We start from the raw sequence: 67,308 nt of genomic DNA on the forward strand, positions 1-67,308 counted from the left end.
GTGGGGTTTTGGGTTTTTTTCTGCATGTGCATTACTTTACACTCATTGTTCTTGCGTTTCATTGGCCATTTCATTGCCTGGTCATTAAACATCATGCAATGTAGGCCACACTTGATCTTAGTATCCAGAAATTGTTGTATCATTTGAAAACTTCCTCATGTCACTTTTTAGCCTGTTTCATTTATTTATATATTGAAGAATACAGATCCCAGCACTGAACCTAGGAGGATCATGAGAACAACTGCCTTTCCACTGTGAAAACTAACTGTATATAGTTCAGTGCTCTCTTTCCTACTTTTTAAGCAGTTACCAGTCCTTAAGGCAATCTTTCCTTCTAAACTGAGAGGGCTGAATGGCTTTCTATAAGGAGCACTGTTGCCACCTTTTTTGGAAGGTGACAAACTGACCACTTCTGTCCATATGATGGATGACTTCCCTGAACAAAAGTCATGTTGATGATATATATCATATTCATTATTCATTTTCTTCTTTGTTTCTATCACCTCCTCTTATGGAGGTTAGGAATATTTTCTGTGATTTTAACCAGAGGCAGGGAGCCTTGTTAAAGATTGGTGCCATACTGCTACCTTTCATTCCTCTAGCATTTCGTCCATGCTAAACTACAGATCACACGTCATGGCCCTTTCATAGCTGAGGTGCTTTAAACTCTTGAATAAATATCATCTGTTCTGGGTAGTTTTTCACCATTCAGTTTCTCAATTTGTTCCAAGTCATCCAATATTGATTCGTTAAGTTGAGGCAATTCTTTCTGGTGAAGAATGTCTCTGTTGTAGGAAATTCATGGACAGTTTTAGGGCCATTAGATACTTCTGAAAATCTCTGAGGTTCTTTTGTAGCTTAGCAATATGGCCAACCACAAACATTAAATTAGTCACTGTAGTAGGCAAAAAAACCCCGCTCTGCATGCTGATAGGCAGCAGATAATTGTGTGCGTCTGTGTGTGGGGGGTGAATGCCTGAATATCCCAGCTGGAGGAAGATCTTGGAAATGGGGGAGATCAATAGAGGCAAATGCCAGGGGATGCCCAGGAACCTTGGCTGGTAACACTGGAGACAGACAACTGCAAGCAGCCGCAGAGCAGGAACCAACCTGACTTGCAGCCTGACCTTCCCAGGCCAGGAGAGATCTCCCGTCTGGGGACAGAAGTGAAGACCTAGGGAAGATAGCACTGGTGGGACAGCAAGCGAGCATGTGAAATAATCAGGTAGGGTAAAAGATGTAATCTCGCTTGTTCTTAAATAGAAGCCAGTATCCAGATCCACAGATATGGGTTGCTGTTTGCTCCATCTCACCCATGACAGGCATAAGTCAAGCCACTACATCTTTTTTTTTCATTTATTCTATAACAGTAAGTTGAGGCTTCTTTTTGTCCTTTATGTTTTGAAATGCACTTTGATCATGTTTTCAACTGTTGCTTCTCAATTAGTAATATAAGAAATCTACTATTATTTTGGGGAAAGGTTGTATGTTCCCCTATTTACTTGATTCCCATAACTGGAGAATAAATGAATTTCATTTGTTATTTCATTGTTATTCATCTTGCCATAAAAGTTGAAGAACTGTCAATACTGGACAAAGAATACAGTTATATATGCAATCAGATCTGGCGCTATTATTGTTTAAGCTGAAAGTGATTTCCTGGGGTAAGAGTACATTTAATTGATTTCATTTTAAATTCATTATGTTTTATTCTGTGCAGTTAACTTTCAACTTATAAGCCAAACTTATGTTTATTCTACTGCAAAACTAATCTTTAGAAAAATAGTACTGCTTTTTCCTGACCTGAAACATCTAACACAATGTAGATAGAAGTTTAATATAGTGACCTGTTTTTTTTATTAAGATTTCACTTTGTGGAATGGTTATAACAGATAATTCATGATCTTTTTCAAGTGCTGCCCATTAGATTACCTACTTAATTTTTTTTTTTAAATGCTTCTGAAATTTGGATCCCAAATGCTTATTTAGATACACAACGAGGCTACATGACATAGAAGAGTGATGAACATTTACCAGCTTCTCTTGCCTTTCAGCCTTTTTTCTGTAACTCAAAGCCCTTTACTTGTACTTTAACAGACAGGTAATCTCTTGTTTTACCCAGTCCTGAAAGCAGGATAGGAACTATTTCATCACTACCTCTAACCTACGTCAGGTGCTGTCAGTGCTCAGCTACCCAGCTATTCAGCATGCCAATGAAGGTAGGTCACGTTCCCTAGAGAGCCGGCTTCAGGGCAAGGAGTCTTATACCCCAGACGCCTTCACTTTGAGGTGCTGCTCCTGAAGCTGATAGGCACCTGACTTTCTTCTTAGGTTAATGGTAAGTACCCAGAGTTATAGGCAGCCTCAGAGCATTAGTTATTTTGTTGTGATAAAGCTGAACTGGAGCACCGCTTTGATTTGTTAGTCAATTACCAGCATTTTGTTTTTTTTTTTCTTGGAACATTTTTGGGGCTTGATTCCTGCTGACCTACAGAAACTGCCTACTCACTCGTTTATCTCTTAGTTTTCTTCCATTCAGGAACATAATGAATAGCAGCCAACATCATTGTAACAGTATTATACATATCTCCAAACTTGAATCCATATATTAAGATTTCACTGTGGAAATCAGAATTTGATAAGAATAGTGTTCTTCAGTTTTATGGCTTGAGATGTAAAAAGAATCAATATCTGGGATTTAAATCTAGGCAAGTTCAGGCTAGTGATAACATACTGATTTTAACGATGAGAATGACTGGTCATTGAAACAAATTATCTGCTGGTTGGAGTGGATACCCTGCAAACTAAAAATATTCAAATCAAGGTTGCAGAGATTTTTTGAAGGATGTACTTGCTTCAGCCTCAATAAAAATTGTTACAGGAGAGAGTAATGGTAGTGACCAGATTATATTACCCCGGTTTTCTCTTTTGGTTTTAAAACACTATGAATTTTATTTCTTGAACTGGAAATCTTTTCCTTCTGAATTATTTACCAGTTTACATTTTTATCATCTTTCTTCATATCTTCACTAGCATAGTAAAAGCTATAACTAAACAAAAGTTTTGGGCCTTTATTTCCGGAGGGCAGAAAAAATCCACAACTTTCAAGTCACAGTCAGTCTCCCCTCCTCTTTCACCTCCTATTAGTCACCGATAAGGACAGATATATATTCCTCTCCCCCTCCCTAAGCACGTGCTAAGCTCAGATATTCCACGTCTCATACCTATCTCTGGAGATAACTATTGTGCAACTAAGTGTACAGTGGAAAGGACTGGATTTTTATTGTATTGGGTATTTTTTCTGTCTAGCAGGATTGGTAGAAAGGGTAGCAAAGCAAACAAAATTAGTATGAACCCTATCCAGCAGACTGAACATCTTTGCTATAAGAGTTTTCTTCCTCTTCCTCTTCAAGAATCTTTCAGTTGTGGGCAGGGATGCTGAAGTCCAAGTAACAGCTCTAGGACTTTTACCATACTCAGACAACTTTACCTCTGTGTCATTACTTTGAACCTATGGCTAGTTCAGTGATTCACTAGAGGAAATGCTAGTTTCAGTTCAGTTCCTAGTAAAAAGCACATACCCACCTCATAACCCACAACTGGTTAGCACCCTTACCTTTGATCTCTCCAAATCCATCCAACTCTTGCTGTTCCATGGAAAGCTTTGCTTCATACTGAAAAGTGATCTCTATAAGGGTTTACTTGAATCTACAGGATACTGCTTCTGTACTTCTTCTGTGAGTGTTTTTGATACCATTAAATGCTTCCTTTTCCACTAATTTTATGTTTACAGTGGTCAGCTCTTTGCCTTCCAGGAGTAAGGCAGCTCCTGGAAGGCAGCACACAGCATGGCAAACGCCACCTTGACATATTAGCTTGGTCCTAGCTCAAGCAAAGAGGGTCTAAGTTGCTACCAGGATTCTCTAAAGAATTGTGGTTTTCACTGGTCAGTGTCATTTGATTGACTCTAATTAAGGCTATAACCCTAATATGTTATTGTTTCAATCAAATTTTACTGGTCAGAATGCAAGATTTAATCAATAGGTTCAGTGTTAAGAATGTGCTGCCTCCCTTATCCTTTTGGCCCAGGAGACTAACCAAAAGACCTGTCACACTATGCTTCCAGTGGCAATGAATGTTTTTTCACATACTGAAAAAAAATGAGGAAGTGTGCATGTATGCATGTTTTCATGCAGGTGGTTTCCGACAGCCTGGGTCTCTAACCAGCTGTTTTCTCTGTTCCCTTCTCATGGCTTTTGCAGCAAATGTGTTATTCTGAAGGTTAAGATTTTGATGAGGGAAAATGGGAAGTCCCTAAGTCATTGTTTTCCTGCAGCCTGCATGGCTGGCTGGGGAGCATGATATGTGCCTAGTTGACAACTTAGAATAAAAGAGTAGAACCAACCAATTTATCTTCCACTGACAGTTGAAAACCTCTAGTTTCTCTCCCTTTCTTGCCTTCCTTGTCTATGCTTCTGATTGCAGGGGTCACTGTAAACTAGGTCCAACTGGTTGCTAACAGCTGTGCTGTTAGTTACTTTATCGGCCATCACAGATCCCAGCAGATAAGATTTTTGCTTGATTTCCCATCTCTTCTTTATGTTTCTCCTTGTTCCTGCAGTGGAAATCAACAACTTTCTCAATGCAAGAGGTGAATGTTTAAAATAAAAATGTATTTAATTGCAAAGGGAGGTTTGAAGGGAAACAAAGCATGCTGCTCTCAGATATGCTTTGGTACTTCTTTTTTAATTACAGTCTAAAAGAAGGTATTTCTTCAAGTATTGCCTCTACAAAGCATCATAGTCAGAGGATGGGACCATGGTGTCCCCTGGAATTGTCTGTTTTATATTAATTACTGTCTTCCATTTCCTAGAAAGCCAAATTTTATAGAGTTAAATCGTTATAAAGTCAAATATTATAGGCTTGTTATAGGGACAAGTTCATGAGTTATAGAAGGTGTATGGTATAAAAGCAGAGATAAAACAAGATTATGACTTTAAGGCATTCATTCATTTGAATGGATCTGATGAAGTACAATAATGTCAGGCCTCACACTAAACATGCCTTTACTGTGTGGTTAGCCCAAATACCACCTTAATTTTCTCCACAGTTTTACTATCTACATAGAAAAATCTACCAATGAGCCAACACATGCTCCCCAGCAAGGCAGTGGGCAGGGGATGGCTACCCTCTGGGCTCCAGGTGGAAGCTATTTAGAAACCAGTTAGGAAGCAACAAGGACACAATTCTCCAATGCCCTTCCTACAAGTACCCCAGAAAAACAGATACCTTTTCACCCAATTAATAAGCACTATATCTGTGTCTGGGGCTGTAGGAGCTACTTTCAGAAGCACAAAGGCCAGCTACTCAGGTAGGGTTTTGCAAAGAGTATGTTTCTTGCCTGTATTCTACTACCTGAGGGTGCTGGGCATCTGTGCTAATACTGGTTGTAGATTTCTGCTTGAGATATCAGTCCCTTTGTAAAGCTTCTGTTCTCTTTTCTAGAAGTCTATAACTTAATAATTTTATTTAGAAAATAGTTGAGATATTTTGCAAAGGAAACCTTAAAAATAAAAAAAGAACTACATGTATCAGTAAATAACTGAAACTAGTGACTCAGAGTGGCAGCCACTCTCTTCTGGTATTCTATAAGGCAAATTCCTTCCCAAATAAGAAAAAAGGACCATTGAGGAACCCAGTAGAGCCTCCTGGTATCTCCATACTCTGCTGAAGTAAAGTTAAAATTTTCCAGAAGTGATAAAAGGGAAATAAAACTATGTTTCCTGAGAATGAGTGGGATTTCTTACAAGACTGTTTAAATTTAACTTTAATTGCACTGAGAAAGAGGGTGATAAAGCTTCTGGCAAAATCTATTGTTAAAAATTGTTGCTAAAAGTATAACAAAACATTGAAATAATTTGTCAGGTTGTTGTGGTGTGCCCATTAGCAGTGGCTTTTAATAATACATTAGAATTAGAGACACATCTGTCAGTGTTGCAGTAGTACAGTAGATTCCGCCTTGGGGCAGATGAATAAACCAGTTATTTAGACTGAGGTCCCTTACAGACCTAATTTTCTATGATTGCGCACCATCCTAAGGAATAAGGCTGCTGTGCTTGTCGCCCATGCTATGAACGGTCCAGGTACTTGGTGCTGTTCTATACGTCTGAAGCCTTGTTATGTGCCCACATAACAAGTGGGACAGTGGGGAGGTGAATACTGTTTCTGCCTTGCTAGTTGTAGTGGCTGACACTACTTTTACACTGACAAAACCAGTGTAATCCTGCCCCCAGCAATAGGCTGAGCCTGGGCTGCGGTGTGGAGTGGAAACCCTCGGCAGCTCCTCAAGAGGCAAGGGAGCTGGGAAGGCAAGCATTTTGTGGGATACCTGTAGCAGCAATTTTGCAATATGTTTGTACTGTGGAAGAGAACCATAAATTTGGGGGAAAACACCTGCAGGCGTTGCATCCTGCTGCGCTACTTATTTATCTGGCTGGCAACACAGAAGTGTTTAGAGATTTAATTTATGTCTTGAATTCTCTTTGAGGGAGTTGCCAGAAGGGCCAAGAAAATCTGTTCGTTTCCTGTTTAAAATCTCTATAATCTGTGGAATGTAAAACCATTTGAAAGAAAAAAGAAATCCTTTAAATAGTTAAAATGCTAAGTAAGTCAGGTTTTCATAGGATGTTATTTTTTTCTTCTATTTTAAATTTGACTGATTTTGTATTCCCTATACATGTTGGATAGGTGTACTAAAAGCTTCTTAAGCATGCGAAATGCTTTACCTACATAATTTCTGAGATGAAGAATGGATAGATGCTGTTAGCAGCTGATGAAAAACATCTCACTTAAGGTTTGTTTTTATTGTTTGTGTCATCCCAACAAATTGCTTGGCATTTGCTTTAAAATTTGTACTGGAAGACAAACTAAGTACAAATGTAGCAGTAATGGAGAATTAGGTTTTACTGTTACATAAAACTTTGCATGACAAGGAATCTACAGCTGGATGGGCTCAAACTAGAAATTTCTTCATGTAATTCTTTCAAATGGAACTTTTTACTGAAAGAAGTAGAATCAAATGAAAATTCATTTTAAAAGTGGTGGGGTTTTTTGGTCTTTAAAATAAAATTGTAGGGTCCAAGATGATTTACCACATAGGTAATCTGGGTTAGAAAAGATTATATTAACTCCTTACATTTACATAGGGCTGCTCATCTGGAAGAACTGCATCCTGTGCTGATTTACATCCTATTCACTTTGCATATGTACCAAACTTCTAATCTAAGTAGCAGACCAAATGCTTTTTACCACTGCAGAAAAGGATTAGGAAGCTAAAGAACTGCCAGGAAAGTAATTATAGGTACATGAAATCTATCAATGGAAACGTTTTCTTTCATAGTCACTTAGGGTCTCCTTATGTCCACTGCTTGAGGAGAGGTTAATCTCCCTTTACTCTTCCTGAGGACAGGTTAATCTTCCTTTATCCTTGCTATTTAACACTCAGACAGCTAACCCCTGTCAGTCCGGGGCTCCAGGTAGTGCATAGAGGACCAGGGGTGCATTTGGGAAGTGATGCACCTCAGCTGCCTGGGCTGCTGTCACAGAATGAAGCATGCTCCAGGAGAGCCACTTTTCCCTCCCCACTGATAGTCGTTTGTGACTAACTGGGACCAGGCCACCTAGGTTTCGGAGAGCTAAGAGGTAATAAAAATTACCCCTATCCTGACAGGTTCACATGTAAATAAGACTTGTCTATTTCTACACTCTTACTCACAACTCTATGTATACCGGAAAGGCTTTATCAAAGTAGGGTAAATCACAGTATGTGGAGTTTGGATTGGTCAAGGTATCTCCTACAAGCTCATTCCAGGAGAAAACATCAAAGGCTTACTAAAAATGTACGTATAACTTCAAGTCCCAATGGGCCTATTTTCAACAGCAGGAAGACTATAGAGAAAAAACTTTCCTCTGCATTTGTCTTGGTTTTACTCTAAATGTCTGCTACCAGACTCAGTCAGAAAAAGGTTAGTGAGGTACATTACCTGATGTGCTTGTATTTCCTGCTGATGTAGGGGAACTATGCAACAACCACAACCTTCTATGCTGGCTCCTTTTCTGCCTTACAGAAACAGTCACTGTACCCAGTCATTTGCTAGAATAGAAAAATGAGGAAATGATTGAGCTTTGAAGTCTCTGTCTGCTCTGCTTCCCTCTCCCTTCGCCATTCTATTAACTGCACGTGGAGCTCTGCGTAGGAGAGTCCATACCACCCACAAAAGAAAGCATGGAACTACATTGATAGCATTGCTGAGATAGCATCTCTAGGGGCATGAGGACCAGTGGAGGAGCGCAGTCAGCAACAAAATGATGATGGAGAGGACAGTCATTTTCTCTTTAAATCTTATTTTACTGGGTTCTTTAGCAAATATTGAACTTTAAATATGAAATATCCCATTGAAACCAATGTAGAATCCTGAAACGGGACCTTTGTCAACAGAGCTATTTATGTAAAAAAGCTTTCCAGAGAGTGCAAGTGAGTCACTGCATGCAGTAAAACAGATGAGCTGGTACCCTTTGACTCCCAGAGGGGAATAACTTACAATCACTGCATGAGTCACAGAGACAGGCAGATACAAATACTCTTGTTAGCTCAAAGGAAAAAAAGTTCTGCTCTCGGAGATCAGCATTCCCATCAGGCCACCACCCTGCTACATCTTGTACACATTCCTAGCTCAAAGCAGATAAATAGGTCATTTGGGAACAACGAACTCCAAAGAATTACAAAATTGCAGTAAAGGGCATGCACTGTCACACTACTAATTTTTCTCATTACTTTCAAAGATACTGTTCAAAGGTTTGGGCTTAGATTTAAATATACTATGTCTAATTCAAAGTAGAAATTCTAAGGTAATGCAATTGCAACCTAGTGAAGGTTGCACATCCTTTCACAGACAGGTGAGTGTAGAGACCCATTCAAGAGAAGAATTGCTTGCTCTTTTTTTCTTGTTCTCTGAAAGGCAGTCTTTTTGACTTCTCAGAGTGAAGGCTACTGTTCCTACCATGGTGGAGAGCAGAGAGAAGGTACAGGAAAAGACTGATATTCTTCTGTGAACTTGTCTCACTGTTTCTGTAATCTGCATATACCTTTGACCTCCTGAGCTTCCAAAGGCAGAGATTTCTACAATGCAGTACGACATTCTTCCTTTTTTGTGTTGCCAAAAAAAAATCTCATTTTAAATCTTGTGGAGATGTGTTTACTTATGGTAATGTTCATGCAGCTCTCCTGTTACACAGCTGTTGTTTAACAATGGATGTATTCATCTATTTGGACACAGCAAATGATAAATAGTGAATCATTCTAGCTGGTTACCTGAGTTATGTATCCATGAACATTTGAAATATAATGTACTTATATCAGTTCCTCTTCTCTGTGTGCAACAGTACAGTCACAGGCAGTGAAACAGGAGAAGGAAATTGGAAAAACAAAAGGAGTTATTTTTCCAGAGTTTTAGTTCCTAGAATCTTTTGTCAGGATCTGGTTTCAAAACTTAGAGGTTGTTCTGTGATTCCTGTTAGGGTCATGTCACTTGTCCCTAGAGCTGGTCAAACAGGCTTTGACTGTCAGCAGAAGTAGCCAGATGCTCCTACCTCCACTCTATTTGCAGGTTACAAGAAGCATAGGGAAATGCTCCAGGCTAAAATCAGAAATAAGACAACAATAACAATAGTCCCAGCACATACTTTCCAGGTGGCTTTTATGGGAACTAGTAGTTCATGAATGTAAATAGCACCCAATATTTTTCCTTCCTTCACCACTGCCTTTTCTGCCCTAGAGAACACGACTACTTTTCTCTCTTCTAATGAGAGGGAATCACATCAGCAGCTCTTCTAAGATGAGAGATATGGTGGGTACATTGAAGTACCCACCGTAGTGTCACCAGAGCTATAGGCTTGTTTGGAAGAAGAGTCTAGCTCAGGTCACCAAAATAATCTGTTTCTTACTTACATTTTGTACATGGTATTCACATGCACGTATATCAAATGGCTTGTGAGATATTGCAGCACTACTTCCAAGCCAGGTTAAAAGGTCCATAAGAAATACTTTAGAGTTTATTCTCTGAGGTTTGGTCTAACTACTTTGCAATTGCCGTAAGTAAAAATGTACAAATAACTAACAGGTTACAACAATAGCTTGAACTAAGAGGTTGTCTTGCTCTTTTCAAATTTCTTGGTTTTTTTGTTTCACATTTCTGGAACTTATAGACAGAAAATGAGATCTCTCAAAAAAACCAAAATGCCGCCTCTTTTTTTCCAATTCCTCTTCTTCTGGAACAATGAACTGATTCTGCAATCAGTCAGTACCTAACAAAAGTAAGGTACAGTAACATAATAGAAACAGTCTCTTGTGCTGTGCGATTTACTATGTAACCCCTTGAGTACCATGCAGAATACCTCAGATAGGCTGGCTTGCATTCCCACTCTTCCTGTATATCATATTTGCCCTAGAAATGTTGTTCTGAGATTTACTGTTATACCACTGATGATGAGAAATGCAATGTGGGCTTGACTTTTACAGAGTTAATATTGCTGATATACTTCCCCCCCCCCCCCCCCCCCCTTTATAAACCTTATTTCTTTAAGGGATCTGCTTGACTTTTCACACTCCTCAAAAAATGTGTGACACTTTCCTGAATGAAATAACCAGGGCTTCTGTCCCTAGTAATGGCAAAATAAAATTAAATAAAACAAAGCCTGGACTTTTGGTCATCCTCAGTGAAAGCTTTCTCTGTACCATTTTCATGTGCTATTCATGCAAGGTAGTAGAGAAGTGGTAGTCAAAAACCACAGCCTCCTTAAGAATCCTTGGCTGTCATTAAATTCCAGGGAAAAGTTTCTCCTTGACTTTCTATGGACAAATAAGCTTCCAATCTCATCAATGTTCACTTGTCTTTGCTGAACTGGAGAGGTGGATTTTCAACACTTACCCCAGCTGGAGCCAGGCAGAGGTTACTGTCTCTTTGAAATACCTTCTGACAGACATGAATTCTAATCAGCCACAGATGATTTTTCATTCACTGAAGACTTGAACCAAAAAGCGAGAGGTGACAAAGCTCAATCTTGTAATGTCCTTTCCTCACTTTGCTAAACTTAATCAGCAATTGCTGACACTGACCTTTCTTTCCTTGACATCAGGAAAAAGATGGTCTTACTGAATTCATCCCTTCCAGCCTGATGAGGAGGCCTGCACTTCCAGTAAAGTGTAGGATGCAGATAAAGATATGCATTCCCTCTCTAATGATCAAACACAGGTGACACCATTTGTGAGGTGGACAAAACCCAGCAATTGAGATGCTGAAGCAGAAACAAAGCGATCACTTGCGCAGATCCTTCCCTGCACCTCAGGGAAAGGGGAAAAAAAAACTTTGCAGATGAATACAGAACAAAATTACATTCTGGACATTATGGGACTTTATTTTCTCAGGCATTTTTTCAAGCCTAAATGGAATATGTGCATTTTTTAAAATGAACTGATACAGAATTTGGCCCAGTCATGTGTGATGTGGTGATTCCAGAAGAGCAGTGTACATTGACATGTCACATATTAGCCATATAAAGCCCTGCTGACCTGTAACCAGGAACTGCTGGTGATGGAAGAAACCTCTTGTGACACGTGGTTTGCAAAATGTTATATTATAAGCTTATAATTGGAATTAGTCTGACTTTCTGAAAAATAATTAGAACAGCATATAAAACCTGGTATTCTGAGGTCCTCTTTTATTCATAAGAGGTTCACTCTCAAATAAACATAAAGATATCTCATTACCCTTCTCTTGGATGCCTGGCAGCTACCTAAAAGAACACAAGGCCTCATAATTAGGGAAGGAACAAGGTGAGAGAGAGGGCTGAAACATGCTTTGAAATACATTCACATTCAAGAGGAAGATAAATCCCCTCAAAGATGGAAATGAAGACACGAGCATAAGATCTCACTCTTTAAGGTGGTAACCTGGAGAAATAGTATTTTTGCATGGGAGTTGTATGTGAGTCCAGCACAGCTGCTCTCCCCCTGCTCCCCCTCCCCAAAAGATATAAAACCAAGCTGAATCATGAGATTAAGATATATTCTGAGTGTGTGTGTTAGCAGGTTTGTTTTTCTCCTTTAAATGTGTCTTCAGCTTTGTAAACAAGAACATTGAGATTCTGACTTCATAGTGACAACAAATCTAAACAAAGACTTGTTGCAGGGAAAAAAAAAAATTGAGAAGCTTAGCAAACCAAAACAGTTGTTTTGATTCCAGCGATTGGAAAGCATTGCCCATTAGACTCCAACTTGTTTTGGTAGCTGTTGTTTCCAGGATCCAGGAAAAGTCCTCCTGAGAAATACTACTTGTAACCCTTCCACCCAGGAGCAATGGAGACAAGGCTACCAATAGCTGCAGGAATAACCCTTATAGATGCATCGTGTTCCTGTCAGGTCCAGACAGCTTTTGTGGGATTTCATTTAAGTTGTTTACAGCATAGATACTTGTGTCTGGGCTCTTTATCTAACCTCCCTGTGAGGTCGAGAGAGAGAGAAAAAGACACTGACTAATTCACTTAAACTCAAGGAGACATTTAAGCAGATCAAGACTATTTGCCCACTAAAAAAGTCAATTTCTGTCCAGCAAGCATAGAAAGAGTCCAGGCTGACTACCTGGCAGGCATCTAGACCTATGCAAAATTAATCCCACCCTTCATTTCAGCAGGTGTTGCGTAAATTAATAGATCACAGACATAGGAATAACCAGATCATGTCCCCCACTTGCCCCCAAATATGCTTGTGTGTCAAAACAGTGAAAATATTATTCCACGGTTCCAGTATCTCCACGTTTATGCCAGAAAGCCCCCATCTGCTGATGCAGCCATAAAGCAGCTTGCTGCTGCTGCAGAGGAGGAAGTCAACAGTTGCTGGATGTTTGCTGGCTGCTGTATTCTTCGTTTGTGGCAGCAAACCAAACAGAGCACAGACAACCAACAGGCTTTTCTGGCTTGGGGTCAAACTACGAAATGGTGCTATAAACTGGGCTGTAGCCAACTCTTCTTCTCATGTCAGGTATCCAGGCAAGAAATCGGGCAGGCCTGCAATTTGTTTTGTCTCACCCTTATTCTTACCCTCTTGGATTAAGACAGGCATTTTTCTTTTGTCACTCTCCTTAGCCACCTTTCCTGCCCTGCTAATGTGTTTTTTTTCCCCATATAAATATATATACATAAATCCTTTCTCAAACATAGCAATCTGAGTATTATTAGCATAGAAATGATACCAAATAGTATATGAAAAAGCCATTTCCTTTACCCTCTCCTTGCAATTATGGTTTAACTGCTTCAATAAACAACAAAATCATTCCTTGCACGCATCATTACCATTGAAAAGATTAAAATAGTCTGGCTATCAGAAAGAAAGAAAAAAACAACCCACACACAGAGGAGCAACTTCTGCATGCACCCATCCATCCCAAATTCCAGCATGTGGCCCCTCCTTGCTAAGAAATGACTCGGGATGCTGCTTCCCTCCCTCTGCCCAAGCAGCCTTGGAGGTGCTGAAGAAAGAGGAAGGAAAGGCAAAAAGAGGTAATTTAAAACAAACAAACAAACAAACAAAAAACAATAGTGGGAAAGCTCTCTGCCTGTAACCTGCCTGGAGCCCAGGAAAATCAAGCAGTCTCTAATCTGATTTCCAGAACAAGGGAAGAGGCTGGGAAGGGCCAATAATTTAGTGCCTAAGCCATTTTTTAGCTCAGCTGTCCCTGTGCTATTGCACATAAGAGTGTGTTATGATTTGCACTGGGGAGTGCTAGTTTATTATTCCAAAGAATGTGTCGGACAGCTTCATTACACAGACAATAGGTTCATTTAGCTGGTGCCTGCCTTTCGTGAGGCAAGTTTTATGAGCAGTCTATTGCTTTGATGAAAATACATTTAGACTGTTTTCTCTAAACACAGGTTTATTTGATAGGTTCTATGTCCTAATTATAACGTTTCACTGCACGTAAAATTGAACTCAGGGAACAGCTATTATCCCTGGATTGTTCAGTGCTTGGTACAGTGGGGTCACTTTCCTGATTGAGGCCTCACTGCTCTATTATGATGCAAATTATGTTAGCTAAGAATAGGAAAAGTATTTTATACTTTTATAAAAAAGCTATTTTATACGCAATATGTGAGTGTTTGCATTGTGTCTTATGCAGCTATACAGAGCACAATGGCAATAATACCTATCATGTATCATACTATATATGAGGCACGCTATTTTTCTGGAGGCTGCTGTGTCTTTGTGTGTACATCTACATTGCATTGTAAACACTCATTTGCTAAAATAACGCTAGGTATGTCATCCAGAGTTATGTCCTTGGCAATCTCATGTGACTGCTGAAAGTTCTGAGTCTGTTCTGGCAATCTTTGATTTCGCTCTGTGAGTTCCTCAACTCGCAGGGAGGTTGCTGGCTAGCTGGCAAATTAGCTCCAGCAGCACTACCCAGAAAACGCAGGCTGCACACAAAGGACTCTTCAGGCCTGCACATCTGACCTTTGCTGGCCCAAGTCAAAGCCACACAGGCCCAGTTGTTGGGAACTCTCTGCTGTGTCTCACATTCCGTCTGCTTCTTTTTCTCTTCTTTTTCGTAAAGGCAGCAAGGTAGTGCAAAGAGATGGAAATTTTTCCCTGACCTCATTTGTATATCAAGGCCAGCCCCCATATCCTCAGGGAATAGACAAGTATGTGGGCTGAACATGCTGCTCGACACAATTTGTCTTCATGAAAACTCTTGACTTGTCAGAAGTAAACACTTGCAAGAAACTGTTTGTGCCCGCTATAATTCCATCACTTGACTGGCCCTATTAAGTACATTATTAAAAAAAATGAAGTTATCTCCCATTACTGCACACTGCTTTGTTTTTATAACTTGTGTCTTTCTTATGCTGTTGTCCCAGTGTAGTTGCAAAACCTGCAGTATTAGGAAACCCAACTATTAATGTGTTGGGCTGGGCTAGGCTAGGCCAGACTAGGCTGGAAGAGGAGGCACGAGGCTGCTCGAATTATTTTGTAGCTGCTTTTGACTTGGAGGTTTGAGGGCTTCTTTTTTCAGCATGTTGGTTACTTGACACCTTTTTCTGTATTTAGAATGGTTTTGGGAAATGAAGATGAGCCACAAAGCTGAAGTTAGAAGCTTGGTTTCTCTGCTTAACCATCATGGCCAGATTTGTTTACTCTCTTGTGATTGCAGAATCTCTTATTGTGGGTGAGGTTGTGTACGTCAGAAAGGACATGATTTAAATTTTATATTCCAGGGTAAATTGGGATTACTTTAGAGACAATAACTGCACAATGCCATGTTTCCATCACTCTGCGGGTTTGACTATGTCAGTCTGATATGAGAAACAGGCAGAAGAACTGGATCACTCAGAATTTAAGGTGATTGTTCATCACCAAAGTGATGATAAACACCACTGATTATGATAAAAGAGGTTCAATATTTGTGCTTCCAGAGGAGGTAAAAATATATTCCAAGAACCTATTTCTGGGGGAATGATACACTTTCCCTGAATAATGCTTTGAATAATACTTCTACACAGTTGTTTGAGTTAAAGTTGTTTAAAGGTCTTACCTTATATTTCTATATGAAAATTTGTTAACTTTTTAAATACAGCTTACACTGAATTTCCTGGGTCTGAGGAGAACTACATAATACATATGTATTAATAATACAATGATTTATTTCTCAGCTTTTGGGTGCCAGCCCACACGTTCAGTTCTAAATGAAATGTTCTTCCTTTACTTTTTTAAATATAAAATGTTCATATTTGAGCATTTCAAAAAGCCTGGCAAGATGCATTTTATGTCTTAAATAAGACAGACACCTGTCAGTATTTCTAGGGATTTGCTGATACTTATGTTAATTTCTAAATCTTCCTTTAAACTCCCTTCTAAGAGTGGAAGCCCCTGGGTAGGGCAAAGTGAATGGTACACGGCAGCCACTGAAGGTGAGTTCCCAGCAGTATCCCCGTCACGTGGGAGCACAAGGCAGCCAGCAGTGGAGCTGCTCTGTAATTTGCAGTTCAGTTGCTTTATTGTCTGAATAGGGTGTGTGGTGGGATGTGATAGCACAGTCATTTCAGGAGTAGCTGTAGAGGTGTAAGAAGTGACCCCATCTGTGCTCCTTACCCTCTCAACGTGAAGTTCCTTCCTCCTTCACAAAGAAGGTCTGCAAATGTCTCTAATCCAATTCACTGCAAAGTCACCTGTGTTATGACTTGCCCTTGCTAGTAATCTACCTGCTATTACTCTGAAATGGAATAGGAGTCCTTGCGTGATTCTTCACAGCATCTCATAATCTCCAGCCTGGTAATGTCTTAAACCATTCTTTCTAGACCCAAAAAAACTCCATTAGGTGAGACTACGCTATATAAAGGAGGTCAAAAGAGCCCATATCCCAGAGAACTCTGTGCTTTAAAAACTTCACTGTTCCTACTGTAGCTCTGACAGTTCTGCATTATGCAACAAAATACCAGTTAGGTGAAAATTTCTGATAACGTTGCAAAAGCTGCCAGAGCTCTGAGATGAGCTTTTGTACCAGTAACAATGAACAACACTGACAACGAACAACACTTTCTTTCTGTTAGGAAAAAAAGAATAATTCAGCATGGGCAACTTCGGAAGGAACAAGCCTCCACTGTGCCTAGCTTGGAGCAATTAAAGGTGCTTGTGAGCCATCCTGGCCTAGGAGACACATGCATCAAAGAAGTTAATGCTCCTCTGCGACTTTTTTTTTAGTGCCTCCCTGGTTCTGTTTCATCTAGAAGACAGAGGGGGAACATGAGTACAGATGTACTCACATGGTCTCAAAGGTCACCATATAACAGAGTAATGCCCTGTAGAGGGACAATGAAGTTTTGTTATGGAGAAATCTCAATTTATCAACATTATCAGCAACTGATTCACTACCAAATACTTTGTTGTAGTCTTACTTTCAACCTCTGCAAGAGCTGAGGACAGGGCAGGACACATCTGAAGATGATAAGTCATCAGCATGCCTAACACCTGGAGTGGGTGCCTATCACCTGGAAATTTTTCTGTTTAACTCTATGAACTTTGAGTAAAAGCTTCTAAGCTGCTCCCAAGGTCTAATAATTTCTCAGTCCCCAGCAGCAATACTTACCTTTAAACAAAAACACTGCTGTGCTCTGCAATGAAGACTGAGAGACACCAGTAACCACATTATAAAATATTGCTTCCCTTAGAAGGTCAGATTGCTCAGACCTGGCATCCTCAAGTGTTAATGTAACACTGCTACGAAGCAAAGCTTATATATACCCAGTCACTGGCAGAAGAAAATGGTTGGGAAATGTACCTTCTTTCTCTATCTGGCCCTTACATGGACAAAAGCAACAGGGACAGGTATAAGCAGCCTCATGAGAGTGAGACAAACAAAAAAACCCAGCTATACCCAAGGTCGTCTTAAGAAATAGGTGCTGGTACCCATACATGGCTTTAAAGTCAACTGCTGCTGCTGTGACAATTGGTGACCGACCAGCAGCCCTGGGTCACATGGTGCTGGCTTGCAGTTGGCTCAAGACAGTGACTGGAACTCCTGTGTCTTAACAAAGATGGCTGTGGTTCTCAGAGTCACTTAGTCTCTCTCCCGTTTTCTGTGTAACACTCTGGACCACCATACCCCATCTTTCTCAACAGCTTCCTCCAAACCGCTGTGTCACCAGCCTCAGCAACCTGCACCCCTGTGAGTGCAAACGTTCTCTCATCCTGCTTTCTGTCCCTGGATTCCTCCCCATGAAGGTCCAGCAACATTGAATCTGGCTCTCCCCACCTCTTTCCTCTTCCCATTGGCCCCGTGTAAGCATTTTGCTTCTGGGAAGTTGGAAACTTTCAGGGTGGAGACAAGAGTGAGTAAAGGCAAAGGCAAGATGGAAGTCTCTTGGAGCTTCTCACCTTCCTGCTCTCCAATGCCCAGGATGCACCTTGAGCTGCTCTTCCTTTACATCTCATGTGTCTACTTGCTGACTTTACCATATTGATCCTGTCATCCAGCCCCTTAATCGAACACTTCCAATCTCTTTAAAGGTAAACTCTGTCAGGAGTCTCCCTCCAGATTTCCCTCCGCCAATGTCCGTAAGATAGGTTTTCTCTGCCTTTCTGCCGTCCCACTCACCTGAGATGCATCTTCTAGGACACCAGGTCCTGCCTCAAACTTGAGGTGATAAGGAAAAATGATGAAAGAAGCATTAGAACAATAGAGTTTTGAACTCCTTTCTAAAACAGTTTGACATGCAAAGACCTCTCATTGTATAACTATCTCTCACAGGATAAATCCTGCAGAAATCCACCCAAGCTGCATCCCAGCAAAACAACCCAGAGCAGTGCAGCACAGGCTATAGTGGGGAGCGTAGCTGCACACACACAGCTACCTATGGATTTCTCTGCAGCTGCTCACTCCAGCAGACTCTGGTTTTATTTACCTCAGGGCAGCATGACTGGACAGACTGCTGGACTGAAATATGTGACTGAGATATGAATTAGCCTACGTAGCATATCCTGACTAGCCTTCTTCAAGAAGCAGGCATTGTATGTAACAGCAAGATATCGTTCTGGTGTGAAAATACACTCATGATCTTCCCCCTGTGTAGAAGAGGGAGTTTCCTTAACCAGGCTTGGAAATGGCAAGTGCAATAAGGCAGTACTCTTTCACCCTCCCAAAAGTAAGTAAGAAAGAAAGAGTTGTGATTGTGTATCCTTCCCTTCCCATTTAAGCCCATTTTGTGAAATTACCATAATGACTTGGGTATGCTGGGCTGTGTCTGCTAATTGTTTTCAATTCCACTGCCTTTAAGTAACTGTGCGTTGGTCTGTGGCTCAGCTGTGTGTACCTTTATTAGGAGGCTCATTAGATCTGCAGCGCAATTCATACCTACATCAGCCTATGCACAATTTTCTGTGTTTCTCTGTGCTGCTAGTTTCATCTTTAGTTTATATTGGTACAGTAGTGATTGCTGCAGTTCAAAGTCCTATGCACTTTTTCTCTTCTGTCAGTCAATCTGTCACTCATTTTTTAGCTGGGACAGTAGCAAAGCTTAGAATCAAATTATTTGCTTACACATATGCGTTTATTGCCATTTGAGGCTCCACAGGATGCCTCACTTGGCCTCCAGTGACCTCTCCATAAGGGCACAGGTTTGTTTGTGCTCTCATGCCATATCTGCCACCCTTGGGAGGATGTCTCCAGTACCCTAGAGCATCGAGAGCACATGTCTAGTCCCAGGGTCCAGATTTGCAATAAACTTTCTGGGAAGCAGATTAGGAACTGCCAAAACAATCCATGCTTTCCAAAATCTTACAGCAGTTGTATATGCTAGAGAGTGATCAAGTCATCAGTTGGTGGTAGATGGCCTGCCTGATTCCTGAAATCACCATGACTGCTGTTTTATGCAGTGCTCCCAGTCACTGTGCTTGCTTCCCTCTCTCTCCCCCTTGTATTTGCTTGCCTGGCACTCTTTCCTGAAGGCTGCTGACTCCAAAACAGCCAACGTCTTATGCGCAGGAGCAGCATGCTTACTTCAGGGAAACCGTGTACATGCTGAAAGGAATGACTCCACTTGATGACTTTGCCAGATTGAGGCCAAAATACTCAACAACTTTGAGATTGTCATTGTCCTTGTGTAATCCATGTGGTTCCTGATTAAATCAAGGGTCTATTGCAATTATAATAAAGAATCAAATACCTGATTTTGCACAAGAAAAGGTGGGAGCTGAACAACAAATACATAATAAGCAACGAGGAGTCAGGAACTTGCCTTGGGACTAATTGCTCAGTTTTAAGTATATCCTTGAAAATTCTGGTTTTTAGTTCCAGGTTATACATCTCCAAGAAGTGTAACTGCTGCCAGTCAACACCACAGAGCCGGGAGATATCCTGTTTTCCCTCCTATCCTATTACTTAGCAAAAGGCTAGTCATAACTACCCAAAATAAATGTGACTTTATAACGTAAGGCTTTCACTATGCCTTGCCATCCATCTCTCTTTCTGGATTATTTCATTATTTGCTTTTCTGCCTTCCTTCTCCTTCTTCCAGCATACTGATTTTAAGTGACAGTGCCTAGGGCTACACATTCATGTAAAATGGAAAACACTTCAGTCTCTTATTTTCTTTAAGTGAATGAGAAAATGCACAATTATCAAATTTAAAACAATTTTTGGAAGCAAAAACCCTCACCAAGATAAACAAAAAAACCCAAACCAAACACTTCTAATTTTCTCTTGCTAACAGCACCATTATTAATCTTTGACCATATTGGCAGAGGAAAGTAAGTGGTACAAACTCTCATCAAGGAAACAGAACAGGAAAAATACAGCCCTGGACGTCAAACCTTGACTGTTCAAGAAGGGTGTCAGAGGCAAACTGCAGTAGCTAGTCTCTTTGCTCTAGTGAGTGCTCTGCAAGAGGGCACAGAGCTTGACTTCAATTCCATTTTAAAACAAAAAACGTTGTTATTTCTCTGGAATTTAAAAGAAATTTCCTTTTCCATAGAAAATATCACAAAGTATTTCATTTTGATAAATAACTTTGTATGCTCAAAATTTTAAAATTACCATGGAACAGAAGTATGGAGTTTTTTACCGTTGCTAGTCATGAAACATAAAGGTGTTCATTGCTGTTTTATTCTTAGATGCAGAACTGACCTGAGTTTCAGGAATGAGAAAGTTGCCGGCAGGATATTGATATATTTTTATATCCTACCTTACAGCAGCAGAGAGAGATAAATTGCTGCATTATCCTGGATATTTCTAATATAAAAAAGTGTAAAGAGCAACAATTTCAAAGCCCAGAGCAACTTTACCTTCTTCAGCACATGAGATATTCTCCCTTTCATAAGATTTCCACCATGGTTTCTGTAATAATGCCAGATTTTCCCCACTGGGACAATAAAAGACCGGATTAGCATTTGGGCTGTGGTCTAGATTACTCCATTAGGGATGTTACAATGGAAAGTATTTGCTGCTACACCAAACCCTTTTTTTTTTGTTTTCCTCTTTGGTTGGCTTGGTACTAGAAAGATAACTTGAAAAAAACAGATGGAATATATTCCTAAATGTAAAACTTAATTTAACTCTATAATCCTAGTTAGAGCACCTCTCAGACTGAGCATCTGATGGGAACAATGAGAAGCTATATGGCAATGCATATTCCTCAGACCATACAGGGAAAGAGAAATCAGAAATGTGTACTCTTTAAAGGTAAAATCCTCAGAGAGAAGTATTAGCATTTACATTATTCCAGTGCCCTTTAGTTGAGATCCAAATTTATCTTACTAAATTACCATTTTTAAGCAATCTACTCTCTCTGCAAGTCTGAAAGTGCTGTTTTGTATGCCCAATACAATGTTGTTTAGCCATTAATGTTCATGACAGTGTCAAAAAGTGATAACATGGTTAGTATTTGACACAATTTTAGTCGTCGTCTTCTCAAAGTTGGAGTCACACTGGAAAAATCACGATGGCACTGGAGTGTGGTCTGTTTCACTCAGCTTCTAAATGCAAAATAATGAACTTCATATAATGTCAACTTTATGCAACTCAACTCAGTACAACTGGCTTTTGCAAAAATTTTTTGAAGGTACATATCAACACATCTTCCTTCCAGATAAACACAGCATTAATAATAATTAACAACCATTGTTGTAACATAGTACTCTAAATGTGGAACCACGTTTCAGTGCTCCAATGACATTTGATTTGCTTCTGACGTGCTGCCGTGACAATGTAGATCTAGAGCTCTTCCCTTGGGACAGGATTTCCTGTGCTGCCAAGTGACCACCCATCCACTACATCCATTCATCTTTTGCTACAGCATTGTCCAAATGTGCCTACAAATAATTTGTCTGAGTGAATGGTGCCTGCCCTTGAAAACTCAGATAAAATGAGATTATCCAGTGAGGTCTTCCCAGTTGTAAAATGAAGTCATTAATTTAGTCACCACATTACATGATGTTTTGCATTCTCTGAAATCAGGTTTCATATTCCTTTGTGCCTCGGAAGTTAGTATTTAATTTAGTACTCTGAATCCTTTGCCAAGTTGACAATGCCAATGCATCATTCATGCTCCATGAGCTTCACTTGAGACTGCCTTATTTCCTCAGCTTGGCAGAGTCTAGTTGCTTCATTAAGTGCCTTTCAGTGGTCAAAACTAGATCTCAGCATGGACCTAACTCTCCACTCTGCAAACTGGCCTGAGGGCAAGGAACCTATCACTCTTATTTGTGTTTAAGCATTTTGTCCCTAAAATCCTATCACAAAGAGATTTCCTTCTTATATTATGTTATTAAAAGCAACAAGGTTGTCTGGAGGTTGGCTTCCCCCAGCTGCAGGGAAATTACCAGGTCCAATGTCATAGATAAAATTCATGGCTGCAAGAATTGAAACCCCTGCCAACCACCGTTGGATGATACCCTACAACTGTATGTTTGGCATCCCTGAGGGCAGATGTTAACAGTTGTTCCTTTCACCCTGCTTTTCCTCTTGAACTCACTGGCTCCTTTAGCCCATTGTTTCCTCCTCACCCTCGAGCTGGCATCAGTGATTCATCAGGAGAGCCCCTAGCCCAGCTCTGCTTCCCTGGCCCTGGTGGGAACCAGCCCTGCGAGCTGATGCACCCTCTCAGGTGGAGTTGAGGGGTTGCCTCTCACTGTCACCTTGGATGGCCAAGGGTTCACTGGAAAGGCGGGCTGGTAATCAGGGAAAAGGTCCTATGGAAAAGTGTGTTTCTTCACAGCAGCGAGTGCTGCCTACTGCAAAGGCCAATCTTGCTGCTGGCCCTCCTGTAGTATCATCTGTGTCTTACACAGTCTTTCTTTCCTTGGACTTGGGTAGGTACAGAAGGAAATCAGAAAGGAGACTGCAGTGCAGTGGCACAGAGGAACGACAAGGACTAGCAGCGTGTGCAGAGCTGGAGTCCAGGGGTGATGGGAACACAGGGGCTTTCAGTGTGCCTGACAGGTCCCCCATGCAAGAAAATGAAATCTCTCCCTATTTTTCCCCATTCTGAAAACAATAACCTTGCTCAGGAGGAAGCTCGCTGCTTGTGCTTGAGAGACAGAAGACACAATATTACAATCACATTCCTTCTTTTGTCTCTCCATGACTTGAATACATTTAAATCCCAATGATTAGAATGAAGAAGAGCAGGAAGGAAAGACAGTTTAAGGCGACTTAAAAAAAAACCCAACAACCTCTCTTAAATTCAGATACTTTGAAGGAAAGTTAAAAATGGCGTCTTATCCTTTCCACAGCCACTGTTCTCCTCCAGAGCTTGCTAGGAAAAATCATGTAGTAGCAGGAAGGTAACTACTGATCCCCATGACCTTGCTGCAGATGCAAAGCAGGAGGTCATAAACTGTTTCACTGATGCCCGTATTAAAAGTTTTATCCCACTATTTATTTCCATTTCATTGCTCAGAGAAAAAAAACGTGTGGCCATAGCTTCACACGCTCTTTTCTCTGGTTTCCATAACATGTCACTGCTTATTGATATGCTTCTCTCTCCTAGGTAGGTATTCAAAACAGGTCTTCTGAGGTCATAGACCTCAGACCACTTCATCCTTTTTCCAGTCTTCCTTTGCAAGATGGAGAGAGGTGGGGATGAGAGAAGGTCCATTTAAAACTTCTTTTGGATATCAGTTTAAAAAAAAGGACATTCAGAAGATGCTTTTGACTCTTGCACATATCATTTCAGGAATACTTTTATCCTTCACCTACTGTTTCTATCCCACCCTCTTTCTAGACCCAGCATGTGTGGCATCACATATGCCCTGCCATACATCTGGATACACAACACTCCTTTATCATGCTGTGAAGAGAACCCGTTGTTGTCTGCATCACCACCCTTTCATCACTTTGGACACAGGACTGAAAGCTTACACCCATACAAGGCCAACAGGGGCACCAAACAGAGCGACAATGTAGACCAAGGCTTAGGCAGCATGCACATAGCCAGTGTGCTCTAGAGGCTGTGAGCTGCTAGTCTTCAACAGCTTGGGCATAAGCCAGTCCAGTGTTGCTTTAGGGGCTGTGGTTGTCCTTGCCAATGGAGTGGGGGATCCAGGGCCCAGTTTGGTGAGACTCCCTTGTCTGTGAAGTTGGCTCAGCTCTCCTGAAGAAAAAAGTCATGGCTGGTCTGTGAGTGAACATATAAGCCAAAGCCTTGCAACAGAAGAAAGGCTAGAACAAAGACAGACACAAAATTATTCGGTCAGTTATAGTCACCCAAAGACTTAAGACAAAAACACCAACAGGAAAATCTATAAAACCCCAAGAAAATACAAGCAGTGAGTCAGAAGATGACAATTTAGCAAGACCAAGGATTACACTGTGCTATGGAGCAATTAATAGAGGCCAACACTTCCCTGAACCATTGACTTCTGCTTGGCTGGCAGACTTGTGAGGGTGAAGGAGGGATGTTGCATCTCTCTTAGGCAGCTCAACAATTATCATTCACCTCAAAAAAATATTCAGGGGATTGTATGGTTGTGGCTCATGCCTATATAAGTGCCAGGGACTATTAAAACCTGGACTGCTGACATCATCTTATGTGGCATTATCAATCTGTTGGTGGCTTTGATCCTGTCTTCCATATTTGACCCTCAGTAGTGGACGGCTTGAACAGCAGGACTCTCTAATATTCTTTCCCCTGATTTCGCTCAGAAGGTCTCTTTCTAGCTCATTCACACAGTGATTCACTTTGCTTATAGATTGACTAGACTGTGAATCACAATTTCCATTCCAGAGGAACTGCTGATATTTTATAATTTTTTTGAAATAATATTTTGGAAAGTTGACATGTTTTGTTTTAACATTTTTTATTGAAATGAATAGTGTTGATGTTCCCAAATTAGAATGTTTGGTTTGCTGAACCCAGCTAAACTTTATTTGAAGTCAATTCAAAATGAACATATCTCTGCCAATGGTGCTGCAGGTCCCTGGCTTGCCACTTGCTTTGAGATGAAGCTGCAGTGACCTAGGGGAAATACAGGGTGGGATAAAGGAGCTTGGCCTGTAATGGAGCATGAGAAAAAAGTCATGTGAATACTGACATAATAGGATTTAAAGTGTTCAGGTAGAACATATTTCTGAAGAGGTGATTATGCCCTATAGTCATTCTCTCTGGGAGACAGAATCCACTGGCTTGACGGAGGCAAAGGAACGGGACATTCCCACCCAGAGAGGAGCAGCACTGAGTCTCTGACAGTGAAACTTGTTGCAGCAGGTCGGCATGTGTTTTATTGCAAAAGGCATCCATAGCAAACCTTTAGGAAGAAAAGAGAAGTTCATGGTGTGCAAGAAAAAAGAAAATAAAAACAATGCTACAAATAGCACTGATGGTGAGCCTGCTTTCCAGCGTCTGTATCAGTTCTGAGGGAGAAAAAGACTTGCAGACAGTAGGAGAGTAGCTGATTAGCTGGCTGCTTCTCCCAGGTCCTTCTCCTCCAGCTACTAAACATACTGATGCAATGAACTTATGCACTGGGAAGGGTGCTGAAACATTAACTCCCTCCTTCTCTCTCTCCTTCCATCTAATTTGGTTACTATAATCCTATGTAGCAATTGCATAGATTTATTGGTATGTTTATGGTGCTGCAAGCACATGATAGAAAATATTTCAGCTAAGTTAATAAGGTAGGCTAACAGCTTATTTTATGAATATTTCTATTAAATTGGTATCAGTGAGGTCTGTCTTTATTTTCTCTGTACAACAGAATGAATCTGTAGTGCCATTTGCCACATATTAAAAACAGAGATATATGCCCAGCATATGAGGAGTGTGTACAGTAGAAGCATACCTTGCATTATGTCTGATTACATAATATAGAAACAGAGCTATTCAGGAAAAAAAGGTTGAGGCATGCTGGTTGGCCACCTCCATTACATAAAAAACTAAAGAAAGGGACCAAACCAACCCTCCACCATCTTAAGACTTCTTTTTAAGACTTAAGATAGACTTTAAGACCTAAGATAATTCTTTTTGACTTGATGTAATTGACTCTTTTTGTCAGGGAAAATTAAGTCTTTCTTGAGACTAAAGGAGGGGAAAATGGAATAAACTGTTGTAGAGAGGTTGGGGGATGTAACCACTCTCTCTTGAATACTGACACTATTGCAGGGTTCTGCATTTGCTCTAACAGACACATGCTCTCAATGTGCATGACTTTGGTTAATAACTTGTCCAGAATAGTGTCAAAGACTCACTAAGCTATGAAACATTCAGACTATTTTTCTCCCATTCCTAAGGGTAAAACAGTTTCTGAAAGTTCCTATAGGCATTTTCCTGTAGGCCCATCCAGGGGGTTGCCCGAGGCGAGGCAGCCAGCCCCGCAAATTACGACTGCCTCTGCTAAGAAAAAAAGGAGGGTAATTGTCATTGGTGATTCCCTTCTGAGGGAGACGGAGGGCCCAATTTGTCGGCCAGACCCATCCCACAGGGAAGTCTGCTGCCTCCCTGGGGCCCGGGTGAAGGACATTGCTAGGAAGCTCCCTGGTCTGGTACAGCCCTCTGATTACTGCCTGCTGTTGGTTATACAGGCTGGCAGTGAGGAGGTTGCAGAGAGAAGTCCCGAAGGGATCAAAAGGGACTTCAGGGCGCTGGGGCGACTGGTGGGAGGATCGGGAGCACAGGTAGTGTTTTCCTCGATCCCTTTAGTGGCAGGGCGGAACACTGAAAGGAACAGGAAAACCCATCGGATCAACACGTGGCTGGAAGCCATTGTGCAGCGGGGTAGCTATGACTTAGTCGCCATCACGGAAACGTGGTGGGATGAGTCTCACGACTGGAGTGCTGCAATGGATGGCTATAAGCTTTTCAGGAGGGACAGGCGAGGAAGGAGAGGCGGTGGGGTAGCCCTGTATGTTAGGGAGTGCTTCGACTGTCTAGAGCTCGATGGTAGTGATGACGAGGTCGAGTGCTTGTGGGTAAGGATGAGGGGGAAGGCCAACAAGGCAGATATCCTGCTGGGAGTCTGTTATAGACCACCTAGCCAGGATGAGGAGGCAGACGAAATATTCTACAAGAGGCTGGCAGAAGTCTCATGGTCGCTAGCCCTTGATCTCGAGGGGGACTTCAACTTTCCGGACGTCTGCTGGAAATACCACAGGGCAGAGAGGAAACAGTCGAGGAGGTTCCTGGAGTGTGTGGAGGATAACTTCCTGACGCAGCTGGTAAGCGAGCCCACTAGGGGAGGTGGCTCGCTTGACCTGCTGTTCACGAACAGAGAAGGACTGGTGGGAGATGTGGTGGTCGGAGGCCGACTTGGGCTTAGCGACCATGAAATGGTAGAATTCTCGATACTTGGTGAAGTAAGGAGCGGGGCCAGCAAAACCGGTACCATGGACTTCCGGAGGGCGGACTTTGGCCTGCTCAGGACACTGGTCGAGAGGCCCTTGGGAGACAGTCCTGAAGGGCAAAGGGGTCCAGGAAGGCTGGACGTTCTTCAAGAAGGAAGTCTTAAAGGCGCAGGCGCGGGCTGTCCCCATGTGCCGCAAGAAGAACGGTCGGGGAAGGCGACCGGCCTGGCTGAACGGGGAGCTCAGGCTGGGACTCAGGAAAAAAAGGAGAGTTTATCACCTTTGGAAGAAGGGGCAGGCAACTCAAGAAGAGCACAGGGATCGCGTTAGGTCGTGCAGAGAGGAAATTAGAAAGGCAAAAGCCCAGCTAGAACTCAACCTGGCCACTGTCATGAGAGACAACAAAAAATGCTTTTACAAGTATATTAATGACAAAAGGAGAGCCAAGGAGAATCTCCATCCTCTATTGGATGCAGGGGGGTACGTTGCCACCAAGGATGAGGAAAAGGCTGAGGTACTCAACGCCTTCTTTGCCTCAGTCTTTAGTAGTCAGAGTGGTTATCCTCAGGGTACTCAGCCCCCTGAGCTGGAAGACAAGGACGATGAGCAGGATAAACCCCCCATAATTCATGAGGAAGAAGTTAATGACCTGCTACGCCACCTGGACACTCACAAGTCTATGGGGCCGGATGGGATCCACCCGAGGGTACTGAGGGAGCTGGCGGAGGAGCTTGCCGAGCCGCTGTCCATCATTTACCAGCAGTCTTGATTAACTGGGGAAGTCCCGGACGGCTGGAGGTTCGCCAATGTGATGCCGATCTATAAGAAGGGCCGGAAGGAGGATCCAGGGAACTACAGGCTGGTCAGCCTGACCTTGGTGCCGGGGAAGATCATGGAGCGGTTCGTTTTGAGGGTGCTCACAAGCCATGTCCGGGACAACCAGGGGATCAGGCCCAGCCAGCACGGGTTCATGGAAGGCAGGTCCTGCTTGACCAACCTGATCTCCTTCTATGAGCAGGTGACCCGCCTAGTGGATGAGGGAAAGGCTGTGGATGTGGTCTACCTGGACTTCAGTAAAGCCTTTGACACTGTCTCCCACAGCATTCTCCTAGAGAAGCTGGTGGCTCACAACACTCTTCGCTGGGTAAAGAACTGGCTGGACGGCCGAGCCCAGATAGTTGTGGTCGAAGGAGTTAAATCCAGTTGGCGGCCGGTCACGAGCGGTGTTCCTCAGGGCTCAGTATTGGGGCCGGTCTTGTTCAATATCTTTATCAACGATCTGGATGAGGGGATTGAGTGCTCCCTCAGTGAGTTTGCAGACGACACCAAGTTGGGCGGGAGTGTTGATCTGCTTGAGGGTAGGAAGGCTCTGCAGAGGGACCTGAACAGGCTGGATCAATGGGCCGAGGCCAACTATATGAGGTTTAACAAGGCCAAGTGCCGGGTCCCGCACTTTGGCCACAACAACCCCAGGCAACGCTACAGGCTTGGGGAAGAGTGGCTGGAAAGCTGCCCAGAGGAAAAGGACCTGGGGGTGCTGATTGACAGCCGGCTGAACATGAGCCGGCAGTGTGCCCAGGTGGCCAAGAAGGCCAACAACATCCTGGCCTGTATTAGGAATAGTGTGGCCAGCAGGAGTAGGGAGGTGATCGTGCCCCTGTACTTGGCACTGGTGAGGCCGCACCTCGAATCCTGTGTTCAGTTTTGGGCCCCTCACTACAAGAAGGACATGGAGGTGCTGGAGCGTGTCCAGAGAAGGGCAACGAAGCTGGTGAAGGGCCTGGAGCACAAGCCTTATGAGGAGCGGCTGAGGGAACTGGGACTGTTTAGTCTGGAGAAGAGGAGGCTGAGGGGAGACCTCATCGCGCTTTACAACTACCTGAAAGGAGGTTGTAGGGAGGTGGGTGTTGGTCTCTTCTCCCAAGTAACAAGTGATAGGATGAGAGGAAATGGCCTCAAGTTGCGCCAAGGGAGGTTTAGATTGGATATTAGGAGAAATTTCTTTGCTGAAAGAGTGGTCAGGCCTTGGAACAGGCTGCCCAGGGAAGTGGTGGAGTCACCATCCCTGGAAGTATTTAAAAGACGTGTAGATGAGGCACTTAGGGACATGGTTTAGTGGGCATGGTGTGTTGGGTTGACAGTTGGACATGATGATCTTAGAGGTCTTTTCCAACCTTAATGATTCTATGATTCTATGATTCTATGTCACTAGCACAATGCTTATTTTTGAAAGTTTTAAAACTAAGCTGAGCCAGGGATTTCACGCTGTGAAGTTCCTTCTGTGGCCACAACCCCTAGGACATCTAAGGTGTCTAGCACCCGGTCCAAACGTTTATCTATGATGATACATCATAAGTTTTGTTCACAGGGTGGTTCGGAGTATTAAGCCAGAAAGAAACAACTCCAATGGATAATTCGTAACAGAAACTAAAAGTAATTTCAGATCTATTTTTGTTTAAAGTAGGGCATACCTCAAAAAAAATTCCAATTCTGTCAACCAAACTGTGCATAGATCATTGGTGAAAATATTGGATGACAGCACGTTCCTGTGCAGATTGTAACTAGTTTGTCGGTAAGCCTGGAATATGTCAAGTACATTGCCACAGATGGGAAATAAGGGATAACTGGTGGCACATTTTGCACCAAAAAAACCCAAACCAAACAAAAAAAAACCCCCAAAAACCAGAAACTACATCCAAATTTTCTAAACATGTTTTGATGAGAAACACCCTTGTATCTGCTTTTCTCCCTATGCTCAGCATGGAGCTCAAAGTATTTGCCTCATTGAACACCAGAAATGATTTGGTTTTTACCTGCCAAATGAAGTGGTCATCAAGCTAAAGGGCACATTCCCAAAATGTGTTCTTCAAGCACCACATGGTGAAGTTCAAGCCTGTGGGAAGCCTACCTACCTTGTAATGGCATGGATACAGGTCCTCTGAGGGCTGGGAAAGGAAGCCATGGGACGAGAACAGGAAGTCAGGAGAGAAGGCAAGTTTCTTTAAGACAACTAGCCAAGGTAAATCAACTAATTATGAGCAAAATAAAGTAATCAACTTCTACAGAGTAAGTTAATTTGCTGTCATATGCAGAAAGCATTACTCTACTTGTTTTAGCATGCCCTGTACAGTTATCATATGAAAAGTGTGCCATCTTGTGGGAAAATGCGGAAAATATCAAACCATGACTTCACATACATTTTGCATACATTATGCAAAACGAAGGGCAGGTACCTCCATGAACGAATGTTTGAGGGAATATTCAGGAGGTCACTATCTAAAGGGAAGTCCCCGGCCTGAACACTGAAGGACCAAAACCTTCAACAGACAAGTTCAACTTTCTGATCTAAAGACTTAGGTGGGCTTTGTAGTTCTCAGATTGAGAAGATAAACTGAGCTTTTTAAGGAAAGGATGTGCAGGTTGATCAAAAGAGGCAGAAATGAAAATGAAGGGAAAAGGAGAAAATCAGAAATACTTGCAGAACAAAACTTGTATCACCAGGGCCTCAGTCTCTGTGATTCTTGGCAAAGAGCAAGCCAGCAAGACTTCATATCCAAGAGAATGCAGTTATATTAGCAGTACAAAATGAAAACTAGACAACAGCAACAAATGTCTTGGTCAGAGATCAAACGCTGTACAACTAATCCTTGGATTATTTATATAGTTTGGAAGAGTGATGCTTTTCAAACTGACATTTGGACGTCAGTATTACTGGGCTGCTGTTGCTCAGGAGTCCTGCAAGAGGCATCATCTCTCATCAAGAGAAGATGAGAGAAAAGCAATGTGCATGTGTGGGGTCAGGGCATAGAGGCAGAGAAGAAAGGCGGGGGAAGTTGTCCTCCACCAAAGAAAAGAATAGGTAGTAGAAATCTGCGAGAGGAAAGGGCTGTGCTGCATCCTTTCCCTCCTCAGTGGCTGGAGTGAGTGCTTTCTCCTCTGGTGGAGCCCGCCCATGGCCCTGCTGTTGTGGAGGGAGCTCAAAGCCACCTCTTAACCCCTCTGCTCACAGCTGGTTCAATAATTATGGCACACAGCTTCTAAAGTATGAGGTTAATGAGTTCTGTACAGCCCAAGCTGCTCAAACTTCACAGCTGGGCTTACCCTTTGACAGGAAGAATTGTCAGATGTGTCGCATTAGCTGCTCTGCTTTCCCATAGCCATTTAAATAACACAAAATATGGAAGAAAATTCCACTGACTTGAATACAAAAGAAGAAAAAAAACAAACAAAAACACAAGTTAGGACAAGATGCATTGCCATAAGATCATATTTGGGACACACATGCTTTAAATTTAAAAATGACTGAGAGATGCTAGACAGTGTAAGGAAAAAGGATATTAAAAAAAAAATACTGTTGAAAGTCTTAATAAGCAACAAAAAAGGAAATCTGAAAACTTTTCTTTTTTGCTGCTTGGGAAGCTTCCTTTGTTATCAACAGTCCCTTCAGATATAACAGTGTCCAATGTAGCAGGGAGATAATTTTTAGTCTGATTTGTTATTTTTACATTAAGAATGTTAGTTACAAAATAAGGAGAAGGTCAAGCGTCAAAACAAACAGCAAGTTCATGTGGTATGTCCAGAGCATTGGCAGAACCTATTTTGAGGGAGAGGTCCATGGAATGGGGCAAGATTCACACTACTGAACTTTAAGCTCTGATGCCGAAGTATGGAGCTTGGTTGCATTCTGTTCCCTGGAAGTCAATAAAGAGGGGCTCCAGAGAGAGAAATTAAGGACTTCTGTTCAATGTCTGAAGTTTGGCAGGTTGAATCAGGACTTTGCTGTGGCCATATTCACATTAGGGATGTTTGGTTCAGGACACCAGACTATATCAAGTCTAAGGTAAAACTGCATGTAGTATAGCTAGAGTGCCCCTGGCAACGTATTCTTCAACCTATTGATCTGCCCTGATTGTGCCAAACTGTTGCTAGTGTAAACTTTAGCGTGTGTTTGCTGATGCAGCACTCAACAAAGTCAGCCTGGACAGAGTTCTGAGTAGACAGAGTTATACTGTCCCCAGGCTGACTTATGCAGAGATAGCTCAGAAGATTTTTTTTTTTGCAGAGCATCTCCTTTGCCTGGGATTGCTAGGAAGAGCAGGGAACGCCAGACATCAATCACACTGTCCCCTCAACTCAGCCAAAGCCGTTGTCCAACATCCTGCCTTATGGCATGCAGGCTTACCCACTGGCTGACATGCAGGAAAAGCAGGGCCAGTGTTGGTGGCAAGGCTACCCACAGCTGCAGCCTTAATATTCAGGGCAACCGTGAAGGCTATTGCTTTTGCTGGTGCAGGAGAATGTCAGCCTCTAGCAGCAACAAGTCCTTCGCAGCAGAGTGCAGCAGGGCTTTGGTAAAGCAGATGGAAGGGAAAATGAGCCACAAAGTTGGGATCTGGCCCTGATATTGAGAAGAGAGAAGTAGCAAGCAGTCAACATCATAACCGTGTTGCAGTAGGCTTTTTTGCGTGTCAAGATGGATTATGTAAACCTATGCTGACCACATCACGCCATTGGTGAGCTTCACTTGGGAAGGCTTTTAGTTTTATTAACTGGGGCTTCCTTTGATGACAGCATCAACTCCAGTGAAGGAAAGGGGACTGTATTTGAATAAAGGCCTAATCAGGCCAGTAGCAACTTCATATTCCCACTGCTGAGCGGCCTCTTTGTCAATTCAGCACAGATGTTTGATTGTATCCTGGTTTCTTGGTTTCTTTTTTATGCACAGCCTAACTGGTGTCCTAAAAAAAATTGCAATAACATTCTTGCATATTTACCCTAAATTCCTCCCAGTTGGTTTTGACCTTTCTAAAAATATAACTTACATGTGAGTTTTGACTAAGCAACATTATTAATTCCTGTAGTCCCTGACTAAAGCAGGACATTGTGATCATTCACTGAACTTAGGGAGTCCATGACAAGTTCTAGCAGCGCTGGGGAGCAGACAGAAAGGTCTTTGGAGGAAAAAGGATATTTACAGGATGGGAACTCATCCTTCCTTCTATTAGCATAAGTTGTGATGGGCCAGTAGGTGATGTGCACTGGCTACACCACATACCTCTTCTTTGTTTCTCCTGGCAATAGACATTCTACTGGCCCCTTTCCCAGTCCAAGCTATTCAACTTGAGACAGCTCCAAACCACAAAATTGGATCCAATTTTAATTTCCCAAAGCTTGGGGTAGGGTTTTAGTCCCATATCTTGTTAGAAGGTTGCTTCTCATAACAAAATCATTTCTTTCAAATATGTAGAATATATAAAATGTTGCTGACAAATCCACATATGACGTTATTTCAATGATTTTTCTATGTCTTTTCAGTCTAGCCCAGACTCCCAAGAAGAACTGACATATAACTCCATTGATACTTGCCTCCTCTGACTTTCAGCTGGATTTATTGCTTAATTTCCTCCAGAGCCTTGGAAACTCGCAGCCATATGATTTTTAACAGGCTCACTTCTAAGGCAGATCATCTCTCCTCCCTGCCCCATCTCTCTAGGAAATCTCCCCTCTACTCTTTCTAGTGACAAGTTCTGCCTGCATACTAGGGTGCTTAAAAAAGAAACCACAACAAACAACTGCAGCTGTTTTACATGGGATGGACTGTATTTTCCTCCTTGCACACACACGCAGTGAGGTGGAGGAGGGAGGATATGAGGCCCTCCTCATAGCCTTGCTCACAGTGCAGGGGAGCCAATTAAGGTCCCAGAGAATGGGTAAAGGTGTGTCACTAATCGCCTTGGGCCAGTATGAGCCTAGAATAACCACCAGCAGAAGGAAAGAAGTTATTGTATGGTTTAAAACCAGTCCCTAGAGGTTTTAGATTAGAACTCCAAAACCCTGGCTGGCAATTTTTCATCATTTTTATTATTTTCCAGAAAGAAAAAGTAGGTTACCTTATTTCAGCTCCTAAAAGTTTTCACAAGCCACAGCACATTGTGTAAGAAAGCTTTTCCCTGCTCTGCACTGGTGACAGCATCTGTTTTCTGAACCTGGATCTAGTTGGTGCTAGGCTGTGTTATGGATGAACTGCACAGGCAGTTTTCTGTCTCTGTCCTTTAAACCACATCATTTTTAAGAAGTAGCCCGCAGTATTTTTTTTGGCTGCAGTTTGCCAGACTGTCTTGAGATTTTAGTCTTGCCAGGTATTGCTATTATGATCAGTGAAATTTTTCACTGCGCTTATTTCCCTCTGTAAAGAAAGCAAGCTCAGGGCCCGTGCATTTCTAAAGACTGAATGTTATGTAGGATTTGTGCTGAAAAACCTATGCTGGATTTATATGTCATATGGACATTTTTATGATGCCACATATCCACATTTAAACCTTTGTACTATTTAGTGCTGTTCTGTGCCATTCCCCAGACCTCCTCAGACACCATAGATTATAGTATTTCCTTTACGTTCTCCTATCAAGAGATACATTCCCTGCCAAATTTCTTGCTTGCTGATTAGACCTTTTTCTTCTGAATCCATGTTTTCTTCCACATGCTGGTTCTTTGAGCCATATCCATCTAAAGATGAGTAGAGGGAAGAAAAAAGGCTGCACAGCAGTGCTGCAACTGTTTCCCTACAAGGCCCTAAGATGATTAAAGCTAATGGGAGAACATCCTCCCTCTTTGTCTCATCACCCCAGTGAAAGCGGGTGCTCTCAAGTTTCCCCTTTCCATTTCCATAGCCTTTGTTAGAGGCTGAGGTTTGGCCAGGGGCTGGCATCTCAGGTATGGTTGAGCTCTAAGCCTCTTTGAGGGAGCCAGCAAAGAAAGATGCTGGAAGAGCGACTAAGAACAAGCTACTAGAGGCATTGCTCTGAAGCACACGCTGCGAAACTCCAAGAAATAGGGACACAAACAGGGAAACTCTGTGACCACACACTTAGCAAGGTCACTGATAGACAACTGTCCTTTAAAACCAGACCAATCCCATTATAGCTCCTCATTCATTACTCTTGCCATGCTTCCTGAGTGTTCAGGTCAGCCTGACTTATAAAAATAAATGCATTCCACTGTGCCTTTGATACCATATATTCAGGAAGGAGAGAAGAAGTGTCGTAAAAATCCTCTTGCTAACTAATGACAAGAGTCAGAATGACTGAACCTCAACAGCCAGTCCAAATCAGGAGTTGGGGTAAGGGATGAATCTAACAGAAATCTGCAAATAAGCTACATATTTAAACTGGAACTGACTTCAGTGGGAGTCTGGGCCAAGGAAGAGCTTCTGGATTTGGCCCAAGCAATTTAAATAATGCAAGACAGCTTGGTCAGTTGGTCAACTTTTAGCCAGACAATCTCTTTAGTTTTAACCCAACTTTATCAAAAAGCCTTTCTGAGCCTACTGAAAGGCTTGGTATTGGGAAATGGGACAGCAAAAAAACACTTTGGGGGTGTCGTCTCATCAAAATTGATGAGTGATCGTGATTCTGATTAGCAAATCTCTAACAAACACTAGAAGCAGTGTCCATCCTTGTTTAGACAAGACCTTGAGCCATCTGCTTTTGTAGCTGGCAGTGCTTTAAGCAGTGATCTCCAAGGATTGCCAACCTTAATTTTTCTGTGATTCCATGAATCTAGTGTTACAAGAAGGCTCTAGCACACTATTATTCATTCTTTAAATGTTATTAATGAATTTTAAAAGATGATGACTACACCATTTCAGAGCCTCTTCCAGGCTTCAGTATTTGTGTGACTTCAGGAATTTCTGGAGAATCACTGAGTAAGACGATGCAGGGTACATGATGTACCTGCTCAAACTTCTGTGGGATGAAAGGATAGGCCAAGTGTATAGGATACTAAATACTAGTTTCACATAACCATTTTTAATTTAATTAACACGGCCATATATAAAGCATATGGTTTAAAGAATATGGTCACATTTAAAGGCTTTTCTGAGGCTTGCCTAGCTTCAGCTCTTCTGTGTACTCTTTTAGTTGTAAGAAACTGATGATAATAATTTCCCTGTTGCTTATTGACTTGACTCACTGTCCCTTTCACCAAAAATGAGACAAGCAGTGATAAAAATTATTTTGTTCACACAGTGATGACATTATATCTTCTCACCCTAAGACACTCCTAAGCAAGTGTCCTGATCTTATAAATGTTCCTTAATGTTTTTGCATGTGTAATTCCCCAATTTCAGTTGCAATGCCAACATGCTGGATGTTCAGTCTGCAGGATCAAAGACTTGAGACAGTCATGAGTGTGTGACAAATGAGAAAGAGTGTCAAAACTGTTTACATTACTTCAGGCTGAACTTGCTAAGTTATTTAGATATGTAAACATGCAGAGGAAGACCAAAGATAATTTTGGTGGTTGGGAACAAGAACCCAAGTTTTTAAAGGTCCAAGTCCACTTGACATGTAAAGTGAAATTTAGGTACTTAAGTCCAAAACTTATGACCTGATCATCTGCTACCTGCTTGAGGAAGCTCCAACAGAGTTTCCTGACAAGTAGGTGTTAGGGTACGTACTGCACAGTAGATTTAGTCAGTTCTTTCTGTTGAAGGTGTGATTTTACTTGGAATAACTGAACTATCCCAGGACTAGAGAAAGACAGCAAACATTATTGCCCCACTGAGTTAAAGGGGGCAAAGCGAATCTACTGAGGAAAAATCGGATTTCCTGCCTGAAAGAGGGAATGCTGAATCCTTTTGGTTACTTTAAAATGGAATAACTACCTCATCAAATTTGCCTTAGGACCAGTGTGAAACTATAAGCACTCAGCTAGAAGATTCAAGGTTCCAGTTCTTAACTCCAGAATTATTTCTGCTTCTTTTAACAGATTAAAATCATGATGCTCACCCCTTGACTTTTGGCTGGGTGAGCCAAGGCAAGGTTCTTCTGCCTGTGTGAGGGGAAGGGCACATGCCATCGATCTTCCTGTATCACTGGACTGCTGTTGTTCCTGGGGCACGATGGGGCTTTGCACCCAGGCCCGGAGTAAGTGCCCAGCTCATACGCAACAGACCCAACTCTTTCAGAAGCCTTGCTCTTTGACATGCATGCAATAAATCAGCAGTCCACGCTTTGAGGGTTTATTTATGACAATGTTAACAAGCATATTTTTATTTGGTCTACGGTTAATTATTTATTGGTTTTCTATTGAGTTCCTGAGGGGATGAAGTTGTTTATTTTCTCATGGCTTAGTGTCACTGAGAAACTGCTATTGTTGAAAACTTTATTAAAAGTCTTTTCATATCTTTCTGTCTTTGTTTATAACAATACTAACTGTAGCAGTTAATAAGCCAATACCGACTTAATGTTAAGGGCTGCTTTTTATTGTTGCTTTTTAAGCTACAGCCAGGTCAGCAATCCACATTTAATACCCAGTCTCTATTTTCCTGATCTCAGTAGGCAGAGAGAGTGAGAAACACCTGCCTCAGAGAACTCAGGTCTTTCACATTATTTACAGACCCACACAGACTTGATAATGAGCAGTTGTAACAGTGAGGGGAAGCTGGGGTTTTTTTTGGTAATTGTTGGTGAGGTACTATAAAGAAAGGAGCAAGGGCTTATTATCAGTGAGCATTCACAAGGCAGGCTGCTGCGAAATGTGTGTGGGTTGGGGATTTTTTTGTTTGTTTGTTTTTGAGAGGAAGCAGATGTAAAGTTCAAATATTAATTTCCAGCCTAATCTGTGCCTGGCAGAGATGTTTCAGGCTCCTGGCCTGGCTAATTGCCCTGCTAGATGAAACCTCACTGTTGCTTCTGTTCCTGGGAGAAGCAGGGAGAGCCACCCTATGCGCTCCCCTGGCAGGGCGGTGCTGCCGTCCTGTGTGGCCAAAGCACAGTAACTGGCACCGAGTGTGGCAGCTTCGGAACGAGGAACTCTTGGGACAGTGGTCCTTGGAGGTGGCACATTAAATCCTGTTAATGCTGCTTCTAGAGGAGCAGAGTGAGCTCAGCTCTCCTGTCCTGCTGCAGTTTAGACCAGAAATCATATGCTGCAGGTGGGGGGGGATGCTTTTGTAATCATGTGAAAACCCAACAGTAAGAAGGGAAAATGTGATAAAGAATAATCCTCTGCTAAGGAGCTTGCAAGTTAAATACAAGCACATTGTTTCGGGGTTTAAAGAGATTAGCGCAAAGTAACATGGACACTGGGCTGGCTAACTCCAGCGTTCCCAGCTCACCCTTCCTAGCCATCACCTCAGTTAAATGACTGTGTGTGGAGGGGAGGCATTATAATTTTCTTTTGCTCTCTGACAGGTCTGTGCATTGCAGTCCTTGTGTTATCGGCTGCAGTTACCTCAGCAGGTCCAACACAGGCTGAGCAATGCATTTCTCTTCCCTCCAACAGCACTGAGAGAGATTTTCGGTAGACAAACAGCTTCCCCAAACCAAAATGTTTAGAATTAATCCCTTAAAACTAGTCAGTCTATAGGCTTAGCTGATACCCGAGGACTTGCAATTTCCTGCTTTTTGGAGAACTCGGCTCCTTCAGGCTACCTCTGGGTCACCACAGGCCACTGCAAATCCTATGCCCTCCTCACACTGCTATCAACCAGACTCCTCAACTTCACAGCCTTTTTGATGACTGATTTCAGTACTGGCAGAGCAGATGTCTCACTGTGGTTTGGTACCTGAAAATAGACTATTATCCTGCGATTACCCACACGCACTCCCTCCACCAAGTTGCTGAGAGAGAACTTTCCCATAGCATTGCATTTTTCTGGCTTATGCCTTTCTCATCCTCCATTGAGGCAGAAAGGCATATTCACACAAAAGCCTTTCAGTCTTTCATAAGTTTATAACCAAAACTGATGCACAGTATTAAAAATTGTCACACTTGGGTTACTCCATAATGATTCCATGTCTATCATGGTAAAAGTAGATATATTTGCTTTTGTAAACAGATCACATCAGTCTGTTGACTACAAGTATTGTCCTGTTTAGGGGGTGGCTCTGCTTAGGTAAAAGCTTCAGTCACTCATACTATCCAAGAAGCTATTCTTACGTGAAGCATCAAGTACCATTTGTATGTGAAGCATAGAAGTATTCCTTTCAGATGTGAAAATGAGAATATTTATGTGTTCAGTTTCATTTACAACTCTATGGAAAAAATCGATTCTTGCAAGAGTCACTGTTCTCCATGTCTCCCCTCAATGTACATGTACATACTATTATTTTGTATCTTTTTATATGAAGCAGTTATAGTTTACATTTTCTGGATTGATTGGCTCAGCCAAAATAAATAATCTTGTTAAGTTCTTGTTCAAGTGTCCTTCCAGCATTTTTTTTTCCAGATACTGGGCTTTCAGAGTTTGTTTGCTCTGTAACAGGTGGAGTCAGTGTTCTGTAGTCAGCTCCCCATGAAATCAGTTAGTTTGAGTTGGACTGACCACCCAGGAAAATATAGCAATTTTTATTAATAGTGCTTCAATTAAAAGAGTGACTAGGTTCACTACTTTATGACTTTTTGTAACTTAATTACCAGTGTGTGTATCAGCAGCACTTGAATGTCAGCCCACATCCTCAAGCAGGTTAGCAAGTCCTAGGAAAAAGCCCCTCTGAGCTTAGGTCCCCTCTGAGGTTCAGTGCAAATTAGTATTGCAGCATAGACAAGCTCTCCATGAGACACCAGTGCAATGAAGCTTGTCCAGCCCATTAAATTCAGTGTATGTGTCCGTGTCAGACAACAAGGCACTGATTATGACTAATAAATAATTACTAAATGACTAAATACTTTCATATATAGCAATGCATGCATATATAGCAATATAGCAATTTATGTCACAATACAGTGAATTACTTCTATATGTATAAAATAAATTACTAAGTACTAAAAGGTAACAACAGAGATTAGGCTTCAGTACTTCAATGTACAGAATGAAGATGTTATATCTAGTTTCATGTAAAAGGCTTATGTTGGACTTCCCAGCATAAAAGTTCAAAAGGTAATTGCAGAGTAGCACTATGTGTATGTTTGTATAATTACTTGAAAACAAGGACCTGTAAAGAACACAGTTATTTCCAACTTTGCACTGCCTTCATTTTCAGTGCTGTTTGAAGAGGACAGGCACAACATGTAAACATCTTGATAGCCACTTCAAGATCACAAGAAGGGGTGCCCGATATTATTATTGCAATGGGGCTTACAGATGCTTGACAGCACATAGCAGATATTATATCTTCTTTCATTTCATTGCTTCATTTACTGAAATGAGTTTTATGAGAATTTGATATTGTTGCCATTGATCTTTCCTCCTGAAAACATTTACTACCACGTTCACCATCACTGTTCCTTTCAGTGGCACCTATGTATAAGGAAAAACAAATCTTTTAGTTATGCTCTATATATACTGATCTTTTTTTCCTGTTATATTTTGACTTAATAAAAGGCTTTTTAAAACGATCAGTAAACCATGCCTGTGAAATGTACCATCTGGGAGCAGAAACAGACTTGGAATGCAGATGAGTCTTAAAAGAGGGAAAAAAAGGCAAGTATTTTACAAAACAAACCAACCAAACAAAAAAAGACGTTTTTTATTCTACCACATGAAATATGAAAACAGCAGGCCTGAGGCAGGCATAGCTGCTTTCCATTAAATGACAGAAAGAAGGGAGAACTAGAGAAGACGCTACACCACTGAAAGACAAATAGCCAACTCCCTGTCACAGGAATGTCATTTTCAGATTATTTGCCATACTGCATCTGTGTTTTGTTCTAAATTTGTTGTGGAGTTTGTGTCAGCAAAATTTTCCCAGTAAGATACTTCTTTAAGACAACATTGTCTAGGGACTTGAATCACTTCAAAAAGCAATAAGATGTTTTTCAACAAATGATTTACAGGCTAAAGTAAGAGTGGTTTTGAGGATAAAATTACACTTAAGGCTTAAGCTGATCTAATGACTTCCTACCACTGAGATGGGAAACTCTCCTTTCCCTTCCCCTGCCTCCTAAGGTGCACCCCCCAGTCTCAGCTGTATACTCGCACTGGGGGGGCAGTGCATGCCTGCTGGCCAGGCAGAGGACCAGAGATCCTATTTGGCTCAGTGAAAGGTCCGGTAGGCACCAGAAGTGGCAGAAGAAGGGGAGCAAGGTCACTCACTCGGAAGCAGTGGTAGCGGGAGTCGGTCCTTCCCCCATTCCAGCCTGGAGTGAATGTTGGACTGATGCAGCTATTCATACTGTGTAACTTACACTCAGGGTTATGATGCAGGAAATACTTAACCCTGCTGTGATTCAAGGTTCGTATGAAAACAAGAAAGCCCTCTGATTTAAAAAGAAATAAACCACTTTAATCCAGGCTATGAACTGTGGCAGTGATGGGAATGTTCTCTCTTCGTTTCCGCATTTATGATGTTTGTTTTACATCACTATAAAAGAAGTGTTAGGCTATCCACATGACAGTATGTGGCAGGCAACAAAAATAATCTTGGAACACAGAAGGAAAAAATGGCCTCACATGAAACCGGGTATTACAGCCCGGATGTCTGTCCAGTTCTGCGGCACCTGAGACACCCTTTAAGAGCGTCCACACGTAATGCTTTATCATAACCCAGTCCTGTTACAGTCTGAGAGCTCTGAAAATGTTCTTCACCTCTGTGTGTTCAGCAATTACTGCTATCACTAAAAGGCAGCCATCCCTGACATGAAACACTAAAGCCATTTTGTGCCATGAGAAAAAGCATCTGTTGAGTGGTTGGAAGGGACAGTAAAGGGACAGTAAATGGAATAGTTCTACACAGTGCAGTTAGCCTAGGAATGATTGTAATTAAAAGCGACTGATTTACCCTGTGGAAAATTATTAAAAACTTTTGTGCTTATCATCAGCCTTATGAATGCTGTCATGCACTGTCATGAGGAGAGTGCCTTTAAATAGCTCATGAGATTTCCTGTGTTTGTGGCTATTTCCCATGTTTCAGAAGCTATGTTTCCCATGTTTCAGAAGGATTCTTCTCAGAAACATAACATGAATCATTAGCCATTCGAGGTGTATCTTGATAAAAGGGGCATTTCCCATGCAGGAAGTATTTATCTAGGAGATGTTGTCATTTGTTCTTTGCGTTCATGCGATTCCTCTATAATACAAAAGTGTGTACAATCAAAAGATTTACCAACTACATCAATAGCTAAAAAGTCAGAACAATGGATGTATAACCTGACAGTTTAGACACTCTATGTTGGGTCTCTCCACACCCCTCGCCTAAAAAAATTAGGTTGTAGAATCATACAAAAATTCAGGCTGGAAGGGGCCTTGGGAGATCATCTAGTCCAATCTCTTGCTCAAAACAGGATACCTTCAAAGTTAACTCCAAAGCCTTGTCCAGTTAAGTTTTAAATATCACCACAGATGGAGATTCCCCAGCTTTTCTGGGCACGTCTTCCAGTAAAATACTTGGGGGAAAACCTTTTTCCTTGTTTCCTACCAGAATTTCCCCTGCTGCAATTTGTGTCCATGGCTGCTTTATGGCCTCCCACTGAGCATCTCTAAGAGGCTGGCTCCATCTTCCCCATAGCCTCCCTGTAGGTGGGGGAAGAAGACTCATTTCTTTTTCTCTAGATGCCCATTTACGTTTCTCTTCTGCAGGCTGAACAAGTCCAGTTTCCTCAGCCTTTCCTCAGATCTCATGTCCTTCAGCCCCTTAACCCTGCTCTGGATTCTCTCCAGTTTACTGCTTTCTTTTGTACTGGTGTGCCCTGAAATTGGACACAGATTAGATGTGGCCCCACTGGTACTGAGAAGGAAATAACCACTTCCCTCTACTTGCTAGCTACTCTTCTGCTAATGCAGACCAATAAATCGTTCAGTGTGTATCTCATGTTTTTCTTTCAAAACATCTATATTGGAGATTTCCTATTTGTGTTGAAGGCTGGTATTTCAGGCTTCTTTATACTGCCATGAAGATGGCAGAAATGGTGTGAATTGGTTTTGTTTTATTTTCATGTTAAGGGAAGCTGGAGTCTCAGGAGAACATTAGACCCTGGCAGCTTGTGGATTAGGGGAAGACATTAAACATCTCAGATAAAACTATTGGACCTGGCACCAAGAAACATCTACTGCTGTAGACCTCATAAAAGGGAAAAAAAAAAAAAAGCACCTTGGAAGGAAAGTGAAGTTATATATGTCATTCGAAAGGTGTCTTTCAGCCACTGGGGATGCCATTTGTTTCAAAACAATATTCTCCCCTAGGATGCTGGCCAGTCAAGCTGTTCCATGCAGGGGTGAGTGTGCCTCTGGATCCTGACACAAACCCCCTTGCTATGAAACCAAAGAACATAACGAGTCCCTAATTGTTAAAATTTCTCTTCACTCATTCTTTGGCCCATAAGTGATGTTTCCTTTACTGGGAACTGCATCAAAATGCCAGTACTCACCAGGAAGAATGAACTAACAAACGGAAAGCGTAACATGAGGTTTGGTCTTCAGCCCAGTATAACAAAAGTTCTTCTCATCAATACAACATCCCTTTTCCTAGCTCAGAAAGGAACCGTCTCATTTTTTACACAAGCAGGTTTACGGTTTTTTTACAAAGTATTCAGAGCCTCAAAGGCAGTAATAATGTAGTTTCACAATTACTCTTATGATGTAGATCAATACTGGAGCATCGGTTCAATGGAGGCACAAAAGTATTAATCCTTGTTCTCCTCTTACCAACAAATATGCCACCTTTTCCATGCTCTAGCATACCTGCAAATCTTCATGCCAAGGTGGTTTTCCATAGTCATTGTAGCTCTACCCTGTGGCTGTGTTCATCCTGTCTTGCTGAAGAGTCCCAGGATAATCATAGAATCATAGAATCATTAAGGTTGGAAAAGACCTCTAAGATCATCGTGTCCAACCATCAACTCAACACCACCATGCCCACTACACCATGTCCCTAAGCGCCTCATCTACACATCTTTTAAATACTTCCAGGGATGGTGACTCAACCACTTCCCTGGGCAGCCTGTTCCAAGGCCTGACCACTCTTTCAGTAAAGAAATTTTTCCTAATATCCAATCTAAATCTCCCTTGGTGCAACTTGAGGCCATTTCCTCTCGTCCTATCGCTTGTTACTTGGGAGAAGAGACCAACACCCACCTCCCTACAGCCTCCTTTCAGGTAGTTGTAGAGCGCGATGGGGTCTCCCCTCAGCCTCCTCTTCGCCGGGCTACACAGTCCCAGTTCCCTCAGCCGCTCTTCATAAGACTTGTGCTCCAGGCCCTTCACCAGCTTCGTTGCCCTACTCTGGACAGGCTCAGTGTCCTTCTTGTAGTGAGGGGCCCAAAACTGAACACAGGATTCGAGGTGCAGCCTCACCAGTGCCGAGTACAGGGGCACGATCACCTCCCTACTCCTGCTGGCCACACTGTTTCTGATACAGGCCAGGATTCCATTGGCCTTCTCGACCACCTGGGCACACTGCCGGCTCATGTTCAGCCGGCTGTCAACCAGCACCCCCAGGTTCTTTTCCTCCGGGCAGCTTTCCAGCCACTCTTCCCCAAGCCTGTAGCGTTGCCTGGGGTTGTTGTGGCCAAAGTGCAGGACCCAGCACTTGGCCTTGTTGAACCTCATACAGTTGACCTCAGCCCATTGATCCAGCCTGTCCAGGTCCCTCTGCAGAGCCTTCCTACCCTCAAGCAGATCAACACTCCCGCCCAACTTGGTGTCGTCTGCAAACTCACTGAGGGAGCACTCAATCCCCTCATCCAGATCGTTGATAAAGATATTGAACGAGACTGGCCCCAAAACTGAGGCCTGGAGAACACCGCTCGTGACCGGCCGCCAACTGGGTTTCACTCCGTTCACCACGGCTCTCTGGGCTCGGCCGTCCAGCCAGTTCTTTACCCAGCGAAGAGTGCACCTGTCTAGGCCATGAGCCACCAGCTTCTTTAGGAGAATGCTGTGGGAGACAGTGTCAAAGGCTTTACTGAAGTCCAGGTAGACCACATCCACAGCCTTTCCCTCATCCACTAGGCGGGTCACCTGCTCATAGAAGGAGATCAGGTTGGTCAAGCAGGACCTGCCTTCCATGAACCCGTGCTGGCTGGGCCTGATCCCCTGGTTGTCCCGGACATGGCTTGTGAGCGCCCTCAAAACGAACCACTCCATAATCTTCCCCGGCTCTGAGGTCAGGCTGACCAGCCTGTAGTTCCCCGGATCCTCCTTCCGGCCCTTCTTGTAGATGGGCGTCACATTGGCGAGCCTCCAGTTGTCTGGGACCTCCCCTCTTAACCAGGACTGCTGGTAAATGATGGAGAGCAGCTTGCCAAGCTCCTCCGCCAGCTCCCTCAGTACCCTCGGGTGGATCTCATCTGGCCCCATAGACTTGTGAGCGTCCAGGTGGCGTAGCAGGTCGTTAACTGCTTCCTCTTGGATTATGGGGGGTTTATCCTGCTCGCCGTCCTTGTCTTCCAGCTCAGGGGGCTGAGTACCCTGAGGATAACTGGTCTGACTATTGAAGACTGAGGCAAAGAAGGCATTAAGTGCCTCAGCCTTTTTCTCATCCTCAGTGGCAACGTACCCCCCCGCATCCAATAAAGGATGGAGATTCTCCTTGGCTCTCCTTTTGTCATTAATATACTTGTAAAAGCATTTTTTGTTGTCTCTCACGACAGTGGCCAGGTTGAGTTCTAGCTGGGCTTTTGCCTTTCTAATTTCCTTTCTGCACAACCTAACGAGATCCCTGTGCTCTTCTTGAGTTGCCTGCCCCTTCTTCCACAAGTGATAAACTCTCCTTTTTTTCCTGAGTCCCAGCCAGAGTTCCCCATTCAGCCAGGCCAGTCGTCTTCCCCGCCCGTTCTTCTTACAGCACATAAGAACTCAATACCACGAAACCTGCTGAGTTCACAGAAATTCATACTCTGTGCCTTTGGCTCTGCTACTGCGTATGAATAATATCTTACACCAGCTTTGTAGTGTTTTTATGGCTATGCAAATCCAAACCAGGCCTTAACCACAACTACTGTACTTTCAGATGGTGCAGCTGAGGTTAATTCACCTCATAAAACTGTGTCTCATTATCAAGACTGCAGTGCTTTAATCTGAAGCCACCCAGGAAAGAACAAGATGATAAACAATATCACGTACTTTTTTTAAAAGATCATTCTCACTTTTGTCCATTATCTTTAACCCAAGATTGATAAGGTTTCCTAGAAAATAGACGTCTAAGTGAAGACTCACGGGGCTGTACCAGGAAGCAACTTTTATAGGGTTTGTCTTAATCACAAGCTCCTGTAGGTGACCAAAAGGCTGAATTCCTGTTGATTTATTGGATAATTTAGTTGTCGAGTATTTTAATGTTTGCTTTGATTGCTGACTCACATACAGGCAAGTTAAGCTTAGAAATGGCTCTGTACAGAAATGGTAGCAAGCATTGCACTTGGTGCTTTTCTCCCTTCCACATACACTGATTAATTTGTAAATGCCTTATGTTTAATCTCTCAAGTTGATTAACTGCTCTTATAATTGGGTAGCACACACAGAAAAAGCCTGCATTTTCATTTTACTTATTGTATTGCAATTATTAGCACCATTTAAGCAGAGAGATAATTTGCCATGCATTTCTGGTATACTAGGACTTCTGTGGTCATTCAGTTTGTGTTTTGCAATAAGTAAAAAGTAAAAAGTTTAACTGAAAGCCAAAAAATTTGCTAAGGAAACTTAGTAGCAATCAATCCTCAATGAAGGTGTACTTTTAACACAGATAAACTGTACTGAGGTAACCTATCACGTTGGGGGAATAGTTCTTTTGTGGTGATCAAGGCTCTGGACTGGGACCATAGACATGACTTCAGACATGTTGCCCTGCCTTTAATGCACCCGCTACGTCACCTGGACGCTCACAAGCCTATGGGGCCGGATGGGATCCACCCGAGGGTACTGAGGGAGCTGGCAGAGGAGCTTGGCAAGCTGCTCTCCATCATTTACCAGCAGTCCTGGTTAAGAGGGGAGGTCCCAGACAACTGGAGGCTCGCCAATGTGATGCCCATCTACAAGAAGGGCCGGAAGGAGGATCCAGGGAACTACAGGCTGGTCAGCCTGACCTCAGAGCCGGGGAAGATTATGGAGTGGTTCGTTTTGAGGGCGCTCACAAGCCATGTCCGGGACAACCAGGGGATCAGGCCCAGCCAGCACGGGTTCATGGAAGGCAGGTCCTGCTTGACCAACCTGATCTCCTTCTATGACCAGGTGACCCGCCTAGTGGATGAGGGAAAGGCTGTGGATGTGGTCTACCTGGACTTCAGTAAAGCCTTTGACACTGTCTCCCACAGCATTCTCCTAGGGAAGCTGGCGGCACACGGCCTAGACAGGTGCACTCTTCGCTGGGTAAAAAACTGGCTGGACGGCCGAGCCCAGAGAGTTGTGGTGAACGGAGTTAAATCCAGTTGGCGGCCGGTCACGAGCGGTGTTCCCCAGGGCTCAGTACTGGGGCCGGTCCTGTTCAATATCTTTATCAACGATCTGGATGAGGGGATCGAGTGCTCCCTCAGTGAGTTTGCAGACGACACCAAGTTGGGCGGGAGTGTTGATCTGCTTGAGGGTAGGAAGGCTCTGCAGAGGGACCTGGACAGGCTGGATCGATGGGCCGAGGCCAACTGTATGAGGTTCAACAAGGCCAAGTGCCGGGTCCTGCACTTTGGCCACAACAACCCCAGGCAACGCTACAGGCTTGGGGAAGAGTGGCTGGAAAGCTGCTCAGAGGAAAGGGACCTGGGAGTGCTGGTCGACAGCCGGCTGAACATGAGCCGGCAGTGTGCCCAGGTGGTCGAGAAGGCCAACGGCATCCTGGCCTGTTTTAGAAATAGTGTGGCCAGCAGGAGTAGGGAGGTGATCGTGCCCCTGTACTCGGCACTGATGAGGCCGCACCTTGAATCCTGTGTTCAGTTTTGGGCCCCTCACTACAAGAAGGACATGGAGGTGCTGGAGCGTGTCCAGAGAAGGGCAACGAAGCTGGTGAAGGGCCTGGAGCACAAGTCTTATGAGGAGCGGCTGAGGGAACTGGGACTGTGTAGCCCGGCGAAGAGGAGGCTGAGGGGAGACCTCATCGCGCTCTACAACTACCTGAAAGGAGGTTGTAGGGAGGTGGGTGTTGGTCTCTTCTCCCAAGTAGCTAGCGATAGGATGAGAGGAAATGGCCTTAAGTTGCACCAAGGGAGATTTAGATTGGATATTAGGAAAAATTTCTTTACTGAAAGAGTGGTCAGGCCAGGCTGCCCAGGGAAGTGGTTGAGTCACCATCCCTGGAAGTATTTAAAAGATGTGTAGATGAGGCGCTTAGGGGCATGGTTTAGTGGGCATGGTGGTGTTGAGTTGATGGTTGGACTTGATGATCTTAGAGGTCTTTTCCAACCTTAATGATTCTATGATTTTATGATTCTATGATTCTATGAGTTCATCCTTTCACTGTACTACTGTGAAGGGTACCTTACCTGTGCCCATTGGCTGATATGACTGTGCTCTGCGTCTTGATATCCTTTTTAGCCTTTCATTTCAAATTAACATCCATAGGGCTATGAAAGTTCCATTTAAGCAGTGATTTTCCTTATTTTCAGAAAGGTTGAAAGTTTTTTCATGGTGACACCTGTTTGGCATGTATGAGATTAGATATGGCCAGAGATATTCTGGTAGATTATATGTTCCTGTTATCTTTAGCGCTGCTTCATTTTGGCAAGAACTTCGGGTTACCTGGAGGATGTACAGGGCGGCTGTAGTAAGGAGGACAATTAATTTTGGAACAAATTTAGAAGAGACTTGGCAGATTCACCATAAATTTGCATAGTTTTACCAAGACAGCAGAGCTTCCCAAAGGTGTAAGTCAGTCACATCTTTGCCCAATAGAGTAAAGATGGAAATGATTGGATCCAAATTTGTGACTGGTGCTTTGCTATAGCTCAGTTTTTATGACTTTCACTGTTCCTTCTGACATTTTGATAGAATGATTAAATTCCAAGCACAAAGATGGCCATTGTAGCACTTTTACTTCTGGTCCCCATCCAAAGACGTATCTTCCTGCCAGTCAGTAGTTTGTCAGCATCTCCGGAGAGGTACAGGGAGCAGCGGGGAATACAGCAGTAATATTGTGTGGCTGTGTCGGCAGTGCTTGCACACTGGCGTTTCATACAGCAGGCTGTACCTAGAACACCCAATACTTGGTTGCACAGCAGTGTGGAGGGCATCCTAGAATATGTAGCATTGCAGCAACGGGTATGTTTGATCCAACTGCAAAGCACCATGAGTCAGCTGGAAATGCAATACTAATCAATTAAGAATGAAAACACGTGAGTACTATTTAAAGTTCAGTTTTCTTTGTAATGACTTGCTTTGTAGCTATTTTTTTAGATTATTTTTATTATTTCCTTTTATTTCAGGACACATTAAAGCTTCAAAGGCCTTAACAAATCTCATCTGTAGCCAAATCCACACTTCTTTTTTCTGTTTTCATCCAACCACAAGGAATGTAGGGTAATTTCTTGTCTCCTTTAAGTGTTTATAAAAGAAATCATACGAATCTGCAAATTTAGCAGAACAGATTTTTTGTGGCCCAAATGCCCAGCATATAGATCATGTTTCATGACAGAGAAAGTATTTCAGATTAAGTAATTTCACATTTTAATTATGGTATTTTTTAGAAATATTTTTTTAAAAGTTTTTTCGTGTTTTCAGAAAGTGTGTTTATGGTGGCATCCAAAATAATAATTCAAATAGCTTTTCTTCTTTTCTCTTTTTTTCCCCATGGCTTCATGCCAATGTCTTAAAGCTTACTTAAACTCTGAAATAGGAGAAACACAACTTGTTCCTCCTATTTCAAAAAAAAGCTAGAAAAAGTCTTGGTGCAAAAACTGAAACAAACTTTAAGGAAGTCCTAAAGTCTGGCACTATCAGAAGATGGAAAATAGAGCATTCAAACGAAATGTGAACATCAGCTCTCTCTGTGCTTAAATTTGAAGCCTAAACTCTTTCTTCAACTTCATCAGGTTTTGAAAATTTCAGAAAAAAAGGACAAAATGTTCATGACTTTTTTTCTTTGTTTTTGGGTATTTGGAGAGCAGATCTCTTTCTGGCAGAGCAGAGATTTCGTTGACCAGACCCAGCTGTGCTGTGCTTCATGGCCCTCAGCCCTGTGCTGGGTTGGTGGAGACAGGAGCAGCCACAGCCCCACAGCCACTGGGCAGCCCCCAGGGCCAGCTGGGAGGTCTGCCCACCTGTGGGCAAGGTCCAGTCCCATGCCCCGTACCATTCCTTGGATACAGGCAGCACAAGCCCTAGGAGGGAGGAGAAGAGGTTGCAAAGGCTGTGGGTTCCTTTGTGAGGTTTCCTCCTCCTCTAGTGTCACAAGATCCAGGTCTCTACTGGCCAAGGTCAGACCTAAAATCTTAGAAGCAGCTACTGAAGATGGTACTCAGGTAACAACACCAGCATTTCAGCCTTTTTTGGTAGCAGCCATTCCATCTCAGTGAGGCATTTGGGAAATATATTCCCAGTGCAGTGCCTGCTCGCTTGAGTTACACTATTTTCTTTCTACTACATAGTTTGAGATTTGCTTTGACAAATTTTTCACAGTGTACATTAATTTCTTATTTCTTAACCTTTTCCAGTGCTTCTCCAAATATTGATCTGTACTCGGCAAATATTTTCTTTCTTCTGATTATATGTAGCCCTCACATATTTACAGATACTCTTAGAAGGGCTTTTACCCTGTAGGCAGAATTTTAGTCTTGCAATCAATCACATTGAAATTTTTCTTTCAGAAAACAAAAATTCTTTGCCTGCAATTGTGGAACAAGGCATTTAAAATACAAAAATAGCTGCAGGCCCAGGCTAATGGTTATAAGGCTCTAAAGAATATGACATTAATTTTCTCTAGACAATTTAAACCAAATGCAATTTGTATTAAACAGCAACATACCTTCCTAGCTAGCACAGACACCAAACATCAATGATGTCATTTTCTCACCACAGACTGCTTATTAAAAAAAAAAACAAACCTCTACGTAATGCTCCCTTGTTAAGAACAAACAGTTCATTTAAATAGGATTCATAGCTTTCATGCCAAGTTTGAGAACCTGAAAAATTAATTTCTGTGTGGGAGAAAGAAGTGTGCTTTTTTTCCTTGCCTAAATACAGCTTTCCTCGTTTTAAAAAAGGGCCCTCTGAACCATGGTGGAACTTCTTCCTGTGGTCTTCCAGGTGACCTACCGCGGTGATAGCGGGAACACATGCCGCGTCTTCCCTTTCCAGGTGTTACTGTGGCTGCAGAGCAGCTGGGCACAGCTAGCTTCTTCAGAGAGCTTCTGTTCTCCAGTACAGACTGTTTCTGCCACTGAAGGGTTACACCTCTCCTTCCACCATTGCATACCCCAGTTGCACCAGCTGAAATGGGCCGTGGTGTGCCAGGACACAGCAAACGCTGATCAGTTTGTTTTGACTCCTGGGTGTGCAGTTCTGTGTTAGCCTACTATGGGTGTCAGCACCCCTCAGCAGCGCCCATGGTCCTAACTCCATGTCTCTTATAGGGGGGTGGTCTAGAGCGCTTTCCCAGCTAATCGCAGGAAAACTATTCTGCCCTTTGTGGGGACAGGAGTGGAAAGTGAACTGTGAGCTTGAGGGGTTGCTGATGTCCTTCTGCACTCATATAGGTTGGTCTGTCCCCTCAGAGCAAGGAGAGGGGATGCCAGCCCAAGCCCAAGCAGATCCCAGGGTATGACTACCAGGCATAGAAATCCGCTAATCCAGGTCAGAGGCTGCTCCATATAGAAGCCTGCTTTAACTGTGCAGAGAAGATTCAGGCTAAGACACAGCCACAAGCTAAATAAAACACATTTTTCCTTTCCCTGTCACAATGATGAAAACTAATTTTAAAAGTATGTGCTCATTATGAGCCTGACAAAGAGCCCGTTGGGCGTCTTCCTAATTGCTTCAATAGCATTGGGTGGGGTCTTGGACATTTTGGTTACCTTTTTCTGCCAATGGGGTCAGCTGCTTCCTCCGTGGTGATGTGTGTGCATGTGGGAGAGAGAGACAGCACTGGGAAGGCATTGGCAGGAACGTCTTCTCTGCCTCTCCTGGAATTCAGTAATGCCTCAGCAGACTTTTTAGCAAGCCACAGGGAACCACAGAGAGTAAGCACTTGTGGATATTGTAATTAGGAGTGAACTAATGAGCGCATTTGGACAAAGAGGGAGGCAGAGTAAACAACCACAGATAAACTGCTCAAAGCCACAAAGCGCTTGGCTCCCAACTCTCCTCCGCTCCTGCCATCCCCCCTACCCCAGGGGCTGATACAGGAGGAAGCAAGACACTGGGTCACTGTAAGAGGAGACTGTGGGACAAGGAGGTAGATAGAGGTAGGAACAACAGGCAGAGCAACCGTAGCTGCTGGAGGGAGTGTAAATCCTCCCTGCTTTGTGGCTGCTAGTGGGTCAACACACTGGGGGAAGCAGTCTCTGCTTCAGCATCTGAATGTCCTGTCTCCTTTCCAGCAGTCAAACACCAAACACAAAGTTCCTCCCCACTCAGCTATCCATAAAGACCTAACAGCTCTGTTGCAAATATTATTCTGTGATTAAAATGGGACTCCTGAAACACGTATAGGCCCCTTGCCTGAGAGGGTGTTTCAGGACCAAGCCCTAGTTTACTAGGAGAAAATTAGGATAACGTCAGAGCTATTATCTCCCTGGGACACATGCATGAACCCATTTATCTGCTAAGTTTCTTTCTGCTTTCCAACTAAAGACAGCAGGACATGTACATCCCCAGAGGGAGGGGGTGGAGGAAATAGAAGAGGTTATTGTCACAGAGGCAGTAACCTGCAAAATCTGCAAAGCTGCCTTCATCTTTTCCCCTTGCTGTCCAATGTTTCAGAAACTTAGCTCAGCTGTAGGTGTTTTCCATTAAGCTTACTGTCAAAATAAAAATAAAGAAGGAAGATAGTGGCTGAAAGAGAGAGAGAGGGGGAGAAAAGAAGGGATCAACCATCTTTATTTTATAATTTCAAAAAGGATTATGTTAAATTCCTTTTTTTCTGCTTCCTGAGTTTGCTAATGTTTACATTTAATCTCACTTTGATACTTACCAGCATCTGCTTTAGCATAATCTGTCTCCTTCCTTTATTCTCCCATTTTGACTAAAATGAGGCATAACCATTAGATCCTCTCTTAAAAGTACAGGGTCACATTTTGCTTTTCCCTCAGTTACACTGGCAACAGCCAGGATTATGTGAGGAGGGACCTTTTAGAAGGGACATATACATAATTTTGGAACACTCCACCCATCTGGTCCTGTTGTTTTAGTTTAATGATCAAGAAGTTATACAGGTCACAAAAGGAGGTTACCTAATAATGACCTTAACAGTGATACAGACTCTACATTCAGAGATTACTGGGGCATAGAAGTGGTCTCAAGAGGACTGTGTCTGGACATTTTTTTCTACTCTTTTTTCAAGTGCTGTTTGGTTCCTAAACGACCTGCTAGCACACACTATGCACACCACCGTTGTTGTCACTGTAGTTGTGCTTACCTGTTTTCAGATAAAATTTGCCACACATGCTTTCCATATTCAGCCAGCCCTGCACCCCTTTGTTAGCACAAGGCATAAGATCTGTCCTGGAGGGGAACCAGCTCCAGGCCAGCGAGGCCGAGCAGTTCCCGGCTGCACCAGCCTGACCAGTGAAATGGCCCAGAGTTGTAATGAGGCTACAGGAGTGGATGAAGCCATGCTGGCCAGAGCAGGGGAGCCTCATCCCCCAGCATGGAGCACAGTCTTCCCCTGGTGTCTAGGAGGGATGGGATTCTTCATGATCTAGTAAGTCCCTCAGTAAATCAGCTCCTGTAATAAGGCTGGGAATGCCCAGTATCCTGAGGCTATAAAGCCTCATGTTGTGTCTAATTTTCCTCGATCCCTTCAGTGGCAGGGAGGAACACTGAAGGGAACAGGAAAACTCATCGGATCAACACGTGGCTTAGGGGCTGGTGCCATCGGCAGAATTTTGGCTTCTTTGACCATGGGGAGGTTTACACGGCACCGGGCCTGCTGGCGACGGACGGAGTTCAGCTGTCTCACAGGGGGAAAAGGATTCTCGCGTGTGAGTTGGCCGGGCTCATTGAGAGGGCTTTAAACTAGATTCGAAGGGGGAAGGGGATAAAACCAGACTCACTAGAGAAGAGCCTAGGGATGGCACACCAATGTCGGGGGAGAAATCGGCAGCCCAGCTCAAGTGCATCTACACCAATGCACGCAGCGTGGGCGGCAAACAGGAGGAGCTGGAAGCCATTGTGCAGCGGGGTAGCTATGACTTAGCCGCCCTCACGGAAACATGGTGGGATGAGTCTCACGACTGGAGTGCTGCAATGGATGGCTATAAGCTCTTCAGAAGGGACAGGTGAGGAAGGGGAGGCGGTGGGGTAGCCCTGTATGTTAGGGAGTGCTTCGACTGTCTAGAGCTCAATGGTAGTGGTGACGAGGTGGAGTGCTTGTGGGTAAGGATGAGGGGGAAGGCCAACAAGGCAGATATCCTGCTGGGAGTCTGTTATAGACCACCAAGCCAGGACGAGGAGGCAGACAAAATATTCTATAAGAGGCTGGCAGAAGTCTCATGGTCGCTAGCCCTTGTTCTCGAGGGGGACTTCAACTTTCCGGACGTCTGCTGGAAATACCACACGGCAGAGAGGAAACAGTCGAGGAGGTTCCTGGAGTGTGTGGAGGATAACTTCCTGACGCAGCTGGTAAGCGAGCCCACCAGGGGAGGTGCCTTGCTGGACCTGCTGTTCACAAACAGAGAAGGACTGGTGGGAGATGTGGTGGTCGGAGGCCGGCTTGGGCTTAGCAACCATGAAATGGTAGAATACTCAATACTTAGTGAAGTAAAGAGGGGGGCCAGCAAAATCGGTACCATGGACTTCCGGAGGGCGGACTTTGGCCTGCTCAGGACACTGATCGAGAGGGTCCCTTGGGAGACAGTCCTGAAGGGCAAAGGGGTCCAGGAAGGCTGGACGTTCTTCAAGAAGGAAGTCTTAAAGGCGCAGGAGCGGGCTGTCCCCATGTGCCACAAGAAGAACGGGCGGGGAAGGCGACCAGCCTGGCTGAATGGGGAGCTCTGGCTGGGACTCAGGAAAAAAAGGAGAGTTTATCACCTTTGGAAGAAGGGGCAGGCAACTCAAGAAGAGCACAGGGATCTCGTTAGGTCGTGCAGAGAGGAAATTAGAAAGGCAAAAGCCCGGCTAGAACTCAACCTGGCCACTGCCGTGAGAGACAACAAAAAATGCTTTTACAAGTATATTAATGACAAAAGGAGAGCCAAGGAGAATCTCCATCCTTTATTGGATGCGGGGGGGAACACTGCCACCGAGGACGAGGATAAGGCTGAGGTACTCAATGCCTTCTTTGCCTCAGTCTTCAATAGTCAGAGTGGTTATCCTCAGAGTACTCAGCCCCCTGAGCTGGAAGACAAGGACGGCGAGCAGGATAAACCCCCCATAATCCAAGAGGAAGAAGTTAACGACCTGCTATGCCACCTGGACGTTCACAGGTCTATGGGGCCGGATGGGATCCACCAGAGGGTACTGAGGGAGCTGGCGGAGGAGCTTGGCAAGCCGCTCTCCATCATTTACCAGCAGTCCTAGTTAACTGGGGAGGTCCCGGACGACTGGAGGTTCGCCAATGTGATGCCCATCTACAAGAAGGGCCGGAAGGAGGATCCGGGGAACTACAGGCTGATCAGCCTGACCTCGGTGCCGGGAAGATCATGGAGCGGTTCGTTTTGAGGGTGCTCACGAGCCATGTCCGGGACAACCAGGGGATCAGGCCTAGCCAGCACGGGTTCATGGAAGGCAGGTCCTGCTTGACCAACCTGATCTCCTTCTATGAGCAGGTGACCCATCTAGTGGATGAGGGAAAGACTGTGGATGTGGTCTACCTGGACTTCAGTAAAGCCTTTGACACTGTCTCCCACAGCATTCTCCTAGAGAAGCTGGCGGCTCACAGCCTAGACAGGTGCACTCTTCGCTGGGTAAAGAACTGGCTGGACGGCCGAGCCCAGAGAGTTGTGGTCAACGGAGTTAAATCCAGTTGGCGGCCGGTCACGAGCGGTGTTCCCCAGGGCTCAGTACTGGGGCCGGTCCTGTTCAATATCTTCATCAATGATCTGGACGAGGGGATCGAGTGCTCCCTCAGTAAGTTTGCAGACGACACCAAGTTGGGCGGGAGTGTTGATCTGCTTGAGGGTAGGAAGGCTCTGCAGAGGGACCTGAACAGGCTGGGTCGATGGTCTGAGGCCAATTGTATGAGGTTCAACAAGGCCAACTGCTGGGTCCTGCACTTTGGCCACAACAACCCCAGGCAATGCTACAGGCTTGGGGAAGAGTGGCTGGAAAGCTGCCCAGAGGAAAAGGACCTGGGAGTGCTGATTGACAGCCGGCTGAATATGAGCCGGCAGTGTGCGCAGGTGGCCAAGAAGGCCAATGGAATCCTGGCCTGTATCAGAAATAGCGTGGCCAGCAGGAGCAGAGAGGTGATCGTGCCCCTGTACTCGGCACTGGTGAGGCTGCACCTCGAATCCTGTGTTCAGTTTTGGGCCCCTCACTACAAGAAGGACATGGAGGTGCTGGAACGTGTCCAGAGAAGGGCAACGAAGCTGGTGAAGGGCCTGGAGCACAAGTCTTATGAGGAGCGGCTGAGGGAACTGGGACTGTTTAGCCCGGAAAAGAGGAGGCTGAGGGGAGACCTCATCGCACTCTACAACTACCTGAAAGGAGGTTGTAGGGAGGTGGGTGTTGGTCTCTTCTCCCAAGTAACAAGTGATAGGACGAGAGGAAATGGCCTCAAGTTGTGCCAAGGGAGGTTTAGATTGGATATTAGGAGAAATTTCTTTACTGAAAGAGTGGTCAGACCTTGGAACAGGTTGCCCAGGGAAGTGGTGGAGTCACCATCCCTGGAAGTATTTAAAAGACGTGTAGATGAGGCCCTTAGGGACATGGTGTAGTGGGCATGGTGGTGTTGGGTTGATGGTTGGACTCGATGATCTTAGAGGTCTTTTCCAACCTTAATGATTCTATGATTCTATGATTCTAAATCCTCAGGACATTGTGGTAAGATGCCTTTTCTGTATTTTTTTTTCTCATCTCCAGCCATACTCTGCAGTTTGGCTCAAACGTTTGCTTCCATGCTACAACTGCACATGCCTTTGTCAGGATGTTACCTCTTCCACATTTCTTCTCCTGTGCTCTTTTCTCCCTTTTACTGTCTGCCCTGCAGCACTGCACCAGTGGGGTTATTCCTTATCTCCCATTACACCTCTGCATGCTCTCCTGATCACCTTACTTCTGCATGAGAGCACTGTAAAAGCTTTCCAGCCTCTGCTGCATCAGTTAATCCCACCATGCCAGTAGTGTTGCATAGCTGTCCTACTGTGGGCTCCTACAAGCGGGGACCTAGTAAGAACAGTGGAATGGGTCTGGTGTTGTTTTGCCCAGCTCCCATCATACCTTCCTCTGACTCTGCTAATGGCACCTAGCCTCTGCAGCCTGTAGGCCAGACGCATTTGTCTTTCCTGCACTCTGGATAGTGATACCAATGCACCCTCTTGATGCTGAGCTCTTCCAGGAAGATCCGTGTTATTAGAACATAAATTCTGCTTGATGAAACCTAATATCTGAAGCCTGGTTTAAAGACAGGATGTCACAGCTGTGTGAACAGGAATGTATAAAGAGAGACAGACAGATAGGCATCTTGTTTTGCATTAGGCATTTGCATGTTTCTCCAAAGAGGATATTCATAAAACCTGTATCTGTAGATAAAAACCTACCACTGCTTTCTGTGGGGCCTGACATAATGATTTGGCTCCAAGAGAAGCCAAACTGGAAGCATTTCTTCAACTGTTTGCATAATTCTTTTGAGCTTTGTGAGCTCAACTAAAAGAAGTACTAAATCCAAGCCATTCTTGGTTTGGATTTTAGTACCTAAACCTCACTTAATGAGGTTTATTAAGCCTAGTTCTGCTTATCATATCTCCTGTTACAGGGGCACAATTAATGCTGAGTGGAAACCAGGCTTCCTGCCCTGCACAAGTTTTTCCATTGTCAAAAATGTTCTGTCTGTGTTAAGACAAATCCAACACCTTTCAGAGAAAGAGAGAGAGGCTCGACTTTGCTCCTCTTCTTTTGTTAAAGTGATTTCACTTTGTGTAAGTAATTACTCGTTAAAAAGAAAAGTGAGGAAGGCTTTAAGTAGGGCTATAATATTCTCATGGGATGTGGAAGAGCCAAGACGGGATCCCTGTCTCAGTTAATATTGGTTTGCTTGAAGGAAATGGAGTGCTCACAATGGAGGAGCCTGAAAGACTCTCTCCTCGTGTAGTCAATGGACAGATAAGGCTCTTGTCTCACATGTACCTTGTAGCAATGCACTGTAAGATTTCATTCATCCACTGAGGACTGGGTGTGCTCTCAAGTTTGGCCAACAGTTCCCTCTGGGGTGTAGCAATGTTTCCTCCCGGAATTGGTACACACATTTTCCCATACCTCGGAAAATTTCAGTTTCATTTAACTGATGTTTTTCAAGAAGAAACATACTCATCATACAGTTCCCTACCACCTCTAGACTACCTGAATCTCACTGATTTTACTGTTTAGAAAAGGGAGACAGTACTTTCTCTCTCTCTCTTCTGCATTACGTGTAAACACTTCTCTTGTTTTAGCCACAGGTGGCGTACAAGAAATGGGATCGGTGTGGCCTCCATTACAGTTTTTGCTATTGTGTACTACAGAAACAGTTGGGAACAACGGTAATGGTTCAAGCTCCACTGAACTAAAGCAACTTAGCAATAGGGAATTGTTCGGCTTACAGATACTAGCTAGGTCTCTCTCAGTGTGGCCAGTACCATTAGTCCACTGGAGGTTTGATTGCAAGTCTGGAGCTAATTAGACTGTTCTCTTGATCTCTTGGCACTTGATAGCACAGCCCAGGATGCAGGGAGCAGCTGATACAGCTGCTGACGAATGACAAGTGCAAACATCAGAGAGATGAGGTCGCTGCCGTGCAAGCGATCCCGTACTACCATGCTTTGCAGGTATGAAAGACATCTTTCCCTCTCACTGAGGGAGCTGCTCTAAGCAGCTCTCTCCCTCTGTATGCATACACACACATGCGTATATGCTTATATGTATAGTTCTTCAAGAAAAAGAAGAGGTGAGAATTTGCTGGTTTTTCCATTACATTCGCTTTCAAGCTTTTGTGCCAAGCTGAGGAAGGAAGAAAGTGAGAGCACTTCAGAGAGAAACGAGCCCACACCCTTCTCAGCAATGAGAAAGGTAATTTAGTTGTGTTGTCACCCGTGCACTGTGCCGTACACAATCAAGAAATCTTGGCAAATAATAAGAACACTACGCTATTAATTTTGGTGGTTTGTGGGTGCTAGGCACACGAGAGGCAGCCTGTTCTGGAAGGGATCAGAGAAATGTAGGAGGCAGCAGCACCACAAGCTAGATTTTCCCCCGAGGTAACATGTCTGACACAATTGGCAGCTCATTTCTCCTGCCCTTGGATGCGAGCTGCTTCTGAATGCCTCCCTTGTGCTAGGGCTGGTACTGAGCTAAATGTGGGCCTGGTGCCAATGATTACAATTCCCATTAGCTGGAATATACATTAACTTGAGAGGTTGTGGACCTCTCCAGCAAGGGAATAGCCTGCTGTATGCATCCATTATTTTTCTGGAGGAGAAGGAACTCTGTGTGTGCCTATTATTCACTCCCACAATCTGCTTGTTTGTTTTTCTTTTGGTTTTTTTTAGGAAACTGGCACTATTGAAAACAGTTTTATAAAGGCCCTGAGCCAGTTTCATCACCACACTGTAGCGTTTTAGGTTGTCAAGCAACGTGGCACTGGGCGGCTGCAGCCTGCTGGGGATGAGGACATACCCCAGCAACAGGCGGCTCCTCGAGCCCGGCTGGGAAGTTTGCCTATACCTCTGCCCACCACATATGTACACATGTATGTACACACAGGCGAGAGGACGCCCTGCGAGCCTAAGCAGAGAGAGAGGGATCACAGCTGGGAAGAAAGTCTCTGGAAAGCTGCAATGGTTTAAAGCAGCTGTGAAACCCTTCTGAATCCAGGGCATTACCCATGGTTTACACTCACCTTTGCTCCTTTATCCTTGAATGAATCCGCCATCCTGAACAGATTTTAGCTATAAGCATGAGTTGTTAAATCAATGAGCTGTCTCTGCTCCTGAAGCCTAAGATACAGTCGAGGGCTTTAAGATGCTATTCACTTTACAGTTGTTTATCAAGAAAAATCCTGGTTCACAAGTGGGAAAATTGTGTCTTGAACAATCATCCAATACTTCATGTGTTCATGGTATTGATTGCTTCTTTAGTCTGTGCAGGCTAGGAAATTTAATTGGTTCTGACCTCCTTTTCCTCTCCAACCTGTGTGTTATTTTCTGTGCTGTCAGTAAAACCGTGTGTCTCAGCTCTTATTATTATGATCAAGTTGCTGTTTCACAAAAGGGAGCCGAGGAAAGGCCTGGAGAAGTGAGGAGCTAGTATCTGCTGCCACTCTTGTGTGTCCTCACACCCTCCCACCACTGAAACAAGTATCTTTATTTTTAAGTTGGAGGAGCTGGTCATTTTTTCATCTCCTAAGGCTGCTAAACAAATCTGTATGCTAAATATCTCTGTTGGTTACATCATTCGGGAATTAATCAGGATGTGACCTGTTTGAATAAAATAAAGTGAAAATTCCTTTCTCTCTTCCTTCGTCTTTGTGGCTCACTACCATCAGGAGCACAGGGTGGTGAATTGATTGGACACCTAAAGCACCCCAGGGCCTCAGCAGAGGTGAAGGCTCATGTGTGTTTGGTATGGCACACACAGACTCTGGCCAAAAGATTTTACAGTCTAAAGAGATAAACAGAAGAGGAACAAGGGCAGCATTGTCTTCCCTTTTCTGCACACAGGGAACCAAGGCAGTGAAAAGTCAATGGTTTACTCAAAGTTTGCCGTTTGCCTGAAGCCTATATCAGACAGAATTCCTCTTGAAGACCTTTGCCACAAAGTTGTTCTCATATTCGAAAACTTTGCTGCTTCAGAAAATGATTAATGGCTTCTCTGGAGGTCTGACACCCAAGCTACTGGTAGCATGGAAAAGTAACTCTTGCTTCTGTGAAGATCTGCACATCCTCAGTGGATCTGAGGTGTCAGGCACACTCAGGACTCCCATTTTTTGAGGATGTTTTGACTCCCTGCATCCTCCCTACCTGCAAACTGGTTTAAGGGGCTTATTTAGGCAACTAGAAACTAGCAAGATTTCATTTTGCAGCAGAAATGCAATTGCTTTGTGATTTCTCAATGTGAAAAAGCTTGATGGGGTGGGGAATGCTCATTTTGCAGAGGGGAATGTTCAGTCTACAGATGAGAGTATCTTAAGGTTCAGACTTTGCTTTGCAGGTCACTTGTTGCATCTCTCATTGCTTTGCCCACATGGCTGCTCAAGGGGAAAAGAAAAGCTGGACCACTCTTCTGCTTCCATCTGGAGGGAATGGGTTGAGTTGTCCTCTCATCTCATTCCTGTTTTAAATCACCCGGACTCCCCTGAAGAGCCCCACCAGTGCTACACTGGAGTAAACAAGTGGGAATGTCAGTGTGTTAACCGGCAGAAGCAGTAGGCGGAAGAAGTTTTCAGAGCAGGAACAACCTGAAAGGGATCTAACTTTCATGTTGCGCTTCCCATTGACTCAAGTTTTGTCTCAAGCCTTTTAAAAAAGAGCCCAGCTCTGTTCAGTTGCTGTGCCTGTATGCTGATGCCATAACCTCATCTGCATCTGGCACTCATTCTTAGTCCCACCCCTCTTCTGTCATCCTCTTTGTATCATCCAGCCTCATCCAACTCCCGTTTGACTCTTTATGTAATGCCACTGCATTACACCCCACCTCTAATGCTATCACCACATAATCCATCTTTACTGTGTCTCTAATCTCTTAGTTTTATAATTATTAGCCAGAGCTTTTGCCTCTCTCTTTACCCCAGGACAATTTCTTTCCACAATTTCAACAAACTGATGAATCTGGGGTTATACTCTAAAACAAAACATAAAATCTGTAGAAAGCTCTGGTCTGGCTGGTTTTGGTAGTGATTTGTGATAATGAGCTTATGTTTATCATTTGGTGTTTTTCTCTGCTCCAGAGATGGCATCAGTTATTCTTGGTTTTCTATTGTCAAGCTCTGTTTTTGTTTTCTTTTGGATTTAACATTTCATGGCTATATATACTGAAGAGACTTTTTCTTCTGCTGTTCTGAGGATTTAATCATAAAACTGCCCTTGTGAATGTTCACTGCTGTCATTATTGACTTTCTACGCTGAAAGGCAGGAAATTCTCCGCATAGCTGACCTTCCTTTATGATATTAGCAGTGATTTGTGACAGAAAATTCTTGTCTGCTTCATTTCAGACCTCATCCTACAGTAGCACTGCTAACAGCATTTTTTGTTGCTTAACTGCAAGTCATGGCCTTGGTGTTTGCATTGGCTTCGTGCCACTGGAGCTTACATTGGCGGCCAACAGGTTGCAAAAAAGCAGAACTGATGGAATCTTTGAAAAGTTTAATTTTCCAAAAGGGTTATGCTGCATTACCCAGCAAGGACTACATGCTTATAAGCCGGTTTAAATCAGCACAGATTCTCTAAGGTAGGTGTAGCTCTAGTGATTTACATCAGCAACTGCCCTACCAGCCACAAGGAAAATTAACAGTCTGTATTTTATAAGGTGCAGCAAGAGAAAGAAGTCAGGCTCCCATCAGCGACTTTCCATGCTAGCTTCTGCCGACTACTGTATATCCATGCTCCTTCCTCTCTGGGCTGGTGTGAGTAGCACCACTTTGATGCTTGAGGAACTGAACAAAAAACCCCTTGCATATTGTCTTTAAAATTTTTTGGAAAAAAAGTGGCATCCTTAATTTTTATGTAGTGCAACACACATTTGACCAAAGCAGCCTTAGTAGCACATTAGTTGCATGAAGTCTTGTGTTAGGAGAGACCCTGGCTCAGCGTTGCTGGCCTTGACTGTGAGCCTGCTTACCTTCGCTCTGAGCTGTATTCACAGCCCCAGTTTCAGTGTCTAGGCTGTCTGTACAGTGCCTGGAGAGAAAGCCTGATATCTGAGAATGATTCACATAATCCAGGCTGAAACACAGAGACTATCTAAGCTAGTCAAGAGGAAATACCAAGGAGAAAGGGGCATATTAAATTCTGTATCTCTTTGGAGCTTAAAGCTAGTGGGAGTTATTTGTCTCTGCTCAGGTTTTCGTTGTAAACATGAATCCCCTCCTGACTTTTTATATCTAAAACAGAAGAGGGATCTTTTCTTAGTTAATTAGTGTACTCAACAAGGATCCAAGAACCTGTATTTGAATCTTCTTCCTGAGGCAACTTGAACTTTCATCTTTTATATGAGGTTGGTGAATAACAAATATCAATGGAATGTATCCTGCTTTCAAATAAAAAAGATGGGTAGGTAGAAAGACCTGTGTGAGTACTGTGATCATGGCAAGAAAGAGTCATCCTCGCATTCCTTCTCTCTGCCACAACGAATATTTATTTACCTCCCGCAGATAGTAAGAGATTCAGCAACAGAGTTGAAAAGCTCCAGAAGATCCTGTAATTCAGGTCTTAGAGTCATCTCTTATGGCATGTGTTCACATCTCCTCAGGCAGAGAAAGGATCTGAGCCAGGACACCTTATAAAGCAGGCCACTTCTCAAACAATCAAGTCACAGAGTAAAATATGTGCCCCATCTGCTTCCTGATTATGCGGAAAAAAACTGAAATGTGCAACATGGGACTTGAGAAGGGACATCTGCAGTCATATATTTTTGTAAATATTAAGGCAAGTCTCGTTATTTTGTTTGAAATATGAAATAGGATGTGAGTGGCTCAATGTTTTCAAGATAGATACAGTGATACAAGTATTTAAGGAGCCTCACAGGGGAAGCTTAGGCACGCAAGAAATTCAGATATCTGCAAAGCTGCATGGGCAGAATTTAAATTTTGGTTATTTAAATGTAGATCTGTAAAGTATCAGCTCAGCATCTAAGTGTTCTTGTGAATGTGAGCTCAGGCAGCTAGATCAAGGTAGCAAGGGAGCTCTGGGGCAGAAGGTGCCTCAAAAAGATGCCTCAAAGTCCCTTCCAACTTACAACTCCATTGCACTGTATGGCTATGTAAGGTTCATCCTGGCTGCTGTTGCTTTGAGACTCGGTGAGATTCTGCAATCCAAATTGTTGCTGCAGGAAGCTGCAACCTCAGCTGAGGGGCCAGCAAGGGTCATCATGGATAATGAGGTTCAAATGCCAGGAGTCCAGTTTCGATAGAACTTCTTTTCTTCTTCTGGGAGCTTGTGTAGAGCTATGTTTTTTTTTTTTTCTCTTTCCGCTCCTAGTTATGAGGTACTTCTTGGCCTCTTGTGGAAGCTACTTTCTCTTTTTGGCTGATGGCACTGGTGCTGTATGAGCTGCTGCAGTGCCAGATTGGGGCCTTATATTTTGGACAGAGGAGTGGATCAACTCTTGGTTTCTAGCCTCAGCTCTACCATCAATTCATTCAGTGAGTGAGTCACTTTGTGTGTATGTCTCCATTTATCCATCTCTATGGTGGGAAGGAGACGAATGTCTGTGTCGTGCATCAATATTGTTCCACTCTGCTGGCATACTAGCAGGCAGATGCTGCATGGCCTATGGAGCAGGGCAGGGCTCTGGCTGCAGAGCAGAGTTTCTGGTTCAGAGGAAATTCCTCCCCACGCACACTCTGTTTTCAAATTGAACCAGGGCAAACGTAAAAAATATCTGTCTGTTTGATAGAAGATTTGCGAGGGACTCTCACAGCAACTGAGGTGTCAGGGCAGACTGGAACCCTGCCTTGGGTTTGGCAGAAGCTCATCAAAGCCAAAGCTGAACTGACATCATGAGCTGATATTGTCCAGTGAAAGAGACTATTTTTCTTGGAAGACCCACAGGCTGCTGATCTTGGATCACCCTTTGCCTTGTTTCCCCTTCTATTGTCTTTTATATTATAAGTTATTTCACACAATGAGCTACTAAAGAGGACATCGAGGCGCCTCACCTGAAGCACTGGTCACACCAGAGCATCCCCTGGGAAATACATCGTTTCTACACTCCCAGCCTGCTGAAGTTGTCCTTTCACCATGACAGCGTCTGTGATGGGAAGGAAGGACAGCTTTGGAGTACCATTACCAGCTCTCTGCTCTCACTGTGCATGGGCCACAAAAAGGCAGCTGGCAGCTTCCCTGTTTGGTCTTTGCTCACTCCTTTCCTCCCTGCCCTATTTCCAGGTTTCTTAAAAAGACTGTGTGGGAGTAGCAGTGTCTACAGACACTCACTGACAGCACCAGGATGGAGGAATCAAATGGAAAAGCTGATCTTTTGGTATCTAGTCATATCGCTGACAGTTGCATAAATGTCCATTTTCACCTCAAACAGCCTGCCAGAGGCAGCAGTCAGTCACACCTTTTCTGTGCCTGAAAGGTCTCACAGATGCTGGGATCACTGGAGGCCTTGCAGCTCCAACACCTAGATTTATGAGAATTGGCAAAACATAAATATTCACCTTAACATAACTGTGACAATGTCTAGCACTACACTGATTTAAGACCTGAATATTGACCAGCTGGCAGACCAGCTTTCAGCCTCCTGGCTTCAGCAGCATAGTACCCTCTCCAACCAGACGCATCTTCACGATTAATTCTTCACCATAAAGCTCCTCTGCTTGATACTTCCAAAGCAAACTAGGAGCATTTAATATTTATAAATAGTGAAGATTTCTAACCTGCTTCAGCATTCATTATAGTTGCAGTGATTCAAACCTCCAGCAAAGGCAGAAACTGCCTTGAGCTGAAACTGAGCAACTATCTAATAAAATATAGTCATGAGATGAATAGAAGCTGTATAGTTGAAGTGCCCTGAGCATGCTTGAAAGATTTATTTCCTGGCTTCATCTGGAGGTTTTTTTAATAGGGAGGATATGACTCTCTGTGTATATACATCCATATGGGAGAGAAAAAATCTCCAGTTTTAAGGGGGAAAAGGGGCATTTCCGCTTCTTGAGGAGATGCCACAGGGAAAGCGTTCTTTATTTTACATGGACCTGTTATATTTACAGCTGCATTTCCTGTAAGAAAACAGATGTGAGTGCATCATTCACAGTCTTAAAGTAAAATTTGCCCTACAGTTGTGGTACGCACAGAGAGGCAGTCAAAGCTGGAACGTCTCAAGACTGCACTGTGGGGCCTTGAACCACAGATGGGAAGAGTTTGTATTTGAGTTCAGATAAGGAAAAGGCTGCTAGAGAGGATTCTGTAGCCAGACACAGATTAAGGAGAAATAAATGATAATAAAAACCCCACATATAATGCAGCTTCAGAGCAACATCTCCAGGGTCTGAAAGAGAGATCAGTAATCATTTCATGCCCTCATATCCCTTTGACCTGTTTGCCAGCCTTATCACACATCTCTTCTGTCTCTCTCAGCTGCTACTCCTTGGTTGCTCCTAGGGTGCTTGCTCCAGAGGCTGGAGGTGGAGGGACAGATTAGGGAAGGAAGTTCCTGGGATTCTTCTCCTCTCCCTTTCTAGGCTGGATATATAAAGCAGTGACAATGAAGTTGTCTGACGAAGCAGAGGAAGTGTCCTGTTGCTGGCAGCAGGAGGCAGAGCCATGCTGCAGAAATCTTTCTGCAAAATAATTCCGATTCTGGTTTAGAACAAGACGGAGCCTGTTTGGCCTCCTTCATCCTCTCTTATCAGCTGCTGTTTCTTTAGATGTAAACAATGAAATGATACAGCACTTCAGAAGAGCTTTCACCACTGAAAATACGTTCCTTTGTTACCCCACAGGATTTTAAGTTTTCTCGTGATTTTCTTTCATTTTTCAAACCTGCAATGCGCATCCTAAGTGTTGGTTCTCCCTTGTCTACCTCACTTTGAAACATCTTGTTCACAGACCCTGCTGACA

At 43.5% G+C, this 67,308-nt stretch overlaps 1 long non-coding RNA gene across 1 annotated transcript; it reads left to right on the forward strand.

Moving 5' to 3' along the window:
• Nucleotides 1-6,568: 6,568 nt before the first annotated feature.
• Nucleotides 6,569-33,944, forward strand: LOC142087897 (uncharacterized). The gene is made up of 3 exons (XR_012675668.1): nt 6,569-6,853; nt 7,206-7,360; nt 33,696-33,944. It is a non-coding gene; the product is annotated as an uncharacterized LOC142087897 (long non-coding RNA).
• Nucleotides 33,945-67,308: the final 33,364 nt, after the last annotated feature.

Source organism: Calonectris borealis, chromosome 1 (genome assembly GCF_964195595.1).
Source record: "Calonectris borealis chromosome 1, bCalBor7.hap1.2, whole genome shotgun sequence".
NCBI lineage: Eukaryota > Metazoa > Chordata > Aves > Procellariiformes > Procellariidae > Calonectris > Calonectris borealis.